At 40.8% G+C, this 72,089-nt stretch overlaps 1 protein-coding gene across 1 annotated transcript; it reads left to right on the top strand.

Annotated features, from left to right (window-relative positions):
• Positions 1-34,879: 34,879 nt before the first annotated feature.
• KCNV1 (potassium voltage-gated channel modifier subfamily V member 1) lies at positions 34,880-45,193 on the top strand. The gene is made up of 3 exons (XM_075085633.1): positions 34,880-35,718; positions 37,497-38,023; positions 44,211-45,193. The coding sequence occupies exons 1-3, from the start codon at positions 35,237-35,239 to the stop codon at positions 44,720-44,722; spliced, it is 1,521 nt and encodes a 506-aa protein (XP_074941734.1). The 5' UTR covers positions 34,880-35,236; the 3' UTR covers positions 44,723-45,193.
• The last annotated feature ends 26,896 nt before the right edge of the window (positions 45,194-72,089 follow it).

The raw sequence follows: 72,089 nt of genomic DNA, 5'->3' as shown, positions 1-72,089 counted from the left end.
AACAAATTGTATCCAGCATAGATAGGATCTGCCTCTTAGTCCCATGCAGAAAGGGATGACAGTTACACGTGATTTTGTAGATTATATTTAAAGTTGCAAAAATATTTTTCTTTTTATTTGTCAGTGTTTCTCTGTTCTTGTGCACACAAACTTCAGGAGCTTCACACTGAGGTTTAGCACAGGTTTTACATTTCACCTCTCCCATTCCACCTTCCAGAATTTGGTCATAAGGCAAAAGTGAACAACACTTTTCAAAACTATTATTTTCCGCAGTAAATTTCCTGCTTTAAGTAATTTCCCATTTTGTTAAAGTTTTTCAGTTCTTCACTGGAAAAGGGAAAAAAAACAAACCAACCCAAAACCAACCAGTCCATATCAATCCATCTTCCTACTCTGAAATGGCATAACATTTTTGTGAGATGTCAATTCTCTTTTAAACCATGAACCACCCTTTGGTATTTTTTGACATCCCCTTATAGGAGTTGAAGATTAATCATATAAGAATCCATGTTTTAAACCTCCAGCATTGTCCTTCAGTGAAACTGTATTTCCCACAATGCCAAATACGTGCAGGATAAGAACCATTCTCTTTGTTTGTTGCCTAGCACATTATAAGCCCTTATTCCGACCGGTGTCTAGGGATGCTGCTGCTGTGCAAAATATAATTAACAACATTATTAATGCACAATTATGTAAATATTCCCTTTTCTATTAGAGAAGGTTTGTTTGTCTTGAGTCATTTATTGAGCTTTATGTAAGCACAATTAAATATAATAGTTAATTAGGGTACTGAAATCACCTAATAGCTAACTATATGTCTATCCTGAGACTTTCAGCATGAAAAGACATCAAACTAAAAGTACAAAGTTAAATATTTTGATAAAACTGATCAATATTAAAAACTCCTAAGAATGTTATGTTTCATTAGTTTGATCAGTTTTATCCATGAGCTGTCTTACAGGTTTCAGAAAGGTACTTTGCAAGTTTCTTAATTATTAGGAGTGGCAAAACTGGATCCTTTGACATAATGTAAAGCTATCAAAGGAGAAAATAACTTTTAAATAAATAACAGTAAATTATGCATTGCTCCTAATTATAGATGAGCCTGGGTGGAAGGAAACTCAACGTCTCTCATCCAACCCTCTGCAAGCAGGGTGAGCAATGAGATCAGTCCAGGTTCCTCAGGGCTTTATCCAGTCAGATCTTGAAAATCTCCAAGGACAGAGACTGCACTACCTCTCTGGCAAACTGTTCCACTGATTGACTCTCCTCATGGGGAAAAAGCATCTCATTCCAAGCTGGGCTTTCTCCTGCATCAATGCATGTCCACTGTGTCTCCTCCTCGAACCAGGCAATGATGTGGAGAGCTTGACTCCGTCTTCTTCATGGGCTTCTTGTAGGTACTGACCAGATGTTTTTAGGTCCCCCGTAGCTGCTTCCCTAGCTGAACAAGCCCACTTCCCTCAGTGACATCTCATAGCTGAACAAGCCCACTTCCTCAGTGACATCTCATAGCTGAACAAGCCCAGTCCTCAGCCTCAGCCCTGACCAGCTTGGTGGCCCTTTGTTAAATTTGCTCCAGTTGATCAATATCTCTCTTGTATTGGAGGTACCCAACCCTGGATGCAGTATTCTAGATGTGGTCTAGACAGTACTGACCAGAAGGCAATACAGCCCAGGATGCTGTTGACTTAGTTTGTGGCAGACTGGTTCCTGTTCAGCTTGTTGTGCCCCAGCTTGTTTTTCTGCAGAACTGCTCCCTCCAGACCCCAGGCTTTCCTATTTCCAGGGGTTCATCTTTCTTTTCCAGATGCAGGACTTCGCACTTTTTCTTACTGACTTTCAAAATGTTCCTTGTTGGCCCTATCCTCCAGCCTGTCTAGGTCCCTCTGTATGGCAACCCGGACACTGAGCATATTGGTTGATCCTCCCAGTTTAGTATCAGCTGCAAACTTGATGAGGATGCATTTCACCATCTCCTCCCAGTCATTGGTACATATTATACAGGATACATCCCAGATGGACCTCTGTGGTACCCCACTTGTCAATTCTTTATCAGGTAGAGTCCAGCCCACTAACTTTCTGAGCCATCCAAGATGGTCTTTTACAATTTAGTTGTCCACCCATCCAGACTGCAACACCCCAACTTGGACATGAGAATATTGTGGGAGACAATGTTGAAAGCCTTGATAAAATCAAAGAAAATTGAATCCACTGCTGTCCCATAATCTGAAAATCCAGGTATTTTGTCATAGAAACCAGTAAGGTCTGTCAGGCCTGATTTACAAATGGTAAATTTCTGCTGACTATTCCCAATCACCTAACACCTTGCAGATTTCTGTACCAAAAAAAAAAATCTTCCTATTAGCCACCCATTTTGTCTGGTGTTATGTTTACCCTTCCAGTGCTTCTTGGAATGTAACACTGGAAGTTTCAGCTTTCCTCAAGCAGACTAGGGGAGGAATGGGGGGGAATTTGAGGGATATGGTGTTTCAACAGCATCTTGAATCCTTTGTTGGGAGGGCAATGGTGTTCATGGGAGCCTGAGCATCTACTTGGAAAGCTATCTTTATGTTTTCTCATCTCAGCCTGCTTCCTTCTTACTCTTCGCTAGCTACTTTGAAAATTGCACAATAAGGTCCCCCAACCCCAAATGGCATAAAGTTTGTTGTTTGTTACACATTGGTTACGTACGATTGTCAGGCCTGTACGATATGTCATATTTCCAGAGGTTAAGCTCAAACAGGTTATGCAATAAACACTTTACCACTAGGCACCTACTGAAACAGAGTAAAAGCAGATGAAGTCACAACAAACCCAGATGAGTCCTAAGAACCTTCTCTGTCAACACAGGTATTTTATTAGGAATGGGTCAAAAATCATATTCATTGGGCTACCAAACCACATCAAGAAATGGTAGAAAGGCAGGCAGTAATGCAGAGAGACTTTAGTAAAAAACTATAATCTAGACATCATATCAGGATGGAAAACTGACTATGTAAGAGAAAACATGCAAAACCACATTTCCATCAAAAATTTTTTAATCACGGTATACAATCCACTTAGCTGACAGGACAAGTGAACATTTCAACTAATGAATAGGCAGCTGAGCACACATTAAGACATAAAGTATTGTTGCACTAAGGGTAAAATCTTATCTTCCAAAACTCTGCTAAAATTGAAACAGTAAACTTAGAAATTGTAATAAAGGCATTCTTGTCCTCAGTATTTTTTCCTGCTTGCTGTTTAATCTTGAAAACCGATTATTATACTTAAATCATGTTATAATACCTAAAAGAAAGGGGGATCACTAAGAGGCAGTAAGGTTCACCTCCTAAATTTAACTTACTTTCTTCTAGTCATTCTACTTTTCATTATAAATGTACTTTTATCATCTTTTGTTCTGGGCAAATCCTATATTACTAGACAAATTCTTTCCCTCTTCTCATCTTTTAAATATGTGCTTTATCTTAATGGCCGACTGAAATTAGGCACATGGCATGACACTTATTACTTAATACATTGTCATTACATTTCATAAACCTTTGTAATACACCCATTCTCTTTCTTCTTACAAAAATAAAGAAGCAATGTAAAAAAACTGCTGCTAGACTCTCATCTAGTGTCTTCACTGGGTTCACTGCAAAGACTCCTCCACCCATCCTCAGAGGCTCTTGCCTCTGGAAAGGAGCTTAGACAATTTTCAGACTGTGCTACACTAAACTCTCCCAAGAATGTGCTCAAGCTTTCAAACCATGTGTTTTGGTAGGAATGGCAGAGATGTTTCATTGCTTCAGGTAGTTTTTCTCAATGTAGAAAAACATCAATATACTCAATTAAGCATTCAAAAACCCAGGCATTTGCATGACTTAAAATTATCTCCAGAGGTCTGGGGTTTTAAAATTTTTTTTTTCCTGTTTTCTTGGGAAAAGTCAACGATAAAAGCAAATTGTACCATCCTTGACATACATATTGAGGTACTTAATAGTCACTGAAAGTTCAAGAGTTTTTAATAGTATAAATTGGTACAAAAATTCTAGCCTTAAATTCAGAGAAGAAAACAGCCTATCATTGTGAAATCATATATATAAAGTTTTGTGCTTTGGCATTTTCTAAATTGTGAATTTTACTTTAGAGTGTTATTGCTACCCTGTTTACATGTAGTGGATATGTTGTGCCATGTAATGATTATTATGTCAAATGATACATTAAATCCATAAATCACAGATATTTTTAACTTCCTAGTTCCCAGTGTACATTAAAGTAAATTTAAATTATTTGTACTCTTAGACTAGAAAGATACTGACTAATTCCTTAATGGAACAGAACTAAGTTGTTACTGATGTATAAACAATTCTATTCTTTCATTCTCTAACATTAGTGATTCGCACCATTTACATACTTCTAGGAAAATCCTGGCACAGTCTCATTCGAACAGCAAGGTTTACCTAAAGAAATCCCAAACTTTTTAAATTAGAAGACAGAAAAATTAAAATATAAAATAATCTTGATTTTACAGTAAAGGCAGGAGCCTATGCTTTGACTTATGTAGCTGTGCCATGAACTTTGACATAAGACAAAATCTTTAATCTCTAGCTGCTGCAGCTATCTTTTTCTAGAATGGGGATAAAATAAATTCTCACTATTTTCTGTTTTACCTTTCTTCCAGTTTATATATCTATATTAACAACTTGTATGAAAAGGAACTTTTGTCTTGCTGATGTCTGTTCAGTGCATCAGGGAATAATATCAATAATACTCTCTCAGTAATAATAAGGCTGCTTGAAATTCTCTAACAGCTCTAAAATAAGGAGTGTAGCTAGCTGAAAACAATTTCTTACTTAAGCAAAGGCATAATGCAGACTTCATTAGCAAAGTAATGGTTATTAAAATGATTACAAAAAGATCTGTCCTTAAATCCTTTGAATAGAAAGGGCAGGAAATTGGGGTACTAACACAACAAAGATCTAGCCTGAGTTAACGGTTTGGATCCTGAAGTGGAATCCAGCTCCAGAAGGAGGTGCTGAATCTTCCTAGGGAGTGTTGGAGAAAACTACTCACCTAAGAATGGGTGAAAACAAGTGACCACACTTGGCCATAAATTTTTTTTGAGTAATAGAAAATGCTAAGCATGGGAGTGCTTCCTCCTCCAAGATTTCCTTCTTTTTGCAGGAAAGTGCCTTTATATGTTCAAGATCATTAGTCCTGTACTTTTTTCTGGCAGTAGCTGCCTAAAGTCAGATCTGAAAGGGCTCACTGAATTCACTTCATGGGTCTAGGAGGGCCTTTGAATCCAGATCCATGGTAACATACAGCAGCATGGAAATTTACCTTTTATGTTGGAGCCCTTTTCATTCTCTTTTTAAAGTTCTTAATGCATTTTGGCTGATGATAATAAATTCACCCACAATTCGTCTCATATATATGACGCCATTTCGCTTCTAGCTACACATAATTATGAAGGAGAGTGCTTGGTCCCTGGCCTCATGGACCAGAGCTTTGTGCTTCAGTAAGTTTCTGCATAGCAGTTTCTTTCTTCAGCTGGCATTCAGAGTGTTAAATATCTGGAACATGCTTACGAAACAGCTTTTGGGCCAAGTACTGACAGTATATACAATAGTAACGCTGCAGATTTCAAACTAACAGTTTTAGAAAAAGATGGGCCTGAGGAAATACGAAAGCCTGTTAAGTTATCTGCAGGAAGCAATACACCAAGCAAACCCAGCACTTCTGCCATTGTTTAAAACCCTTTGATTCTGGTTGGGGAGAAGTGATCCCAAGTATGGCAAAGGCAGTGTCAGTCTATTTATGTAAATATTACTCAGCAGTTTTTAGGGATTTGAGGACAGGTTCCACAACTTGAATCTCTTAATGAAGCTTTTGTTTGCTTTGCGAGTAGGTGCCTATTTGCAACTGATTGCATCCCAGCTGCCTACAGGAACTCACATAACCTCACATTAGATGTTTCACTATGGCATGGTGCCACATAAAACATGCACATAATGTCAGTTAGCACAGTCTTTCAGGATACTATTTTCTGCACTTAGGAGTGTTTGATACCGTTACATTCCTTCCCCTTAGTTATTCACACAAGAGAATGCGTATCATTTTACTAACAGCATGAATGGTTTTCTTTAGTTTGATTATTGTAATTACACTCCACTGGTACTTACTGATATATGCAGCAATTGCTACTAAAAACCACCCTTTTTGTTATTCTCACAGATGGTATTTTTTTTCTTGAATGCTGAAAGACAAATGTAGCTTGAATTAGAAGAGATCAGTCCAAACTCTTGATAATGGTACAGATTATAATCTACTATCTATAGTGGTTTCATGCAGTCCTAATGTGAATTACAGTAAGTTCTACCAGGATTTTCCTTTAATGTAATGAAACGAATTTCTGCTCCAAGGAACTTAGAAAATGTAAAGTCTGAATGTAATAATCAACTTATTGCGTCGCTGTACAATAGCACTCACTGAAAAATATTCTAGAGTCTGTTTAAAGACAAGGGCCTGGAATCACTGTTATGCTGATGGTAGTAGAGCACACACATGTTGGTGGCCTTGACAAGCGGTAGGTTTAGTTATCTCATGATTTGATGGAATGTCAGTGGAACAAAGCAACTTAAGCATATTGGCATATAGCGTGCAAATCCCTATATTCGAATAAAAAAATAATGGCTTCCTAAATTATGCCTCATTTCAGTATCACTGTTTCTGGATGCCTTCAGTTAGGAGCTGAAATGCTGCACACTGCAGACAATGCCAGAAATGTCATAAAGTCATTTTAGCCAGAATTTTACTTGAGGAATTCAATTGCTTTCCTTTGAAAGACTGTCCTCCATGATCAGGAAGCCTCAGTACTCAAACCTCCAGACTATAGTTTACACACTTCTTAGCACTTAAATGATCATGTAAATACCCGTGGAAGCAAAATACACATTTTTAATAGTGATAGGGTTGCTTCAACTACCACTGACAATGTGTGGATTCTAGCACTGTTTGCCATTTAGCAAATCACACGTACCAAATGTATTAGTCAAAAATACATGCTCTTTGAACAAAAGAGGGATGTTAAGTGTTCATGAAATCAAGTTTAGATTGGAAGTTTAATAACTGATATTAATTTGCTATGGGAATAAACTGACGATTGTTTTCATGGAGTGCACTTAGACATCTGTTACCATCCAGAATAAACTGAAATAGCCACTGTAATTAAAATAATTAATTTAACTGTTCTCTGAGTGAAATTTCACACTGGCCCATATGGAAAGCATTGAGTAAAATTTTCCTTCCGAAAATAAAACTGATCTTCCTGACAGATGCCTGTGTTTCACAACACTATCCATGATATAGCTATGGAAACTAACTAAAGAAGGCATTGAAGACAATGTCCAGTATAGGCCGGATATAATAGCTTAGCTAATATATTTTAGGTAATTTCCTCTCATATTTTATAATGCTCTTGATAAGTAGAAGACAGCAAGAAGGAAGCAATGTGTCCACATGTCTAAACACAAAATTAATTTAATTATCATAACAAGAGATTTTAAATAATGCATTTGAAAAATCTTTTTAGCAGAGAGGATAGAAGCAATGGGATGTATTGTTTAAAGACATGTAGCTCGTATACCTGGATTTTAAGCACGGGTAAAGGATTCATTTACTGGGAATGCTCTAGGAATAGGTAATTTTGGTTTTGTGGATGTATGTTGGTTTTGGATGGGGTAGAGTTTATTTTCGTCATAGTAGCTTGTAAGGGGCTATGGCTTGGATTTGTGCTGGCAACAGTGTTGATAACACAGGGATGTTTTAGTTACTGCTGAGCAGGGCTTACACAGAGTCAAGGGCTTTTCTGCTTCTCACAACACCCAACCAGCGAGTGGGCTGGGGGCGCACAAGGACTTGGGAGGGGGCCCAGCTGGGACAGCTGACCCCAACTGACCCAAGGGATGTCCCACACCATGTGACGTCATGCTCAGCATATAAAGCTGGGGGAAGAAGAAGGAAGGCGGGGATGTTCATAGTGATGGCATTTGTCTTCCAAGGTAACCATTACGCGTGATGGAGCCCTGCTTTCCTGGAGATGACTGAGCACCTGCCTGCCCATGGGAAGTGGTGAGTGAATTCCTTGTTCTGCTTTGCTTGCATGAGTGACTTTTGCTTTACCTGTTAAACTGTCTTTATCTCAACTCACGAGCTTTTTCACTTTCACTTTTCCAGTTCTCTCCCCATCCCACTGGAGGGGAGTGAGCGAGCAGCTGGATTGTGCTTAGCTGCTGGTTGGGGTTAAATTACGACACAATGGAACCTATGATTCCTGGTCTCACTGAAGGCCCATTTTTCATGAATTTATATCATGCAAAACACTTACAGTAATTACAAGTCTAAGCTTCCTTGAACAGCAAGAGCAAAATAAGACTAATGTTTTCTAAGGCAAAGTATGTAAAGCTCTCCATCTACAAAGGCATGATACTTGCTGGTATACCAATCTGAAACAGTGCATCAGGAAGTCACACGACTTCTGGGTCAAAAAGCCTCCAGAGGATGAAATCTGGAGTGTAACTGATCTGCAGAATAGATTAAAATTCTATTACACATAGTGCTTGTAGCATTGCTAAAGCTGTCTGATGCTGCACATTTGAAGACCATTATTTTCAAAAGCTTTTAAACTAAATCAACATTTACCACTTAAGCCTTCCCATCTCACTTAGCTGTGGAAAGTAAGGCATCTAATTTATGACTGTCTTTTAGACTCCCTCTAAAGACAACAGAGAGAGAGGTAAATGCTTCTGGAAGATTATCTTGTCTTAAGATGATTGTTCAAACTAGATGGTTACCATCAATCTCCACTGACTACCAGTGCAGTCAACAGCAACAGCTAAGACTAGGTACCTCCAACAGCTGCCACTGCGTGAGCAGAATCCAAGTTATTGCAAGTTATTTGTACTCTTTCATATGAAAACATATTTAGAATATTTGTAAGGTATTTCTGAGGCTATTTGAATTGAAAGCTACTTTTAAGACAGACAAAAAACTCTTCCTAGATTTTAAATTGGATTAATGTATCTGGTTTTGGATGCTTAAGGAGCCTACTATGGGTCTCTGAGGTTTCATTGTTATTGTCCCTTGATAAGATCTGCTCTAAAAAATATTTACCTAACACTGCTCTTCCTTGCCCCTTAAGAGGCACCATATGCATAGTCCTTCCTGATTAACTGTATCCTCACATTCAATGAGGCTGAAGAATTTTCTTTTTTAGGTTATTTCAGTTGTAACATAGAAAGTTGTTAAACTAAGTAAGAAAATTTCTTTCATCTGCACTCAAAACTACTGATAGCTGAAACAGATTAAACGTTAAACTGAAGCTGAAATATTTAATCAGTCATGAAGTAGCTTTCTGTGAAGCTGGGAGAAAGCAGGAGAGGTGACTACATTCTGTAACTATGATGTATTTGTGTGTTTTTATAACACCCTTCAACCAATGATCTCAGACAAATTCCTGTCAACTTTCAGAAAGCTTTTAGAATACAAAAGAAGTGGTGGAGTCAAAGAAAAATAATCCTTTTCTTTCCTCTTAATGCAGATTTCCTAGAATGTGTTACTTGTTATTTTCTAACCCAGACACATCAGAGACATGGATAATGAATTATTTGGTAGAAATGAAATTCAATTTTAACTGACACTAGGCAAAAAACTTCAGGAAATAGTAATCTTCTTGAAATATATGTCACAGAGCACAGCTAGCAAAATAAAATTAATGTCAAAGAACAACAACTGAATTTCTTAAGGAGAAGTTAATAAAAAATGAGCTCTCATCAACCTATATCCTGTTGGATTTATATACCAAAATCCACTTATTATTTGAAGCAGCAAACTAGTCTGCCTACTTTCCAGGACAATTTGTTCTTTATATACCTTACTAAAACCCCTTCCCATTAACTTGGAAATCCCTTGAATCTATCTGCCATGCACCATCCAGCGTTCAAAGAGAGACCTTCTCTGTTAAGATAAGAACATTCATCACAATCTCGGCTTGGGGCAAAAAGCACAGAAGCTTTATTTACCTTCCTGGAAATACACAAAAGTTTAGATTTGTCAGGACTACTGCTGATTTCATTTGACATGGTGGTGACATTTCCCTTCCATGTAATAATTTTCTGGTTAGGAAATCTATTCAGAAGAAAGTATAGTCAGTTCTTATTTGAGAAGCACTGAAAAGTCAGCTGACTTGAGCCTACCGTTAATCATTGTCCAGACCTGAAGAATAATAATAAATAGTTATTACTTTTCAGGGGGACAAAAGCCACCTGAATCTGGAAAATATTGTTAGTTTGTAGACTATTGTGCAAAAGACAAGAAGCCATATCATCATCTATTTTCAATTCTCAGGAGAAAATTAAGTATACTGAATCCCAGATGGATGGAGGCATTTGACATACAGTATCGGTTCCCTATATTCTCAATAGATGTAACAGAAATGTGTTCTAAGTACACTGGGTTGTTTTACAGAGACATTCGCGTTTTCCCTACAGTTGATGGATAGAAAGAAATGGATAGAAAAAAACACCTATATTAATATGCAAATCCCCTTCAGAATTCCTCAAGCATCAACCCCTTTCTGCTCCCATTTTAGCACAATGCTTTCACTGTCACGACAGTACATGTCCCATTTCAATTAACACATATTCACCCAAAATACCAAAAGCAGCAGTATGATTTTGCTGTAGGGGATGGTGAAAGTATAGTCCATGCTATTCTACAGCATTGTTTATCCTGTTTTGCCAAAGCGACTACCTATTCCAACATTGTAACAATGCCAAATGCGCCAATTATCTTCATCAGCTGGAAGTCATCCGCACTGCGCTATATGGACACTGAGAAGTTGTGCCTGTAGGCTCACTGCAGGAAGAAGAGCTGTGGGAAACTGGAGAGGAGGTGGAATAAAAGTGGTGGCTCACGTGTAAGTGAGCTGCTGCAGTGCACTTTTCTCTCTTCTCTGTGATGGGGAGTTGAGGGATGATTGGCTACCAGACTTCAGCCTGAACCACCCAGGTGAGACAGGGGCAGGATCAGAGCTGGAGGCTGGACAAACAGGGCCCAGAGCCTGGGATGGGACTCTGGGCAGATGGGATCGGGGCAGATTGCTCTGGGGTTTGAAGGATCTGCAGATGTGCGTGTACCAGTGGACAAAGAGAGTGTGGGGTGAGGCAGAGAGGGGGTGCCCACTGGGGAACCCCTGCCCTGGTGAGCTGGCGAGAAGGAAGAGCACTTGTGCTGGTGGTGGTGATGTCTATGTGAGTGCTGATGGCATTTGTGTGGGTGCAGGAACGGCACTGCTTTCGGTGCTGATCCCTGCAGTCCGACGTGTGTGCACTCTGTGCATGTGTGTGTATCTGCATGGGACAGAGGAACTTCCCTGAGTCTTAAAGTCCACTAGATTTGGCTTCCTTTAACCTCTCGGAGCTATGGCTCCACTAATAGAGGCTTTCGCAATTTCCTTGCTTGTAACTTAAGGTTTCTGGTGTCTGTTAAGAACACTGGCAGTCCACCACCGTCAATAGTTATACTGCTACAAATGCTTATTGTGAATATGTTACATTGACATATATCAAGATTTCCACTTGTGCACAAGAGAAAATTACACCTTGCTTAAATGTTACTGTATTACGTCACAAATTTCAACCTCATTAATGTTGTTACACCAACAGGAAAATTGCTTGGAACAGTGGTTGGCTGTGAAGAATCAGTTCTTTACATTACTGAAAGATTTGTTAGTCTTTACCACATTAGATCTGGCTGTGTTTCACATTCTCAATGGTATGTAGTTTTGCTGAAGAGAGCTGCGGAAGAGGACGCATGATCTGAATACATACTTCCATCAGATCATTGTGTAGTAGTCTGGAAACACATTTGAATTGTTAATTGTCTTTTTTTAATGTGTTGTGCATGTCATGCATTAAATATCTGGCACAGTTTAACTAACAGATGTGTGTTTTAGGTTGCTCACTCTTTCATCATTTGGCTAAGATTAGATAGAATTATTAATCTTTTTGTAATGCATATGTATTTTTAGCAAAGAAAGAATAAAAAGTATTTCTTATAACTGAATGTACTTTAATTCTGGATTTCTTACCAGTTGTAGAAAAGGTCAGCTTCACTGTGCCCATACAAAGGAGTATCGCCAGAATTTTCAATATATTCACAAGGGAACTGCAATTTCTGTTAGGTCTACACAAGAAGTAATACATACATATGAATCAGGAAGAGATCTATGCAAATAAAGTTTTTCCTTCTACTGTCTGAAGATCTCCCACAGGACATTTCTCCATATACATCTCTGCACATTGTACTGCACAATAAAATAGAGGTTCTGCTTTGTAGGAAGATTATTTATTGAAATGGGTATTCATAATGTTGTACCTTGGCCTGCACTGGAAAATTACAGAAGGTGTTTTGTCACTTTGATATCCAGACATAAGGGTCCTGTCTAAGAAAAGCAGAGGCAATCGCAATAGTTCCTGCAGCAACACAGAGAGTGTTGGGAGATAGCAGAGAGAAGGCAAGGCTTGTTAACTGTGTGCTATAACCCTGTTTTCCCCCTCTTAGCTGCCCTCTGGCAGCTGGCTGGTCCCTCCACAGCTGTGTGGTCCAGTGCCCCAGTCAGCACTAAAATGAGTTACGGTGGCTCAGCGTGCTGCAGGGGCACTCCCCCAAGCCCTCGAGGGACAGGAATAAAAACAACTCCGTATCTCCTCCTTTCAGGAAAGGAATTGTGTTTACCTATCTTACTGAGAAATGTTACGCTGATTTCATTAACATTTGCAGGGTGCTTTGGTATCCCCCAAAAGCAGGCTGAATGGAGCTGTAAAGTATAATCATCATCACCATCATCATTATTTGCCTAAGATGAAGACCTAGTATTAAATGCATGTAAGTCCTGTTCTTTATGGATAAAACATTGAACTATATATAGCGTCACCTTCATTTTCCTTCTCTAACACTGCACATATTAGGCAGCAGGCTGAATTTTTTCAGCACATGTGCACAGTGCCACCCACTGTTCTACAGAAATTTCATTCTGCTCTGCGGTGTCTCTTTTATGCTGCATTTGTCTGGCATCTCCATTTCCTCTTCTTTATTTGCTGTACCACAGGTATATGTCACAAAATGGCCATTTATCTCCTGTGAGTGTTCACCTCGCTTGAGCTATCAGGCTAGTGCTTGTTCACACATCTAAGCCAGTAATAAATGTTGCAGCTATTGTATCCGTGCACCGATTCATGAACGGGCTGTAGACAGTTTGTGGAACAGACTTTTCAAACAGCAGTAGCTGCCTGTGTTCTAAATATACAAAGTCTGTTTAATTATCTTTTTTTTTTTTTTTTAACTGATATCCCAAATCCTCCCTTCACCCCTGCAGAGGGACCTGTGGGGTGATGAAGAATGCTTCAGGCTTGTGGGAAATAATCAGCTCCACTAGGTATGATCAAAATTTACTGAAGGTAGCAGGAGCTTCTAACCTTGAATCTGCCCCTTTCAGAGGCACAAATTGCTACACAGCTATAAATCTATTCTTTTACTCCAAACTTCGTGTGCCTAACAGGAGCTATTCAGTGTTCAGTGTGCAGATTCCCTACCTGTTATCATATTCTCTCTTTGTCTTAATGTTTGAAACCATAAAACATTACTCTTCTGTGGGGTGGAAGGGTGAAGTTCACTAATCTACAAATTAATTAGTTGAGGAGAATTGTTGCTTGGTATCACTTCCATCTTCTTTGGACAGTATCAGAAAAATCTACCCATCTTAACATGCCAAACAAACAGTGATTTATTCATTATCTTGTCTCTCTCCAGAGCAAGTTTGGCAAAAAAAGAACCAACAACAAACTACATGATTAAGGAAAAAAACAAAAATATTCTCCAACCGCCCCCTGTAAGTAATTAGTTAGGGGTTGTGTAGACACACACTTTGGTTTTCTCATGGTTTGGCACTCTCACTACAGTTTACGTTCGCACAGGGAAATGATTCGGTTAAGGGTCAACCTGCTAAACAGGAGACAAGGCATGAGTAGAAATGAGCAAAGGGAATACATGACTGGATAATTAATTTCCATATGCAAAAGTTTCCTTAGCACCTATGTTGTGGAAACCTAGAAGGAAAACAGTAAGTCTAACAAGACACTATTACATGTTATGATTTTGTAGATACTATTGCTATATGCTGTAAGCAGAATGTGTATAAGTGGAGTTACTTTAAACTGTAATCTCAGGTACTCTGTGTACTCTTGTGTGAGAATTTTACCCAAAGCCCTCTATAGATGCCAAGAAGAATTAAAATATTGCTAATGATACTTCAGTAGTACAAAATCTGTGAGGACTAAGGCTAAGGTAGGTATGCATAAACTCCATTAGTCTGAGACTTTTTAATGCCATTACTGACATAGCCATGACAGTAATAAGAATGAGCAGCTCTGGAGAATTTACATACAAATAACTGGGAAGAAAACAGTTTGTCTACAGAGTCCTGGGAACAGAGGAATATAGACATAAGAAGATAGGACAACCCTTGCCTTGGTTTGAAAGCACATGCAGTGAAAAGGAGGGAAATCAGCTAATTTGTGCTGGGAGATGTCCACAACTGAGGAAAAAGTCTCAGGTAAACTGAACACAAGGCTTTCTGAAATTTTCTCAATGTGGATCATTAATCCCTTAAGTAACGGTAGAGTTATTTGATTGGTTGTGCATTAAGAAAATACGTTATTGCCCATACCTATAGCTTTAGTAACAGAACACGTGGTTGACACTACCCAAATTTTATTTGGTAAGGAAGGAAAATAGCTTTCTTACGTTAGTAATTTGAAATGCATCTAGATATGTGTCTGAAAATGCAGATAAGTGCTTCACTGCATTTTCAGAAATAGTCATCACTAAACCCAATGATTCTAAAAATTTCACTATTGGCATATATTATTTTTGCAGAGATATTGCCATTCCAGGACATAAATTATATGGGACAGAAAGACACTGTTGTACTAGTAACAGAGCAGTAGTTTATAAAAGGTTACTTAAAGTCAAAGCGGAAAAATTAATTGGCCGTATCAGCTCATACCACAGAATTTCTATTACAGGTAGGGATATCACTGTGGTGTTACTGCCTGATCAAGACAGCATCAGATGCCATGCTGCGACATGCTGAGATAGGTCTAAAAAGTTGCAGAACTAGGAGACAGAATATGTGGGATTGATCAAATATATAATTATGAGACATCACAGGCAATTCTGAGACACTGTAAATGGAGCAACTAGGCTAAGAAGACAGCCAAAGGAAAGCAATACCATTCTCCACAAGTTCCGAAGGAAATCAATTCAATGCCATGTGTAACCATGCGCTTAAAACAATCTCAGTATCAAGTGTAGAAAGTAGTAAACACGATGGTAATTTTTAAAAAGGGCTCTGGGAATTCCAGAGAAGTAAATCTGAAATTGTACCAGGCAAATTCTTATGAAGTATAGTAAAAAATAGAATTAAAGAGTGGCTACATGGATGAAAATATATTGAGGAAGAATCAACATAGCTTTGTAAAGAGAAGCCATACCTTACAAATCGATTGGAGAAAAACCTATTTGGTGTAATCTGCCAGGATCCCCAGGAAGCATTCAACAGGATTGTTCACCAAAGCTAGTTACAGACAATAAGCTGTCATGAAGAGGGAAATTCCTCATATGAATAAAGACCTGCTTTAAAGCTGTAAAACAAAAGCAAGACAAAATAAGCATAAGTTCCTTTTTTTTTTCAGTGGAAGGAGGATAACAACAGGATCCCCTAGATATGCTCAAGAATGATCTGGAAAAAGGAACAAATAGTTAAGTGATGCGATTTTCTTATGCCACAAAGTTATTCAGGGCTCTAACAGTAACAGTCCAGTGGGTGGGGTTGGGGAAATAACAGTAACATGATAGTAAGCAGTAACACATGAAAATCAGTCTAGATAAAATAAACTAATGTACATAGAGAAAAACAATCTTACCCTGATATTTTCACTGTAGGATTCTGAATTACCTATCACTACTCAAGAAAAATATCCTGGTGTTTTAACAGCACTTATGCAAACCTGAGCTCAGTAGAGGGAAAAAAACACACAGAATGTTAAAAAGTGTAAAAATAGAAAAAGTAAATAAAATAGAACAGATCATTATAACTCCAAGTTGCACCCACAACATTAATATCTTGTGCTGTTTTGGCCCCTCTCCAGTCTTCACTTTCATAACGGGTAAAGCAGAGTTAGAGAAGGTTGAAAAAGACAATGAAGGGTGGAAAATAAGATGCTTAACTGCTCCTGTAGGTGCTTTAATCCAAATTCTGGCTTCTTAAAATTCCCATTAAAAGTGCCAATCCATAGAGATGCTTTAGGTCTAGGATGCCTAAGTTTTATCCTGTAAAGGTGCCCTGAGTACCAACAGATCTGCTCTTGGTCTGTCCAGGACTGCCTAACGGTACTATACGAAGCAAGCCAGGTATGAAGGCTCCTTAGCTCCACCATGAGCTGCAGTCATGCTTCTGCAGACATTGCGCACATGCCAAATACTGTGGGCACTTGGAGAGCCCATCTCGACTATCTTTTTTAGAGAGAGATTGTCCTGAATAAAATGAGAGGAAATGGTATAGCTTCCATACATTCTACCAGTGGACTCCGCCTTCAACAGGACATGAAGAGATATGGATGTTCATCAGTCATGCCTCAGAGGAATGAGTGTGTTTCAGTCTCCCCCGATGAAGTTACTCCATTCTCTCAAATTAACTAAATAAAAGAAAGAATGGTGTTAACATAGAACCAAATACCAACCTGAAGCTACCAGCTGAGCACCACAGCTTCTAAGCTTTCCTATGTGTCTATCTTTTGAAAGTGGGAGTAAGCCTCTAAATTACTCAGAAAATTCTATACAAACTGCATAATGTAACAGCAGGTGGCACTGTCATGCCAAAATGCAGACAATCATCTCATGTTCATATATAATCAGGTTTTATTCACAGATAATGGAATGGAAAAGTGAGTGACATGGAAATTTGCACAGAATAATTAAATATGATTTGCTAAACATTATTCTTGATCTCTGATTAACCATTTGAGTCTTGCAATGTTCTAATGCTGATTTGGACTATTACATTTGCCAATACATTTGCACTGATTCCTTTTGCTCTGCTCAGCTATCACAGCAGTTCTACATTCCTAGTAGAAATCAGCTGAAGCATACGTAATTATTTCTTCTAAAACTGCTCATCATCACACAGCTAATAAGAAAACAAAACTGAAATGTCCTCTTCTTTCATATACCATGCTATATATGAAAGCTGTAATGACAAACAAAGACCAGCTTTTACTATATCTTAAAAGAAACAGCTTCTTACTGAAAGATTTACCAAACGGCTGGAAATAATCAGACCCTTCATGAATGAGGAGCAGGAGCAGTCTGGCCACACTGAAGCACCAATAGCTACAGCCATAACAGTTCACCTGTAGAAGTGTCAGCTATAACCATCTCTGGAAAAGGCTCCCGAATACAGGCTCCCTGTTTGATATCTATGAAATACTTCTGAGTGCTTCTGCCCTTAAGACACTTGTAACACAAGCTGATATGCCTTTTTCAAGGCCCTTATTCCCACACTGAGGCCAAATTTCTGAAGCACAAACACTTTACAAGGCACTGGGCCACGCAATTGATAACTAACTACAGGTCGTGATTATGAAACCTCAGCCAGCTATCAGAAGAGCAACTGTCTGTTTAACTGCCAGTCCCTCTCTGCCATGTGAAACCTTTACATTTCCATTAATCACAAGGTGGTCTTCAAATGCAGACTCTCTGCCTTCTCAGGGTAGGTGACGTGGACCATAATCTTGAAGACAAAAACAGTCTGTCAGAGATGAGAGCTCTCCTTCCACAGAGCCCTCCTGGCCCCAGGGAAGGTTTCATATCAAACATGTATTTCCAAATCAAAAGTGTGAGATCCATGGATGGGAGTGGAGGATATGTTAGCCTATTATTTTATTGGACTGAATTAAAAAAATCTCAGTTTCATTTTGGGTCAAACATTCATAAACATGAAACAGAAGGTGTTATATCAGCATGTGTTTGTAAATCTGACTGTGTGTGTAACTCCTCCATTGTGCCATCACCACAGAGCAGAGGGCCACACCAGCCTGCCCTCCACCATGAGGCCCCCTGGAGCAGGGCACCACACTACCAACTACCAATTACTCTACCATAAGGTATCACCATGGAGCAGGGCACCATTCTACCAATTCCTCTGCCATGAGGGGCCATGCAAACACCACAACAGGTCCCATCAGGCTGCTGAGGAGTACCAGGCAAACTAAGTGAAAAGGCAGCACTGCAACTCTGCATAGTACGATATTTTGTAAAATTGTAAAGGGTACTTGAAAATTTTCAAAGCAGAAAGCCCAGGGCAAGCCATACCTTTCTCTTCCTTGAGGCAATGTGTTGACTTCCCCTCTGGTTTGGGGACAGGGAGCAGCTGAGGAAGCCTGACGCACACTTCCCCCACACCTCATCTCCCAACCCTGTCTCCAGTGAGGCCAAACTACTAATGTAAGGCATTCAAATTCCATGAGATCTTTTAAGAAACATGTCTTTGAATACTAAATAATTTATTTTAATTCTCTCTTTTGGGTTTGGATTATGAACAAAAGATCAACACTTTCTTAAGAAACATGAAAGCCAGGACTTTTATTTTACTTTGTGTTACAATAGAAAATGAGATTATTGTCTAACATCACAGGAGTTCTGGAGGCAAGACTTTACAAAAAACAGGAAAATAATATGATATTTTAAAAAGAATTGTAGAACTTGAAGTTGGGATTCATAATAAATGGGTCATTATCCATAAACTGAGTTAGAGGGAATCTTATCACAGAATAAAATTTGATATACAAACATTATCTTTGGCCTGCACTGGAAAATATAGATTAATAAAAAAAAAATTCAACATTATTCACTATTGAAACACTGTAAAAATCTTACCAAAATATTTGAATCTGATAATGTAAAAAAGTATTTATATTTATACCTGAAAAGCCAAGTTTGTGACTTATCTTGGCTTTTTGGTAGAATATCTTACAGTTATATTGCAGGGATCACATTACGAAAAATAAGGCCAGATCCAGTCCCCATCTAAATTAGGAGCCCATGTGCAGCAGCACATGCTATGTGCCTCAAAAGGCCAAAATAGGGGAGCACAGCTCCCCTCTGCCTCAAGGCAACTCCACCCCAGTACAGGACACTGAAGGGAAGGTAGGGACTCACATTTAAATAAAACAGGTGACATTCTCCCACCAGGAATTCATCTTCTTGTTGCTAGCTATCACCAAACTAGGCCCAGGTCTCTTCAGCAGCACATGCGTGTTCATTATCATGGTTCAGATCTAGCATCCCTAACATGGAATGAAGTGCAACAAACTGAAACTGAGCAGGTGGTTTCAACCAGATGACCTCCAGAGGTCTCTTCCAACCTCACTCATCCTGCGACTCTGACATTCCAAGTCTTGTCTAATCAAGATTTTTAAATGAAATTAACAGATACTAGTGGCCTGCTTATGAACGGCAGGTAAACTTTGGTGCCCTTTTCAAGTGGTTCAATTAGATTAACTTCCCTAGGCTCTCCCTGTAGTTAATGTGTTATCCCTCCTCTCTGTCTACTATAAGAAATCTAGAGAGACACTGTTCAAACGAGCTTTGAGGGTGCAAAAATGTAACACAGAATTTCTTAGCAATTGCCTCCATATCTGGGCTATTCAGCATCACATATGAACACATTGCCTGTAGAAAAACAGTATAGGCAAAATCCTCCCTGTTTGTAAGATACGGAGTGTACATGCCATTAGCAGTACACATGTTGATGCACAAGTGATACACAAATGGAACATGTCCTCACTGGATCTGGATCTCCCAGGTAAAGGCCAAATCTCAACTATGCTGCTGAGATCTGTAGCTCACAGCTGCAGACCCTTGCCCTTCATCTTCTTCTAGAGAGGGTCAACTCTCTTTCTAGTGCTTTCAAAACTTGCTTTGTTCCAAACCTCCTCTCAGAATTAGGAAATAAAGGACTACAGAGAAAACCCAGGAAAACGATCCTTTTAACCTAAGTACTTAAGCCTGTAAAACTAGGTCCCTTAAAAGCCTCTTCATGTAGTTTCAGAAGTTTGATGTTTTGGATATGTTCTAAGCTATTCTGCTGCCGTGCAAAATTAAATCAGAGTTAAAAAAAATCAATTGTTCAATTTAAATTTAAGCTAAATTAAATTCAAACCCATGCTGTTTTAAATTCTTCAAATGGCATATAAACTCTTTGGGTAGAACAGCAGAAACAATTATTTCCTGTCAGGAAGACCTTTCCTTCAAGTATTAGCAAGCAGATGCATAAAAGCAATGCCTTAAGCCAAAGAAGCTTATTCTAATTTATTTCAACTTGTTCCAATTTATTCCAACCAAGAATCTGCCCCAGTACCTTTAAACTTGCTCTTAGTACTTTGCCTCCCAATTATATTTCAGTGCACTGATTACGGCATAACCGCTTAGTTAGGTGATATATTTAACACGTTAGCATATTTTCCTCTTTGACAACTTTAGAAAACTCATGAGTATTCTTCCTCTCTTCTGTGCTTCAAAAACTGTACTGCTGTGATGCTCCTGCTACTCTGAATCATACCACAGTGCTAAAACTGTTGAGGGTTATAACTAATCTTGCAACACATGAGAGCAAGACATTGGGCCTTTTTCTGCTTTCAATTCCACTACTATATTTTACATGCTGCTTCAATGAAATCAAGGGTCACTGAGGTCTTTAGGAGGAACAAAAGAAGATATAGGCCAGAAAAAATTGAGCATTGGCTTATAAGTCTTCTGGTGTGCTGTATTTTAAGAATTCATTAATCATTCACTAGGTGGGGCTGATACCTCACAACCAAGAAAAAGAGTGAAAACAGTCAGAAAGGAATTGCTTCAGTAAAAGTAATGCTTTCATTTTAAGGAAAATCTTTGGGTAGGGTAAAATTAATAACTAGCCTTAGATGAAATTTTTCTGAGGTTTGACTTTCTATATTTGAAATTTTACTCATTTAACTATAAAGCATTTTATTCTTTTAACATGGATATTTTGGGCTTAACTCACTTTTTTAAAGTGCAGGCATCTACTGCAATTTGATATTCCTAAGGGTACCTGAGATATCTGCTTAGGACTAGCAGATGTGATGCAAACCCTATCAAAGATCCATGCTTTCCCAAGGAAGCAAGTGGAGGCTAAGAAGCAGAAACGTGTTTGTACATGTAAGGTGGTATGAGATGCACACAGGTAAGTAAGATTATGGCAAGAAGCAGATGAGCTGAATATGACATGTCAAGTGCAGGAAAACAACAGGGAAAAATAATTTGAGAAAGATCCTTCTCTGACATATCCAGACCATAAACCTTCATCAGGACAATTTGAAAGCTGATTTGGAAAACAGGGCATTTTTTCGGAAGTCATATACTACATCATAAGCAAAAAAAAAAAGCCAGAGATAAAATTTGCTATAAACCACTTTCCAGAAAAATGCCTTTCTTAGATTTAGCTAATGACATCCAGTCTAGAGACTCCAGCCTGGCAGCTAGGATTTAGCCATATATCTCAGTTGGAGCCTTGAAAGGGAAATGGTTTGAGGGAAGTAAGCAGCAGAAGTTTCCCTCACACACAGGCAGACTTTATCCCAGAGCAGCTTAAAGGGTCTGGCAGGCGTATTGTGGTGCTGAAGCAGCTCAAAGGAGCCAGCTCCAATGAATGAATCCAGCCCTGAGATGCTAAAGTTCTGGAAGTCAATAAAACATGGGCAAGAAAGGGGCAGGAAAGAGTTGATTCATACAGCTCAATATAGTTATTAAACCTGATGATCGCAGGACAAAAATTCGGGAAGGCAAGGCAAGGTGGCAAAAGATGACATAAGGAAAGGGACACAAAAACTAACACAGGATGCAGCCACTCACTAGTTTAATGCAGAAGGGCATTCAAGTGAAAATAAAACAATAACTAAATCTGAAAGAATTCCTTAAGACAATGCTTGTTCCACAAATCACAGAAATCTAGTTAAAACTGATGAAGTGGATCAGAGGAATTTTGTTAGTTGTATGAGTGGAATTTAAAGCAAATGAAATCTAGGTGAGATCCCTAGATTGTGCTTTGTGGCAAGCAACAATCGTGTAGAGAAGGACCATTCACAGTATCTATGAATTCACAGAGAATTCACAGCTCAGTAGCCTTTGGTCAATATTTCTGCTGTTTACTTTTAAGACATTTTTACTGATTAACAAAAATTACTCCTACTATAAATGATCAAGTAAAACACTAATAAAAGCACATACATTTAATTATATTTTCAAAGACAAATCAAAAAAGGATTATTTTACAGAATCACACACCAATTATTCATCAAGCACACAATCTCTTTGATTAGGATTATTATATATGTTCAGTTACACAAAAACATACATGTGCTTCAGTTCAAGGCTTCTCCCTGAAATGACTGAGTTTTTTTGCACGTTGAAGTTACACGGGGTTTTTTTTGATTAGAAGTTTTACAGCATTCTTAGCTGGAGGTCCTTTTCTCAGGAATTTTTCAACTGAGTCAAAAGTTGAGAGCTATCAAAGGCAGCAGCCTGATTAAGGTAAGTGGAAATCAGAGTGGAAAGGAAAGTAATTATGGAGATGAAGCAGTGGTATAGGAAAGAGAAGAGAACAACATGGCCAGTCTTTCAGCTTTCTACCATTCCATTTAGGCAAAACCTGAGCACAGCACAAACAGGGTTACTGAAGAGCAGATTTGGATACTACAATTAGATTACCCTTTCTTTCTGGATTCTAATTCCCTTTCAGATGTCAACATGACTGTAGTCTTTTATGGTTACTCATGGTTATTTAAAGTGTTATTGACATTTAAGGTTATTACTGCTATAATATTCTTTGTTACTAATGGTTTGTATTACAGTACTGTCTAGAGGAGAATTCAACTGTGTTTGCTCCCAGGCAAGCTGAGCACAAGGTTTCACTTTCACTGCTCTAAATACCAACCTCCACCCTCTCAGAGATCCTCTAATGGTCCACAGGCTTTCGAACCCTAAAAGTCACAGTCAAGTGAGTCAGTGTTGCAAAATTCCTTTGGAAACTGTCAGTGGAACACAAAATCTGAGCATTTAGCCCTCTGAGACTATCATCTGTGAATTCATTATTGGCACTACCTAAGGAGACTTCCTGGAGTCCAATAGATTATGAGTTCTCTCTTATTTGTAAACATTACATCGAAGCTATACCAAGTCTCATGCAGCCTGAAGAGAGGAGTGAAATCGATCAGCATGCCCATCACTACCCCTAGGAAATGCTGTCTGACAACAATGAAGGATGTACAAAAACTGGAGACATTAAACAGATTTTTTCTGACAGACTTATACCCATAAACATACACCTACTGACAATTATAAAAGCATTGCCTGCTAGAGTTTTAATATGTGAAAACCAAAGACATTGATACTGAAGCAACTGGAATTGGAAGACTGTGTATGAGGGGAATCAATACTAATCTATCTAGTTTTGCAGTTGTTTGAGGTGATTACTTTCAAACATTTGCTTATACACCATTATTTCCTCTTGCTACATGCATCCAACCAAATCAAGAAGTTACTAATGCTGCGTGGGAACCTTCTGTGAGATGATTTATTTTGCACAGTAAAGCCTACAATAAAGAAGGGGGTTTTTAGCTATTGAACAGACATTATGATGATTGCTTATTACTGTTCAGATGTAATAAGATGTGACTAGGTTATTTAGAATCCAGTCTTCCCTTACAAAAAATAAAAAGTAAAGAAACTTCATTAGGCCCTACATCCACAGCTGAGTGTGCATCCCACAGTGTATGAAACGAGGGAACTGTTCCAGTGAATGTTCAGGTGATGTTCTTGGTCTATTGGAAAACCTTGGAAAATTTATTATGATCAGTTGATGAGGTACTATTTATGCAGATGTGATAGGCTGAAATTGAGGAACAAGGGCTGTTTCTTTCCATGGAAGTTTTCTCAGAATTGCATTCCCAAAGCTCTCCAGAGGACAAAGACTCCTCACCCAGCACAAATAAGCTCCAGTGCATGAGCTAAGAAGTCAGCAAACACACTTTCCTTTCTATGCACGCAGAAGCAGCAATGAATGCCTCCCCCAAGAAGTTCAGTACTTTATCATGAAGTCCTATATGACCCAGATCCCTCTAAACATTCAGTCACCTGGAAGAATGATGTGTCCTAGGGTAGTACGGCTTAATTGCACATGGCAGCAATTAACTACTATTATTTAATCATAATGGTACTTACCTATTTCACAGTGGTACTGTGAGGATTAACCAAATATTGCAATTCTAAAATTACTTGTGACATCCAGAACAAATGATGTTATTTCAAAAATACAAAATATTTTCAGTTATTGAAATGAACGTGTTATACACTGGTAATAAATTTTTGTGTTGGTAAGCAAGAACTAATAACTATACTGATTTAAATAGTAAAGAATTATTTTGATTTTTACAAAAACATTTTTTTAAAAAGTAAAAAACTCTAGAGTCAGATTCATCTGGGAAACCACAGACATCTACAGTGTTGATACCTTATCTCAGCTGTTGTCTACCCTTCCCTTGCCATCAGGGGAGACAAATGGACCTGTGTAAGGTGTGATTCATCCCATCCTAAAGCAGAGGTATATAAAACGAATAATTAATTGCTTCTTTAAAGCTCCTGTTTCTCTTCTTTGACTGAAGAGGCTAAAGGTTACTGGCAGGGCAAAGAAACCTCAGCTTTTCATAGACAGAGTTAGCCAATTACACAGTCAGTCGTGTACACAGGAAGTCAATTTACACATAATAGCCACTTAAGAACCACAGTTCCTCTTACAAAATGAATTATTCTTGCTACAGGATATATGCAAGGTTAGCCAATATACCCAAATTAACTTTGCAAATTTAAAGGCCTTTAAGATACTTGGAATAAATGAAAAGACGGTAGTCACCTTACATGCTATGCCAAGTACAGGTTTTTTTGCTTTATTAATTGAAGGAAATTATTCAACACATAAAATATAAACTGCATCACTGTGGGACAAAGAAACCCCACTTAAAGTCAGCAGAGAATGGCAGCAGAGATGAAGTTGCCCGAACACGTTTCTCTTTTGCACTGCATGAATTCATCTAAAGTTATTTCCGTGACGATGTTTTTCTCTTCATGAAGACATGCCCGTTCTGGTTCTCCTGTTTGTTATAGGATGCTCAGCTATTTTGCCTCTTCAGTGTTGTAGACTGAATTGTTAAATACACAGATAGATGGGTTGGATCTTTTTCTTTCAGTGCAGATATGTAAGTTATTACAATAGACAAGTTTTATGAATGACTCAATATCCTAAAGCTGCCAGAGGTAACTGCAATGTTGATACTTTGCTGGTGTCATACAGATTCTTAAAAAATAATTATTAGTTTTGCATAAAATAATTATTTTCCATTGCTACTGTTTTATGTGTGTAAGTAATATTTTTAATAGGCTGGAATTGATCATATCACTTTTAAAGAAGATGATCTTGCTGCTGGCTGTTATACTTTCTATCCTTTTATAAGTGGGAAAAATACAGGCAAAATTAAAGCTTATAAAAACAGGATCATTCTGTTGTCCAGTATGCCACCAGAAGGTCACAATGTGTTGCAAAACACAATGAACATTCATTGATTCAGGAGTCAATTTCTTTGAAGGGTATGGACTTTATTGCCTGAGAGATGTTTAAAGTTTAAAAGAGCATTGTCTTCCATATCTGCTAAGGTGTGCTATTGAAAAAATAACTAATAACAAATTCCTCAAAGAGCTTTCACTCTTGATTGAGTGCACATTCAGCAAGTTTTCAGATGACACCAAGCTGAGTGGTGCAGTTGATATGCTAGAAGGAAGGGATGCCATCCAGAGGGACTTTGACAGGCTTGAGAACTGGGCCCATGTGAACCTCATAAAGTTCAACAAGGCCAAATGTAAGGTCCTCCACCTGGATCGGGGCAATCTCCAGTATCAATGCAGACTGGGCAATGAATGGATTAAGAGCAGCCCTGCAGAGGAGGACTTGGGGATATTGGTGGATAAAAAATTAGGTAAGAACTGGCAAAGTGAACTTGCAGCCCAGAAAGCTAACCGTATCCTGGGCTGCATCAAAAGCAGTGTGGCCAGCTGGTTGAGGGAGGCCCCTCTGCTCCACTCTGGTAAGACCCCACCTGGAGTGCTGCATCCAGCTCTGGGGCCCCCAGCACAAGACAGACGTGGACCTGCTTTAGTGAGTCCAGAGAAGGGATGTGAAAGTGATCCAAGGGCTGGAACACCTCTCTTGTGAAGAAAGGTTGAGGGAGCTGGGGTTATTTAGCCTGGAGAAGAAAAGGCTTCAGGGAGACCTTAATGCAATGTTCCAATACCTATAGGGGGCTTACAAGAATGAAAGACAGAGAACTTTTACCAAGGTCTGTAGTGACAGGATAATAGGTAACAGTTCTAAACTAAAAGATGACCGACCTAACTTAGATATAAGGAAGAAATTCTTTACAATAAGGGTTGCCCACCAAGTTGTGGATGCTCCATCACTGGAAGTGTTCAAGGTCAGGTTGGATGGTGCTTTGAGCAATCCAGTGAAAGACGTCACTGCTTACGGCAGGAGGGTTGGACTAGATGATCTTTAAAGGTTCCTTCCAACCTAAACCATGCTGTGATTCTGTGGTTCTATAAATCTATGAAAAGAGCCTGGCTCCGTCTTGTTTGCATCTTTAGAAGAGAAAAAGTCCCTGACTATATGACATTTCTCTCTCAAACTCTTCCCTTCCCAGCTATTCAACTATATAAATAGAGGATTATCTTGAAGTTGGACAACAAAAAGATGTGCATTTTGCAAGATCTTTCTGCTCAGAGTGTCTTTGAATTCACCTGCATACAGAGGTCTCTCCACAAAGTGTAGCTTACAGAAGTGTTTTTTTCTCATCATAAGAGAATAGTGAAGAGCCATCAGAAAGTCAATGCTGTGTAAAAAAATGGTAACAGCTGTACAGGTTTTTATGTTCTGAAGAGAAGAACGTGCATTACTTTTTTCATATACTTGGTTTTACTAACCAAGTACAATGTTGCAGCAGCACATCAGTGTTCCTTCCTGCGGTGAGTTGACCCAACTGGCAGCTAAGACCCCACGCAGATGCTCGCTTATTCCCCCATGGCATGATGAGGGAGAGAATAGGAAGGACAAAAGCAAGAAAAGCTTATAGGTTGAGATAACACAATTTAATAAGGGAAGGGGGGGAAAAAGAAAAAAAAAAAAAAAACAAAAACAAAAACAGCAAGCGATGCAAAGGCAATCACTCACTACCTCTCATCAGCAGACAGATGCCCAGCCAGTCTCTGAGAAATGGCTACTTTCAAAAGACTTCCCCTCCTCAGTTTTATCACTGAGCACAACGTCATACGGAATGGAGTATCTCAGTTTGGGTCAGCTGTCCCAGCTGAGTCCCCTCCCAGCATTTTGTTACCCTCAGCCTACTCCTTGTGGGGGGCAGAGTGAGAAACAGAGAAGGTCTTGACGCTATGTAAGCACTGTTAGCATCAACTAAAACATTGGTGTGTTACCAATACCATTTTACTTAGAAAGCTAAAACACAGCACCATATGGGCTGCTATGAAGAAAATTAACCCTATCCCAGCCAGACCCTCTACATTTTCCTTCATTTACAAGAAAATGATACATCTTGAGAAAACCTGTCAAGATGTTGTTAACATTAATGACGCCAAGTTATATATGGGAATGTCACAACTGTCCATGGAAAAGAGCAGTGAGCATCAATGTTGGTTTGAAGTTCCTGAGGGACCCAGAAGATGGTCCAGCCAGTTTCTTGCACTGTTGTCTAGACATCAACAGCGTAGTGTGCTAAGGTAAGCACTTGCAACTCAGTTTAGATACAGCTAAAGAAATAACTCAGGTAATAAGGTATGAGTGGTCTTGAAGGAAAGAAAAAACTTGTCTGGTAAATAAGCACAGGGGAAAACAGTGAGGAAACATAAATAGCAAAGTGTAGCCATTGGAACAGGCCATGGGAAAGAATGCATACAAAATGGATCTAGAAGCTGCAAAGTTTATGTGAGTTGCTAGCAGGAAGGAACTGACATTTGCCAGATTAGAATATTTCATCTGAAGGATATGTAATTTCAAGTTTACTTAAGAAGGAGACCAAAGGCTTTGCTAGTTGGCTGACTGAGCAGTGAGCTTAGCTGCTGAATAAAACAAGTAGTCCTGGGCAGGAACAGTACATAGATTGTTTGCATGCATTTAAAAACTTTAGACTCTTTTGGTGAGGACTGGAAAAGTTTTTCTGTAGAGAAGTTAATTCTGTCTCTGAAAATATGGATTTAAATCTCAGATTGATTGATCTAAATCTCATCCTGTGCTGAATGCCTTCACTCTGATCTATTTTAAAATATCTTTTGAATAAGGCATTATTTTGGATACTAAGTCATGAGAGCTTTCCTTCAGAGTAACAAACCGTGTCCCTATTTAAAGAGAAGTATTCTTCCTTTTGATATTTGTATGTAATCTTCCTTGGCATTGCTGGGTTGTGCCTGTTCAGTGATAGGAGAATGGAGTAATAGCTCCTAAAAAATGCATTAGGCAGGTAAACAGTCACGTCTGATCGCATATCTTTTATTTGTCTCTGAGAACTTTGGGGCATTTGGCACAATGCACCTAAAATTAAAATCTGAAAATTCTTAATAATCCCCTTCACCAATCTAATAAAAACAGAAGTAGCATTCAGCCTAGCATTACATACACTGTTTGGTAAACTCATTTTTATATATTAAAGCCCATTTCCAATACAATTTCAGCAGAAAATATCAGCAACTTGCTTTCCTATGCAGTTGGTGGATGTAAAGTTAGCCCTTACTTTGAAAATAAAACTGCTCATATGTGTAGGTTGCTCTACAGAACTACCTCCCCAGCTACTCTTTTTTTACTTCCTACCACATTGTAAAAGGCAAGAAAATAAATAGGGTCTGAAAGTGGGTAGTGTTCAAAGATACTGAAAACATCTTTCTTAACATAGCCCTGATTCCATACTCTCTTACACTGTTTTCACACAATGTGAACCAAATTGTATCTTCTTCTGATCTGTCTGTTCCATGCAGCTAGCTCAAAGAAAGTGAGCTCTAGCTGGTTTCAGCTGGACCATTTCCACAAGAAAAGCAGACTATCCCTGCAGGAAATAAAGCTGTTCTAATAAGCACTTATTTCACTTGCCAAAGGAAACAGCAGAAGCTTGTCTAGAGAATTTCTAGGTTTCATCTTTTCTCACCTGTTGTTGCAAGAGTGAGGTTAGAGCAGCTCCCAGACGATATGAAAGAAGGATAGGCTTCAGATAACTAGATTGTAAAAGAACTACAACTGCTCCCTAAGAGCACTGCTTCACACTAACCAAATGGGAGGATTCAACAGAGGATCTAGCCAGTACCATCATGTCATAGTTTAACCCCAGCCAGGAACTAAGACCCACACAGCTGCTCTCTCACTCCCCTCCAGTGGGATGGGGGAGAGAACTGGAAGAGTAAAAGTGAGGCAACTCATGGTATGAGATAAAAACAATTTAACAGGTAAAGCAAAAGCTGCTCACGCAAGCAAAGCAAAACAAGGAATTCATTCACCACTTCCCATGGGCAGGCAGGTGTTCAGCCATCTCCAGGAAAGCAGGGCTCCATCTTGCAAAACAGTCACTTGGGAAGACAAATGCCATCACTCCAAATGTCCTCCACTTCCTTCTTCCCCCAGCTTTATATGCTGACCGTGACGCCATATGGTGTGGGATAGCCCTTGGGTCAGTTGGGGTCAGCTGTCCCGGCTGTGTCCCCTCCCAGCTTCTTGTGCCCCCCCAGCCCACTTGCTGGTGGGGTGTTGTGAGAGGTGAAAAAACCCTTGACTCTGTGTAAGCCCTGCTCAGCAGTAACTAAAACATTACCAACACTATTTCCAGCACAAATCCAAACTATAGCCCCATACAAGCTACAATGGAAAAAAATTAACTCTATCCCATTCAAAACAAGCACACACTGTCATTTTAAGGAAGTGACTTTTGATCTGTCAAGGGAATTGAGTTTATGATACAGATTATATCTGGTGTTAAATGCAATGGAGCTCAGGGCTCAATGGCTTGCACCGAGTCCAAAATTTTCAACAGAAAAATGGTGAAATACTGGAACTGCCAAAATCCATTAATTTTAACCCTTGATATGATGTATTACTCACAAAGCTTGGATGCATATAAAAAAGATATATTATTGAAACTGACCACTTCCATGGAAACTACTGTATGGCAGATGTCAGCAAAGTCATGAATGGTGCTGACAACATGACCGGGACCCCATTATTCAGCAGTCACAGCACTAGAACAAAGGAAGGTTTAATAGAACTGTATGGTAACTTTCACCCACTGCACAGTTAAATTGTGGAGAACCTTACACAAACTGTTAGAGGCATCAAAACAGAAATTAGTTAAAAAATTATTTTGCAGCATCATGAAAGGTTATTAAACATGTTAGGCTCCATGCAACTTCTGGCTCATCATGTCCCTGTGCTGCTGGAAACCATGAAGAAGTCCCCAAAGAAAGTTTTCACTTGATATGTCCCACCTATCATACTATTACCTAACCTTTTCCTTCTATTCTACCGCATAAGGTCCAGGAGAGCCATTCCAGTTTTACATTCCAAATACAGACCAATATATCAGATAAAAACACTTTAAAAATTTGGAAATAAAATGTGTCAGAAATCCCAGTAACTTACAATCATTTGATTGTGAAGCATTACTGTGAGAAGAGAATCAAGGCTATTCGGAAAGATAGGGACCAATTTTGGGACCCGCACATCCCAGCTTTTTCCTGTAGATCACAATAGTCTAGCTGGGAAAAGTGATGACACAATTGCCATAAAATCACAGCTTTCAACACGAGGAGTACAGAAGATCAGGAAAATATATTATAAAAGAGGTTTTTGTAACAGCTGGCTTTCTGCTAAAGCAAATTTTTCAACTCCCACAACAGACAGATTGAGTTGCAATTCGTATTTCAGCATTCCAGTAAAAATTTTTCTGTACTGTCTCTTGAAATAATAAAATCTCTTTTTTCAGTTATACCTGAATCATACCACTGGTGTGATGGAGCACTGGTAAAGACAATAGTGCAGAGAGATGTCACTATCATTCAGTTGTTACAGGTATTCCCGATACAACAAAGCAGCGCTGGATAACCCCTTTGGTCTGAACCACACCTCTGAACCATGCAGATGTGGTTCTATCCATCATTAAAAATTCCATGTGCCAAACCGCCTTGGAAGTGTCCATGGCTCACTTCAGCAGCAGCACCTCACTGGCAGAGTAAGACCAAATCACTCTTTCTTTGTACTGTTTATTAGTTTTTGCCACTACTCCAATGGCATAAGAGCCTGAGCAGGTTTGCCAAGGGAATGATACAATTATGAAAGCTGTTGCTTTGGTTCCTCATGTACAAATGAGCAGGAAAAACAAATAGGAGACCCTTTAAGAGCTCCCCAGAAAATGAAAAAATGTACCAGTAGTCCCCATTTCTCATGTCTCTAGTGGCAGAAAAATAAATCCTCTATTTTTCAGCCTTCCTACTCATAAAACATTTTTCTCATTTCCTTGAAATGTTCCAGCTTTATTTTATTGCAACATTTGGAAATAATTTTCTGAACAGTTTTCTAAAAGTTCTTTTTAAAATGAAAATCTAAATTTACAACTAGCAGAGGGCCAGAACTCAGAAGTAAGAAACTATATCATGCCCAAATCTCCTGCCTAATTGTGGTGTTGTGAATTGACATTATGGAAGTTACGGACACTACGGAAGTGTGCTGGTGATGAGCACGCAGAATGCATATTAAGTGCACAGAACTAATGGAGAGTGTAACCTTAACACATGGATTTCCTCTAGTGCTTTGAAGAAAACACTGTAGTTCAAACTCCTGATAATCAGACAAAAAAATTATCCTTGAAGTGACATAAATATACCTGTATACAGTCATTATTCGATAAAGGACACGGGTAAACAGGAAACTGAACCTGGCCTCTCAGTCTCATACACGTGCTGAAAATTATACATGCGAGTATTTTCAGAACAAGTGATCTACAGTTTTAATGATGCTGTGAATTAGATACTCACTTTGTCTAGACAAAATCAAAACTTTTAGTCAGGTTCTTAGAAACACCGGTGGACCTAGACTTTTAGGGGAAGTACCTGTCCATGGTAATGGGAGGGGCCTGTTTTCAGATCTCCCTTCTAACAGAGAAAATTTGCCTGAAAAAGCCTTCCCGGCTGATGGAAAGAATGATACTGGAAAGACGGGTCTGAAAAGAGGTTGAGTGAGTAGTTTTATGACTGAACAATTATGGGTCCATTACACTCAGGCATCTTGCTGTTCTGAGGTACTTCTCATTGGTGGTCTTAATGAATTGGTCTTACTGATGGTCTTAATGAATTTTTTAATTATTACTTTTAATTAACCGCTCGCTTAAGAGCTTTCCATCAGAGGGACTGCACTTCTGAATGGCAATCCTGGACTAAAAATGTGCTATACTTGAAAGCTGGCTTCTTAACAGCAGTTGCTGCGAATTTCAATGGAAAATGAGTTCATATTTTTATGAGTATTCACTTAAATTATTTTTCAGTATGATCGCTTTAAAGAATAAAAAGTAGAATGTCTAAAAAAATAAGTAATTAGTTTTCTTTCTGACATACTTGAAATACAGAATTATAGAGCCAGAAGGGGTCTCAGGAGGTCACCTAACCTTTTGAGCCTGCCTTGGGAAAGGGAGCACCACACCTCCGCTATTCCTGACAGATCCTTGTCCAGTCAGTTCTTTGATGACCAGTGACAGAGACCAACATTCCCTCCCTGCTTCACCAAAACCTTCTAATGGCTACCCTATACGTCCTTCAACCCCATTACGTCCACACCTGTCCAACGCAGCCAAGCAGACCAGAGTATACCCTTCACCTTTGTGAGCAGCCTTTTATGTATCTGAAGACTTATAATGCCCATTCCCTTCCACCACAGCCGTCCCACCCCACCTTTTCTCTTTGGGCCACGACTCCCAAACCCCACCCTGGCTGTTCTCCTCTGGATTCACTCCGATCCGTGAACACTTTGGCCAACAGGCACCTGGAGCAGATTTCTACGCCAGCAAGTGATGAGCAGAGAGATTGCTGTGGGTGTTGCAACACTGCAATTCAGTAAATGTTCAGCTAATCTTCATGTAAAGTAGGGAAGATTGCCAGTACCCAAAAGATGAACCATTATGAGACCTCAGTGAAACAGATGTGAGGAAGGTACATAACTGGAAGCGGTTGTGTGCAACAGGTGAAGGGGGATCAAAAGCCAGTGGTACGACATACAATGCTGGTGGCACGAGACACAAAGCCACGTTTTTCATGCCACAGTTTTCCCCCTCCTGGCAGGCTCCACCGCACGGCAGGCAGCCGCCCGCCCTGGCAAGGAGTGAGCGGCGGCAGAAAACACAAATTCACAAAAGCGAATATTTTACATTTGTCAGAAATAACTGTTTCATAGGAGAAGTGGAAAAGTAGTAAGGAGGGTGAAGCTCACTTTTGCACCGTTTTACTGAGGAGCTACGAAGTCAGCACAGGATGGTGCCAAAGATATCCCAGAGTATTTTAGAAAACAGGCAGACTGCAGCTAGGTTAAAATAGGCTCTTTCACGTACATCGACTGGCCTTTACAATGACTGTCTTACTTGAGTGACTTCAGACTTGTGGTCGTGGGAGTAGCGTAAGTGGGGATGCATTATCTATTTAGAAACGTGTTTGCTTTTACGTATGTTTAAGGGGTGGGGGGTGGCTTCAAAATCGCTCTGGGAACTTGCTTGGAGAAGTTTGCAGGGCTGGTCTGTCCCCGGAGGAAGCCCCTGGGCCCTCCTCCCGCCGCAGGCACCGCTCCCGCCGCCGCCGCGGTCCAGCGGGGCTCGGGCCGGGCGGGGAGGGGCGGGACGGGGCGGGTGGGCGGCGGCGGCGCTCGGCCCCGCGGCGGGGAGGGCGCCGGCCCTCCCCGGCCCCGCAGCGCCCCCGCTGCCGCCTGCCCCCCGCAGCGCACGACCCGCCATGGAGGGGCGCCGGCGCTGCCCACAGGCTGGGAGCCGGGGCGGCGGGCAGAGGCTGCGTGCGAGGGGGCGGCGGCGGGCGGCAGAGCCGGGCGGCGGGCAGGTAAGGCGGGGCGGCACAGCCGGGCTGGCAGGGGGGAGGCAGCCGCCACTAGGCGCCCGGTCCGCGGCGGCTGCCCCGGCGGCGGGGGGCGACCGGGGCGGGGGGGTACCTCGGGCGGCGGCTCCGGGCGAAGTGCGTGGCGGGGCTGCCGCGGGGCGAGCACGGGAGGGCGGCCCGGGGCCGGGACCGGAGCTGTGGGACGAGCAGGGGCTGCCGCGGGGCGAGCACGGGAGGGCGGCCCGGGGCCGGGACCGGAGCTGCGGGGCGAGCAGGGGCTGCCGCGGGGCGAGCACGGGAGGGCGACCCGGGGCCGGGACCGGAGCTGCGGGGCGAGCAGGGGCTGCCGCGGGGCGAGCACGGGAGGGCGCCCCGGGGCGGGCGCGGGGAGCGGCCGGGCGGGGACGCAGCCCCTGGGGATGCTGTCGGGGCGGCCCCTGGCTGCCCGGAGACCCGCTGAAGCCGGTGTTCCGTGCCGTGTTGTCCCGGCTGGTTTCCTCCACCCTCGACCCAGCGGTTGGAGATGAAGGCTGAAGCGGAGAGGCCGTCGCGGGCAGGTGGTGCCGGGCGCTGCCCGACGGCTGCCGGCGCAGGCAGCACGAGGTGAAGCCGTCTCAGGTACCGTTGTTCCGTCTGTATCCTCACAGGTGCAGGCGGTGTTGTGCTGTTCAACACCCTGCCAGCCCTCCGTCTCAGATGGAGGCACCACTCGGAGAAGGTGGGGACGGTGAGGTGTCCCTGGGACGGTAGCCAAAGCGAAGTGATACATTTCTAGTCTGGCCCGGCCACCCCCCCCCCCGGCAGGGCAGCCTTCTCTGCAGCTTTGTTGTGTTTTCCAACCAGGAGAGTGTGGGCTGCTGCTGGCAGCTACAGGATGAAGTCGCCTCCCTGCTGCATGTCTCTCTCTTCCCAAGCATCCCTGGAGGAACCAGGGAGTAGCACATCCCTGTGCTCCCTGGACTCCAGTGTTTTCTCCAGTGAGGAAGAGCAGGGGCCCCTGCTCCAGAAGGTCATTCCCTCCTTGGACTGCTTTACTATCAATGTAGGGGGCAGCCGCTTTGTGATGTCCCAGCAAACTTTGTCTTGCTACCCTGACACCCGTCTTGGCAAACTGGCCGTAGTGGTCTCTGCTGCCCGGGATGTTGCCTCTGGCCTCCTTGAGCTTTGTGATGATGCCAACCTCGTGGAGAATGAATATTTCTTTGACCGGAGCTCACAGGCATTTCACTACATCCTGAATTACTACCAGACAGGGAGGCTGCATGTGATGGAGCAGCTTTGTGCACTCTCCTTCCTGCAAGAGATCCAGTACTGGGGTTTGGACGAGCTCAGCATCGATTCCTGCTGCAGAGACCGGTGAGTTTTAGGAAGACCTGGCACACAGGCTTGTGGGCTGGGTGAGCCCAGTGTTAACTTGTGTGCGGGGATGCTGAAGTGAGAGATCCAGCAGTGGGGGTAGGAGAGGTGCATTGGGAAAAGCGTGCTCAAAGCTGGATGAGTTCAGCCCTGAATCCTGCTCTAGAGGTGGATGGGTGTAGGAAATGGGAGGAGATGTGTTGGGTGAGGTCACTGTTGACATTTGCTGAGGGACAGGTTGGCAGCAGGGTCAAGACAGTGACACCCCAACAGGAGCAGGATCTGGCTTGTCCTGTACCGGCTTCAGACTGGCCCTGGAAGCTCAAAATGAAAGGGACAATGCCAGAGATAAAAGAGGTCATGGAAGGAGAGATGCCCTTTCAGTCACCCAGTTTGGGGTTATCCTAGTTTAGTGGGGTTGGATGTGGAGTCAGGCATGGTGCCGGGAGAGTTTGGAGCCTCCTTACCCTGCACTTCTCATTCTGGTGGATTTCCAGATCCAAGCTGGAGAGGCAGAAGGGGGGGTGGTCACCTGCCAGGCTGAGTGTGGGTGGCATGGCTCCAGGAAGAGCACTGATGGGAAGCATCGCACATGGATGTAGCAGCTTACAGGGAGGGGGCAGCAACAGCGGGAACATGGCTCACTGGAGACAAATTGTAACAGGCAGCTTAGGAATGAGGTGGGTTTCAAGTGAACCACCCCCAGGACGTTTCTGTTAATTCTATTTGCAGTTAATTTTACGCCATTTTTATTGTTACTGGTTTCTTTGTTAGTATTGAAGAAATTAATTCTCTAAAGAGTATAACTGATATTCATCTAAAGCAAAATTATTGCAAAAAAACAAAGAAGCAACCCTACTCCAAAAGGATACTGGAGTTATCCTACCCTAGCATGGTTCAGTTCTGCAACTGAGAGAGTTGGATCCTAGTTTTCATCCCTTTTTTTTCTTCCCTGGTAGGTGTAACGGAAAGCTCCTACTTCTTTGGTGGTATGAGGAGCTACAGACCTCTCTGGCATATGGAGAAGTAACTGTGTATGAAATGAAGGCAAAATTGCACAGCCCCTTTGTCTAAGGCTTGAGATTTGCAGCAGTCAAGAAATACAAATATGAAAGAAAATTATTTTTTTGTGTGTGTGTGCGCTTTAGGAATGTTTTTGTTTAATGAAATTGTTGTTACTCTAACAAAACACTCAACTATGCATTCACAATCTCTAAGTTTTACTCAACACAGGTGCACCTGTGTTGTGTGAGGACCCATATATTTAAAGAAAGTAACATGACTTGTCACCAGAGTGTATAGTGATCAGAACTTGGTCCATGGTCTGCATGGTCTTTATTATGCCTTCCCTTTTAGTATTGCAGACACACACCAATGTAATAGAAATGCAATATAATTAATAAAATTAAGCATAGTTTAGAAACAGAGGGTCTGGTTGTGCCAGGGTTGCTTACAAGAAGGCATGTTAGTCATGAAGCAGATCCTACTGTAGTCAAAATGATCCATTTAAAGAGCATGCTATCAGAATAAAATTACTCCACACATACAAACTGTCATTGATGTAAAATGAGGGAATAGAAATATCAGGTCAACGGAAACATGCTGCAGGGCCTTAATTAATAAAATGATTAATGATATGCTTGACAGCAGGGTTTTCCGAGCTCATGTGAGGTATACTTTAATGTGTATTCTTATGCTTCATTTGGTAGAGGATAAGAAAAAACATACGTATATTGGTATTAAAAATCTTGGGGTGTGGGGGGGGTGTTTCTGGGCAGGTACTTCAGGAGGAAGGAGCTGAGTGAAGCCTTAGACATCAAGAAAGATGCAGAAGAACTGGATGCCCAAGATGAGGAAGAGGACTTTTCTGGTAGCCTCTGTCCCAGTGTCAGACAGAAACTTTGGGAAGTTTTGGAAAAGCCTGGCTCCTCCGCAGCTGCAAGGACTTTCGGCACTCTCTCCATGGCTTTTGTTGTTGTGTCCATTGCCAACATGGCTTTGATTTCAGTAGAGCTAAACTGGCTGGCACCACCGCTACTGGATGCCCTAGAGTACCTGTGCATCGCATGGTTCACTGTGGAGTTTGTTCTGAGGTTCCTGTGTGCACGGGATCGCTGTCGCTTCCTAAGGAGTGTGGCAAACATCATAGACCTCCTTGCTATCTTACCTTTCTACATCACCCTGCTGGTGGAGAGCCTGTGTGGTGGGGAGAGCTCCCAAGAACTAGAGAATGTGGGGCGCATTGTCCAGGTGCTGAGACTGCTCAGAGCCCTGCGGATGCTGAAGCTGGGAAGACATTCAACAGGTACTTTCAGCCATGGCAGTGGTACTCCTCAGTTTTGTTGCCTACAACAGGTGTTCCTGGGCACAGCACCCCATTCTGTGTGCATTTCTGCCTAACCTTTTTACCCAATCTAATGTTAGCAGTAATGGCTTGTGAAATCTTACTTTTGGACATTGATAATTGAGTGGCAAGGCATCTTCTCCAATGTATTTCAGTTCTTCATCAAGCCAGTGTATACTGTTTGCACAGAGCATTTACAAAAACAGGCCCCAAAGTTGCATACTGTAAATCATCCACCAGTCATTCAAGATGTCATAAATTTACAAACTTATATTTGAGTTGATTTGGTTAGGGTTGGAGCAAGAGAAAAAGCAGAGATCATTGACCCACAATTTTTGTATTATCAAAAGCCCATTCAAAGAGCCTTTATTGCCTGTTACAATTTGGTTTGTTAAGGACTATATGCAAAGGAATATATAATGATTTTGCCTACATCATAGATCCTGAAAACACTGGGGTAGAGAATGTTTCAAGAAAACTGTTAAAGCCGAATCATATCGGGCAGTGGGTTGAGGGGCTGTCTGTCCCTGCTGAACACACTGATATCTGTGTGACAGGTGGAGCACAGCTCGGGGCTGTTTACTGAGTGGACCTAGGCGCAGCTCAGAGCAGCAGTGTCAGGTTCAGTCAGCATTCACCCATCAGGTGGGGCCCTTGGTTTCCAGGCACTTCTGACAGGTCAGCAGAAGGATGGACGAACAGCAAGGGGGTGGAGGGTGAAAAGCATTTCTGAGAACACTTTAGTTCACTCTGAGTAGTGAAGGGAAGGCATAAAAGGTAACATTTTCCAGACATTACAGAGGAAGCTGTAAATGATTGGAAGGTGTTGCATTTTCCCTTGCGTTTACCCCATTTTTATTACTACTTCATGGCATGTGTGTGCCTGGATAGATGAAAGAGTAAAAGCTGTAGTCCCGCCACACCCTCTCCATGCCATGATGTTGTCCAGTGCTTGGTGTTTTCAAAGTGATTTAATTATGTTCGCACTTAAATCATTGCTGAATATGGCACTGAATTTGACAGGAGAAATGTTCAGCCAATGCATGGAGCTTTGAAAACTCAGATCCTAATAGTAAATCATGGTCTCTGTCCCACAATACTAGCCTGTTCTGAAGATGGTGATGGTTGTTCTTACATAGCACTCAACATACCCTTCCAGGATTTCCTGCCACGGAGCAGGAATGGGTTGACAGCTCTCTTTTTTGGAGAGCCATGTCCACCCTCTTTGTGAATTGACCCTACTCCAGCAGGCATTACAGTGTACTCGCAGCAGCAGAACGTGTCCCTTTATTTTTGTTCCCACTGAAGGGTGGTGAACCTGCCTGCCAATGGTAGGGAGTAGCTTTAATGCTACCGGGCGTAAGCATAGTGGTTTAGAAGTGTTTGCTCGCCTACTCTAATTTATGCCTATACTGATGCATAACTGTCCCTTAGAAAGCTTATAATGAAAGGAAGCTTGTAGTGATTCAGTCTGTCAGTGAGTTTGTTTTGCTTCATTACAATTTTTGCAGGATTTAGTGGGGTTTTTTTGCAAGAAAGACTGCTACTGACTTTTGATGGTAGCTGTAATGTGGATGCATTTCTCTCTAATTGTATTTTTAAAATAAGAACAAGATTTGAACTCATCAAGGCACTTTTGTGCTGATAACAAAATAGTGATCCAAAAGTATGTTGATTCTAGTTATAAAGTCCCCAGTTTATCACATTTTACTCTTTATAGAATGAATCCATGAAACTCAGTTCTAAAGTTCTTTCTGTCAGCTTGAAACCAGATGTTTCAGACACTTGTATAATAACTGTTAACTTCAGGTATAGTAACTTTCAGGGATGGTCTACATTTTTTTGTCTATTTATGCTTAAATTCATTAAAATATTACCACAGTTTATATCACTGTATTGAATGCCATTAAGAGTTTAGTAATTTCATGTTAGGTAGAAGTGAATTAATTATATATAAATCTAGTCTCCTAATCTGGAAGGGAGTTACCATCTTTCTACTAGAAGCAACGTACCAGTTTCAAAATACAAGAAACAACATACGTATCTACTTAAACCATCCAAAGCAGTGTTAACTGTTGCTGTGCTTTCTTCTCCAGTAGGTCAGAGTTGCTGCCCACTTAGGCCCAGAACACTAAATCAAACATGTATAATTTAAATGTAGTAAGTCACTGTTTCGATCTTCTGTCAGAGGAGATACTGCTACTAAGACAAAACATAGCCTAATAAATCAAAACAAAAACATACACTTCCAGATCTGAAGCCCTGTTTCTGACCACTGGAGATATGTAGCAGAAGAGAGTTTTGTTAACGTGCTTCTGAACACATCCTTAACCACAGCAGCTAACATAAGATGAACCCCATAAGTACTACACACAAAGACCATGCTCCTTGTACATACCTACGCAGTCCCGAAAAATCTCAGTGTTTAGGGATGGCACTCACGATGATTCTGCTCTCTTGCCCTGGATCTGGCAGGTTAAAGCTACCTTCCAGTGAAGCTTCTCTCTGACCCCTGCACTCTCAGACCAGGCAAAGCTCCAGGAACCCCTCACCTGCTTTGTGTGGCAAGAGGCGTGCAAGATCAGAAGAGATGAGAAAATTTGTGGCTGCAGGCAGGAACCCCGCTTTCACGAAGGAGGGGTGATCACAGTTGCAAGTAGGGCATCCTTGTAGCACTGTGCAGACCCATAGGAAAGCTGGGATCCCAACAGCAGCCTTGGTCTGCTCTTAGGGGCAGAAAGTAGTTAGGAGAAAACATAACATAAATTCTTTTTTGCACTTTATTTTTAAAGAAATGACAGATTATGCCTTTTTGTGGGGAAGGGACAGAAAAAGAAATGGAAGAATCATTTCTGCCCCTTTGAAAGCTGAACCCAGCTAAAAGGAGGGATGCGATGCCTAGAAACACTGGAGCTAGGCTGGAGTGTGTAAATTACTTATGCAAAGTGCTATACTGCATCAAGGAGTAACTGAAAAATCATTAGTACCTCTACCCAGAAAATGTACAGGTAGAAGGTTAGTCCCCTCTTATGAGATACCAAAATTATGGATTTGAGTGGCTGCAAGAATAAGGGAGAACTGAACCTGCATTTTTCACATTCTCTGATGCCCCTCAGCTCTTGGCTTCCTTCTGGGGCCACGTTTGGTGTGAAGCCTTGCTGGTCCTCCTCTGGGAAGTGCTTACAGATTGATTCCCTGAGAAGAAGTAGGATGTGAGCATCTTATTTCTGATGGCTATAGGCATATGTTTGAGAGAAGGTTGTAGCGTATGTCAGGATAAGATGCCTCTGGATACACAAAAAATTGAAACTTCAGCACTTTTAGCGCCAAAAATTTAGGACTATTTGAACACTTGTGTTAACAGAAGATCCCAAACATCAGTTTGTATTGCCAAGTCCCTTTGAGCAATAGAGAGATAGAACTTGACCTGCATGGCAGAAATGCCTCCCCTTCCTCCTGCTGGCCCCAGGGCTGAGGCTGCTCACCTGCCCCATGCCAGCTCTGTTACAGCACCTCAGCACCTTCCAGCACGAGTACCCGAGCTGCTACAGCTCCTGACAAGGAGTTCTCGTGGGAGGTCATAAGACTTGCTGAGGTGTCTGTGCTGAAACAGTCCTAGCTTGGCTGTGTGCTAAGGCTCGGAGAGATTTTAAAAAGTTACAATATAATATAGCAGAATATATTATTCTTTTGAATACTCCAACTGATTCCCAGTTAGGAATGAACTGTGGAGTCCAGTAAGTTGTCTGATTCATAGATTCATCTAAAAATGTTTTCTGATTTCAGCTGAAGACATGAAGAGGTGGACAAGCATTGTTTCACTGATAATTCTGTCTAGTGATTGTGTACCCTCACCAAATTAATTTTATTTTATTTTCATTTCGAGGTCCAAGCACTGTTGTAGTTTCTGGGTTGGTTTTGTTTTTTGGATTTTTGTTTGGTTGTTTTCTGGTTTTTTTGCTTGTTTGTTTGTTTGGGGTTTTTTTTTTTTTTTTGCTTTGACTTTAACAAATTAAAGGTTTCTTTAGTTATTATTTTCCTTTAGATAAGCAAGATAATTCTTCAATACCTGTTTTTCTTTTTGATAACCGAGGCAGCTTCAGCTCTGCTTTTCCAGACACTGAGTCATTTCTGTTACACTCTTCTGCACCTTCTGCAGTTTTTCAGTACCTTTGTTTAGATGAGGATAATAGAACTAAGAATACTAAAAAAATTGCAGACTCCTCAGCAGTCAGAATAATTAACCATAGAAAAAATATTTCACTGAAAGTGTCATCAGTGAGGTACAAAGAGGTAGCAGTCACTGCCCTGTTCCTCCTTATTTTGACCTGGTTTATGCAAGAGTTGCACTGTTTTTTTAGCTATAGTATTCTCAGGATCCATCATAAGGGGCAGACCCCTGCTTTTACAGTACTCATTTGTGCTTTGAGAAGTGCCACAGAGGTAATTTTAAATTGGAGTACCTTCTTCCTATGTCACCTGAAAGGACTTATTCTTCTATCTTGTTCAGCAGGAAGTTTTACAGGGCAATTGATGATAGTGTCTTCTTTGGAGGATGGGAGTTTGGTCTGGCTCCTTGCAATTGTCTTGCGCAGATTTTACACTGCTTATCTTAGTGCATATCAAAATGTGGAGGCAGTCATATTAATAGATAAAATACTAACCTGATGTATCGTATTCCCCTTGTGTTGAAGATTTAAGCTATATCCTTGCAATAAACATTCTAACCAACAGATTGTAGTTATAGTAATGTAAAAGCTGGATATGGGCAAGTCCTTAACTTGAGTTTGTAGAAAAAAAAAAAAATTGAAAAAGGAAACACTCCTTACAAACTCTAGTGTGTACTTCCACTGTTTGCTGTACATAAACAACAGCTTTAGAACCCATTAGATCTGAAGAGGAAAAGAAGGAACCAAAAGTAAGAAGAAATTTTAACATCTTGTGGTTTGAGGTTGAGGAAAGAAAATCAAATAGAATTGCTTGTTACCCTATGACTACATGAAGTCTGCAAGCAGAGGCAGAGCTCCAATAAGCTATTTTACAAACACTGGTTCAGATAGGAGCGTACCCCAAGAAGGGTAATTCATAAGCATTGTGTTTTTCTCATCTATTAAAGATAACATAGTACGTTTTTAAAGAACAGTATTAAAAAACTGTCCAAAATCACTTATGATTCAAATGATAATCGCAGTCTCTCATGTGTCTCAGCTGAGTTGGTACCCTGTTATCTTCCCTCTTTGTTTATGTGCAACATTTATCCGTTGCACTATTATTGGATTTACTTTCCTGCTTGCTTTATCAGGCAGCCTAGCCTTGAGGCAGCAGCTTTAAAAGGAACGTGGGGGGCTATGGAGAGTGGTCAGCTGCACACAACTCCCTGTGAAGCTCACAGGCAATAGGACTGATGCAATACATCGGTGAATTAACAGGACAGTATCATGTTTGGATTGGGAGGATTTGCTTATCTCCGGTTTTGGCACAAATGCAGCTGCTGCTGGAATACTGCATTTGTTTTGATGTCTGCACATAAAGATATTGATAGGTTTTCTGGGGGGAAAGAGGGGTCAAAGAGAGGCTATAAGAACTATGAAAGGATAGAAAACAGTTCTTAGCAAAGAAAAAGTTACTGAGTGAACTGGGCTCTAAGCACCCACCTGGGAACACAAATTTGGTAACTAAGTGTAGCTTTGTCCAAGAGAAAAATATGACAATGGCTAGAAAATAAGAACTTGGCACAATCAGGCTGGAAGTAGGGAGCAGGTGTTTTAGTGTGTTTTGCAATGGTTATTTAGATAACTTATTACAAATTGTGCTAGATCTTCTGTTATAGCCAATTACTAAATCAAGATTGGTTAGTTTTCCTAAATCATATGTGTACGTAGTTCAAACGATAAGTAATGAGGCAAACTTCTATGCTCTGTATTAAGGAAACAGAGATGATGTTGGTGGTTCAGTCTAACATTTTAATCTATTTCTTTAAATCATGTTTTCCCAGTAGTGTTTAGAGCAGCACCCACTTTTCTTAGGGCATGCTCACTAGCAGTCAAAGAAAAACATATGGCAGTCAGCTTTCAGATAAGAGAATTTTTGCAAAGTTATGATGGCAGCTACATGAATCAGCCTACTGACAGCATTTCTTGTCTTTCAGGCTTGCGGTCTCTTGGGATGACTATCGCACAGTGCTACGAGGAGGTTGGCCTTCTGCTGCTTTTCCTCTCTGTAGGAATCTCTATATTTTCCACTGTGGAGTACTTTGTTGAGCAAGGCGTGCCAGGCACAACTTTCACAAGCGTACCTGGTGCTTGGTGGTGGGCAACAACTTCCATGACAACTGTTGGTTATGGTGACATTAGGCCAGACACTACCATCGGTAAGGTAGTGGCCTTTATGTGTATACTGTCAGGAATACTGGTTTTGGCTTTGCCAATAGCTATAATAAATGACCGTTTTTCTGCTTGTTACTTTACACTGAAGATAAAAGAAGCTGCTCTTCGGCAGCGTGAAGCTTTAAAGAAACTAATGAAGAACTCCTCCAGCGACTCTAATATCAATGTTAATTTGCGAGACATATATGCACGCAGTGTCATGGACATGTTACGGTTAAAAAGCAGAGAGAGAGCAAGTACAAGGAGCAGTGGAGCAGATGATTTTTGGTTTTGACTTTTAAGTTATTTAGCCTTGTATAGCAAATAGTCTACTTTAAAAATGTAGTATTAAGCATCTCTTTTTTTATTATTCAACACATTGTGTATTTGCTTTCGCAGCTGGAGTTTTACTTTCTTGGACAGGCTGAGATAAATGCTGTATACAAAAGGCAGGATTCATAATATAGAATCTCTCAAGGGGCTCTGAAACCTGCTTCCAGAACTGGATCATGGTGGGTGAGAGGGGAAATAATGGGTCTATCAATCAAAGTAAAACAGTGATACAAACACTTGTCTATGAATCTTATGTCCTTGCTAATATATAGTAATAAAGTCTTAGCCAAAATTGCCATGGTGTTTTGGATTTTAAAGAACTATAAGATTTGTATTTGCTTTGGAAGAACAGAAGTTAAAGACATTAAGGAAATCTGAAAAGGGAATTCTAAGGGAGCGAAATGTTGAACAAATTTATTATGACATTCCTATAATGGTCTTCGTCTTCACCCCCTTTCTTATCCCATCTTCTGCTCCATTTGCATGAAAAATAGTTTACTATACGGGGGGGGGAATTTCCTCATTTGAAGAGAAGCAAAGGGCTACCAGATACATGGTGGGTATCAGGAGATAGGTGAACATACTAACCAGATGCAAGATCTGCAGCAAAATAAAAAATAGTCATGAAATAGGTGCCATAATGTAGAGCATCCTCTGCAGTTGCTCTAGAATTTTTAGGAGCTAATACAGGCTTTGCAGCACAGAAGTCATTTACAAACAGTTTGAACTGTGACTTCTCTGTGTGTTTTGATTCCCACAACGTATTTGTGTAGCTAAGCAGTTTTTGTGCTAAAGTCAAGTCACCAGTGGATATCAGAAGAAACAGAAATGGTAAAAAATAACAAGGTACTCATTTCTCTACCTCCCATTAAAATCAGTAGGTATTCCAAGTGGGCCAGATTTAAAAAAAAATAATTAATAATATTCACTGACCCATTATTAGAAAAATCCTTCATAAAAATCTTTTGTTCCAAAGGATAAATGAGCATTTGTTGGACTGGATGCTTAGTCTAATGCAGTAACCAAAGTACAAAATTAAAATAATCAAAGGTATTTTTGGTCAAGTTTCCTACCACTTACCTCTTCAGTGGCCCAATATCATTCTTAGCAAACAAAGTTTTTCTTTAATATAATTTCACTGTCCTAGACGATGACATTACCACAGTATGCATATAACTCAACTAGTAGGTTAAATAAAAAAAATTATAAACCTCTCTCATGTCTCTTTTGGACAATATAAGTACAATCATTATTTACATTTGACATTAATTCAACATACTAAAAAGAAACATCTATTAACTGTGGATTATTTAATTCTGTGAGGTATTTATTTATACAGAAGGCTTAAACTGCCTTTGAGGATATATGAATGGGTGATATAACCTGCTTTTAATAAACATTGAATAATACTTGTTTTGAAACAACAGTGTGTTTTCCTTCCATTCCCATAAATGGTGGTGTAAACATAATACAGCAAGCAAACTTTCAAAGGCTCCAACCTTGATGCAAGCTGAGTAGCATTTCAGCATGAAACTTCTGACTTACGAGCTGGCATCAGTCACCATTGGATTTGGGACCAATGCAGCACACGCAGCTGTCACCAGGGTCAGAAGGAAGCCAAGGGAAAACACTGGAGACCAAAAGAGTGTGTCTTGCTCTACCAGAAATTGTCTAGGTGTGAAAATTCATAGGTCAGCATCATGGTGCAGAGAGCACAGTGTTCCCCTCTGCCCAAATACTCTATGAATCCACCACAAAACTCCCATTGATGTCCAGGAGACAAAATTAATCCTGCAGGGGAAGGTTTGATGCAGCCCACTCTAGGTTATTATTTCATAGCTCCTCAGAGCAGGAAGCCTCTCAGGCTGCACAAATTGTACAGGCTGTTTCTCATTCAAAAGTCATTCTAATTATAGAGAATTAGGAAGAAGCTTTCATTGTGGGAAGGCTGTTTTGTAATGTCTTTTGTGCTTTCTTGTACAGCATCTGATCCCTGTTTGAGAAAGGAAATGCGGTTAGATAGCTGATTGATTCTCTTTAGGGAAAGGCTGCTTTTATTGCATCCTGTGCTTTTTATGAAGGACTCAAAAGAATGAGAGAAATGTTCTGGGATGTATCAGTTGATTCACTCCTTTCACCAGCTCTGGAGATAAAGTTTCCTAGAAACGCCCGTGGGGAAGCATGGCTGAGACTTTATCCAGTAGCTGCTTTGGCTTCTATTTTCAGACCTCTTGATTTTAAATTCAAAGTCTCCCAAGAAGTGCTTATCAATCATGTTGTTTATGCAGCAAGGTTATCTATCGCATTATGGACTGAGACTGGCAAATAATTTTGCAGATGAAGGCCAGTTCTGCTTTCAGCTCTTACAGACAGAAGGACCAGAGCATTTGTCCTGAGCAACAAACAGTACAGGATGTTGCAACTCTAAAACATGAAGATATGCCATGTACTTACTACCACAGAAAATAACTCAGTCACCACTAACGCACCAAATTAAGGATGTTACTGTGCTATCTTTAGAATATCACACTGAAGATAAGAAACTACCTCTTGTCCTCACATCTGCTCTGCCATTTCCATCCCACAGCAGACTCGTCAGAAAGGATCATGTGTTAGAACCTCTGTAACGTCAGCTGAAAAATCAACATTTTAGCTTAAAACAAGTATTTTCAAAAACTGCTATCAAAGGGTGTAGCTGTAGCACTTCCAGCAAGCCCACATTAACCTCAGTTCCCTCATACAGGAAACAATAATAGTAAAAATGCAGTGGCATAGACTACAGTGCAGACTAACAGTCTGAAAAATCTTGTATATTTCTTTGTAGGTGCTTAGGGGCAGCTTTCAGTTGGGGACAGTGTGGTCCAACCCCACCAGAACTTTTTAAACATTTCTAAAACTGTTCTGTGTTGTTCTCGTTTTGAAGGAAGCCAAGAGCCTCCTGGGGTGCATTAGGCAGAGCATTGCCAGCAGGTCTTTTCTCAGCCCTGATGAGACACATCTGGGTGCCACATCCACTGCTGAGCTCCCCAGTACAAGACAGACAGGGAGGTACTGGAGATAGTGCAGCAAAGGTGAGGTGCAGAGACCAGCATGTTGGGGAACACCCATGTCCAAGACACAGTCTGGGAATTAATCACTTCTGGGAGTAAGTTTTAGAAAGGTATTTAGAAATTCATGTTTGTTAATATTTTACAAGTGTCTAATATTGTGATTTACGTGTTGTATTGTACTGATATTCATCCCAATATATAGTTCACTGATCACTTTAATTATGTGGTCAATTAGTAAGTCAATAAACCACTTCAATCTTGATTTGATATAAACTATCTAAGTTGAGCAATTTTCCCCCAGGACAGGAGTTTTGCTGGCCAACTCTGAGCTTCTGGAATTGCCACGTGGCAAATATGGTTGAGTACAAAAAGGAGCAAAAAGGAAAGGGGAAAGTAATGAGGACTTTTACAAGGTAATGCCCATTTACTTTTCTTTTCTGACATAACAAAGTATTCTGTCCATCACTTTGATGATGAGTGACACACTTTTCTTATATTCTACAGTTTTGTCCTCTCAAACCTCCATTGAGGTATACATGGATACACACAGATCTACCAGAGCATATTCCACTGAGATCCCTGCCGTCTAAACTGTACTAGAGCAGCTGTTGATGGCGCCTCCAGTACTTAGTAGTCTGTGCTCTTATCACATAGCCTCACTACAAAAGAGTAGAGTGCCACAGGCTGTAGTCACACCTCTGATTGCAGACAAGGGGTCTCCAGGGCTCTGGGCTCTTGAAAACATCATTCGCCAAAGAGGAGGGATGGAGTCAATAATATCTCTAGGACAGAGATGCATTTTTCAATTATAAACTCTTCTCAATCAGTTTTTTTGAGAGTTTTAATAAGTCATGTAATTATTATGGCTTTGCCTTTTATTTAAACACAAGTACTAGAAAACAGAATCACAGAATCACAGAATGGTAGGGGTTGGAAGGGACCTCTGGAGATCATCTTGTCCAACCCCTCTGCTTGAGCAGGGACACCCAGAGCAGGGGGCACAGGAACACGTCCCAGCAGGGTTTGAATGTCTCCAGGGAAGGAGACTCCACAGCCTCCCTGGGCAGCCTGTGCCCCTGCTCTGGCACCCTCACAGGAAAGGAGTTTTTTTCTCATATTGAGGTGGAACTTCCTGTGTTCCAGCTTGCGCCCATTGACCCTTGCCCTGTCATTGGGCACTATTGAAAAGAGCCTAGTCCCATCCTCCTGACACCCACCCTTTAGATATTTATAGTATTTATGAAATGCCCCCTCAGTGTTCTCTTCTCCAGGCTGAACAAACCCAGGTCTCTCAGCCTTTCCTCATAAGGGAGACACTCCCGTCCCCTGATCATCTTCATAAATCTCCACTGCACTTGCTCAAGCAGTCCCATGTCATTCTTAAACTGGGAGGCCCAGAACTGGGCACAGCACTCCAAATGTGGTCTCACTAGGGCAGAGTAAAGGGGGAGGATAACCTCTCTTGACCTGCTGGCCACACTCCTTTTAATGCATCCCAGGATATCGTTGGCCTTCTTGGCCACTGTCATGGTTCAGCTTCAGTCGGCAGCTAAACACCACGCAGCCGCTTGCTTACTCCCCCCACCCCTGCGGGATGGGGGAGAGAATCAGAAGGCCAAAAGCACAAAAAAACAAATCGTGTGGGTTGAGATAAGAACAGTTTAATAATTGCAATACAATAATAATAATTATTATTATGATTATGATAATAACAATAATGATAATATAATAAAAAGGAAAAGGGAAAAAGGGGAAAAAACAGAAACACAAACGATACAACCGCTCACCACCCACCAACTGATGCTGCCCGTCCCCAAGCCGCAATTGCCACTTCCCTCCCCCAGCCAGCTCCTCCCAGGTAACCTACTGGGCATGACATTACATGATATGGAACATCGCTTTGTCCAGTTTGAATCCGCTCTCTTGGCTGTGCCCCCTCCCCTCCTGGCTTCTTGTGCACCCGGCAGAGCCTGGGAAGCTGGAAAAGTCCTTGACTAGTACAAGCACTGCCCAGCAACAACCAAAATACTAGTGTGTTATCAACTTTGTTTTCATACTAAGTCCAAAGCACAGCACTAGGCCAGCTGCAGTGAAGAAAATTAACTATCCCAGCTAAATCCATGACAGCCACAAGGGCACAGTGCTGGCTCATGGTCAACTTGTTGTCCACCAACACTCCCAGGTCATTCTCAGCAGAACTGCTTTCCAGTAGTGCAGTCCCCAGCCTGTACTGGTGTGTGGGGTTGTTCCTCCCCAGGTGCAGGACCTTGCACTTGCTCTTGTTGAATTTCATGAGGTTCCCCTCAGCCCAGCTCTCAAGCCTGTCCAGGTCTCGCTGGATGGCAGCACAGCCTTCTGGTGTGTCAGCCACTCCTCCCAGCTTGGTATCATCAGCAAACTTACTGAGGTTACACTCTATCCCATCATCCAGGTCACTGATGGATATGTTGAACAGGACTGGAACCAGCACAGACCCCTGGGGAACACTGCCAGTTACGGGCCTCCATCCAGACTCTGCTCCATCGATAACGACCCTCTGAGTTCTGTTGTTCAGCCACTTCTCTATCCACCTCACTGTCCACTCAGCCAACCCACACTTCCTTACCTTGCCTGTGAGGAGGCTACGGAGACAGTACCAAATGCCTTACTGAAGTCAAGATAGACAGCATCCACTGCTCTCCCTCATCGACCCAGCCAGTCACGCCATCGTAGAAGGCTATCAGGTTGGTCAAGCATGATCTTCCCTTGGTGAATCCATGTTGACTACTTCTGTTAACCTTCTTGTCCTCTACGTGCCTGGAGATGACCTCCAGAATGAACTGGTCCATCACCTTTCCGGGGATGGAGGTGAGGCTGACTGGCCTATAGTTCCCCAGGTCCTCCTTCTTGCCCTTTTTGAAGATTGGAGTGACATTTGCTGTCCTCCAGTCCTGGGGCACCTCTCCTGCCCTCCATGACCTTTCAAAGATGATGGAGAGAGGCTCAGCAAGAACATCCACCAGCTTCCTCAGCACTCATGGGTGCATCCCATCGGGGCCCATGGATTTGTGAGAATAGGTTTGCCTAAATGATCTCTGACCCAATCCTCCTCAACCGAAGGTAAGTCTTCCCTTCTCCAGATTTGTCCTCTCTTCTCTGGGGGCTGGGATGCCTGAGGACCAGCCTTAGCAGTAAAGACAGAGGCAAAGAAGGCATTCAGTAACTCTGCCTTCTCTGCATCCTGCATCACCAGGGCCCCTGTCCTTGTTCAGCAGTGGGCCCACTGTATCCCCAGTCTTCCTCTTACTGCTGATGTGTTTGAAGAAGCCCTTCTTGTTATCTTTGACACGCATTGCCAGATTTAATTCCAAGTGGGCCTTGGTCTTCTTCATTGCATCTCTGCATACCCTGACTACATTCATATTTTCCTCCCAAGTGGCCAGTCCTTTTTTCCACATACTGTGAACCTCCTCCTTCTGTTTAAGTTTCTGTAGAAGCCCTTTGCTCATCCATGCGGGTCTCCTGGCTCCTCTGCCTGACTTTTTCCTCTTGGGGATGCACCGATCTTGAGCTCAGAGGAAATGGTACCTGAATACTGTGCAGCTGCCACACATTCACTGCTCATAAGAGTTTGATGAGGCATTTAAGTTTGGTGTAAATAGTGAGCTTGACCTGATGACCGGTCAGTAACTAAAGCTATTCCTTCAGAAAAAGGATTTTAATGAAAGATTAAGCTAAAGCATTCAGTTACAATGAATTTTGTTGTTGTTCTTGATATATGAAATGGAGTATTTTCTGAAAAAACCTTGAGCACAGTATATAGGACTGGTGCTTCTTCTAGATGATGACACTGTCAGCAGGAGGGAGAGCACAGCCCATTTTGCAAGTGCCTCTCACAGGAATGCTTGAAAAGCATGAGCATACAAACTTCTTCTTACAGAAATACATGAGGGAAATTTGGTGCCAGTGGATCTTGCAAACTGCCCTATTACAGGGTTTCTGTGTGAGACAAAAAGTTCTAGACTAACAACAACACCTATTTAAAGGTATCTGGGGCACTATTATCTAGTTTACTTATGCTAGGTTTCTGCTGTGCTGACATCAGGAACCCCTTTAGCTGAGGTGGGGGTAAGGAAGGGATCCCATCTAATGTCACAAAAGCAGGTCCAACTCCAGCCAATGTAAACATCAGTTGCTCTCATTTTTTTTCAGAGCCCCAAGAATCTGCCTGTGAGATGGACTTAAAGCATATGAAAGAGTTAGGAACCCAGAACAGCCTGAAGTTAGGTTGGGTCTTCTAAAAAGTCTACTGTTGTGTTCATCTAATTAAAATTGTGTAAAATGCCTACTATGATGTGAAAAAAAAAATGCCTTTGTAACAGCTTCTTAAAATGAATTCATCTTCCTTATCAAGCAAACAAAGACTCCTGCAGATGTAAGATTTTCTCTAATTGTACCTAATTTTGTACAGCTTTTAATAAAACTAAAAGTACTTTTAAGTCATGTAGCATTGCTGTGTGGTCCTGTAAGCTGTTACACGTTTCATTTCCAACAGCTTGACTCAGAAAGGCAGTTCTATTTCCAACTCTGTGCAGCAGAGATAGGTCCTGGGAAGTGACTGAAGTGCATGACTCTTCATTACCTAATGTGTGAGCCAGTTTCTCAGGGGAGAGGAGAGCTTCGAAAAAAATTCATAACAGCCCCTTGCAATTGCCATAAAAAACAAGCACAGTGAACCGACTTGTCCTGAACACATTTTTTCAACATAACCAGAAAAGGAAATTGGCTTGAAAATAGTTAAAAGATAACTAATGATGTCACTTTTTACAGCTGTCCCTGTGCTACAGTCTTTTGAATTGTAAATCTCAGTCTGAGGTATGAAATATATTACGCAACCCAACCATGTTGAATTATGGAAAAACATTCCAAGGCGAACCTGTTTTTACTTAAGAACTGCTGTCCAGTGGAGCAACATTCATAAACTCATAGCTCTTTTGTCCTAAACTAGCAATGTCATTATGGCCATTAGAGCATGGTGTCAGAAACTGCCAGTTACAGGCTCTGTGGGATCCCTCCACAGCTTTTGCGATATATGTTAGATGCTGCAGTGATAAAACTATTACTACTGAAGCCCTAAACAGACAGATTAAGCCATTATTAATGCTGAATATATGATAAGAAAAATAATGAAGGTAGAACAGGAAAGAGAAAATTAATTTAAATTTAAATTAATTTTAATTTAAAATAAGAAATTGACATTCTTCAGCTGAGATTTACCAGTGACTTTTTGTGACCTACCTTGTGTGTTTTACTCCTCATATCTTCTCATAAGAAATGAAGAGCACATGCAGAGGAAGAAATTCTTTTCAGCTCATTAACTGACATGCATCATATGTCCATACCACAAATTAGATCACATACTAATAACTCATACCTCATCCTAGCCATTCAGCCCTGTATATCAGACACACCTCTGCCCCTGAACCATGTGGCTTCATATTTGCATTGTTCTCTTGTAGATCAACACCAGAAAAAAAATTATTGTAAGAAGTAAACGTCAAGTTAAAGGAATACGATCAGATTTATCTATTTCCAGTTCCTGCTCTTTGTTATTTCTGCTGTCAGTCCTCATTTAAGCCTCCCATCTTCTCTTCCTGGCAGGAATTGCTGACTAACAGATGGAAGAATTGCCAATCACAGCCTTTCAGTGTCAAAATGTAGACAAACCTACCCCAAAAACCTATGTTCTGTTTGCCTATATTAGAAACAAAATCCAAGTCAAAAGAAACAAGTGTGTTTGTCTCACAGCTACAAGGACAGCGTTGATTAGGAACCAACAGAATCACAATTTTCCAATTACTGGAAGCTATATGCTTACCGTTGGTCAAAACTGACCTGTCATGTAACATATCTATTTATATCACTAGGAAAACAGACTACAGTAACAAATAAAGAAGGATACGTTCTGAGAAAATATGCCTTCTGAGTTTAGAGAGTTAATATAATTGGTACTGCAAACACACCGAAGAGGCAAAATCCCATTGTGAAAGTCTGGCACTAAATCAAAACACAGCCCTTTCCTGACGAACCTTTCATCCAAATGTGTACAAAAAACAAAACCTATATTCGATTTGATGGTGTAAAGGAGTTAAGTGTGCCCAAAAAGTCTTCATATGGGTTTGTTGTTGAAATAACGTAATATGTTCACCATGGCAAATCTACAGATGTAACGGAATTACACCAGGATGAATTTGGCCCACTTTCCAGCCAACGCTCTTTATAAGAGGCTTTGTTGTGTGAAAGCTGGCTATGTGGTTGGGCCACAGAAGGGACCAAGACCAACATCCAAATCATGGCCTCTGTTATGCAGACTGCCTCCTTCCATATGGAGAGAAAACCACTTTGCTTGTGCCAGGCATCACAATGGAAATACTAGCAGACTGAGGTAACAAAATGCCGATGGCCATCCTTATAATACAGAGGCTGGATTATGCTGCAAATACTCCCATCAGCTGTCCAGCAGGAGACCTCATTAGAACAGATGTGACAATACACAAGCCAAAAAAAAAAAAAAAAGGGAAAGCGCTTGTCCTCACCACCAGGATTTCAATCTGGTTTAGAACTAGTGCATTTCGCTATCAATTATTTAAAGTTCTTAGGGTTCAACACTAGGGTAAGCAAAATATTCAGTGCAAAAATGATGGGTGTTATTTATGCAGTATCTTTCTGTTTCAAGAATGTCACTTTCTGATGACAATTCAGTACTTCAGTAATTATTGCTTGCATTCCCTACCACATTCATCATCACAAACTGCAGACCAATCTCCAGCTGGTGGATCAAGATAGTTTCGTTTATTCATGGTATGCTTCTGTTCACATTATTTTTTCTGTTTCTGAAGATCAAATGTCTATTCTTGCCTGCATTTTTTTTCATAAGCCTCATATCAGAGCTCCATTTGCCAGGGAGACACGGTCCTTTAGATGAATCATGCCAGAATGATGTGGTCTGTGGTGCAGGTACTAATAATACTGGCGATAGGCAGGAGAAAGTACAGGTTCAATAACAGGACAGAAGGTCACACAAGTGCCTGTTTCAGAAGTGGAAGATGTTATATGGGATGCAGTAAGCCACAGCTTTTTGCATGGCACCCTACAACCCAATTCCAGTCTGTGAGGCAAAACCAAGAGGTCGTCAAATGAGCCCACAGAAATGCAGACCCACAAGGTGTGCAGGCAGAAAGAGCTGCTCTGCACATCCTCAGCTCCCTCTCCAGTTTACCTATTCCTCACATTTTTCCCAGCCAGCCTCCCAAAACTATGGAAAAGCCCCAGCAAGCAGGCCAATTGCACCTGGGAGGATGTGTTCAATGCCACTGAACTCACCCAGGGAACAAATATTCTAGAATTTGAATATGTTGAGTGATAAAGATTATTTGCACATTTGACTCTAGCCAGAACAACATGCTTTTTTTCCAGACAGTTTTATTTCCTCACCTAACCTTCCTGTGTAGAGGTGTTCAATTAGCAAAGTAAAATATAATCTGCTAATTAAAGGGAATTTAAGCAAAGACAATTTAAGTAAGGAATCTAAGTAAGGCAGGCAGGCTGAAAATACATGACAGTTTGCTAATTGTAAAAATAATTAAAAGAAAAAGAAAATCTTAAAAGGCTGATTTACAATTTAAACCTGGGCAAAGAAAGGCAGAAAAGTCAGAAACTTGTAGAAGAGAGAAGACAAGTCCAGAATATGAGATCTAGTTTCACATACTAAATATTTCCAAACACCTAACATACGGTAACTCCCATGCAAACTATGAACTCTTTTGAAATGCACCTTGTCCTGTACTCTGGGCAAGGATTACAAATTTCTCATGTAGGATTCTGGCATACCAGGTTAGGTGTGTAAACTCAAGCACTTAAAATTATTAATAGATCAGCACAAGATCTGTCCCTGAGTGAGGGAAAAAGCAGTGTAGCTGGATATATACTTTCCTTTTGGAAATAGAATAGTTATTAATCCTTCACACTTTAAAAAAACTTTTTTTTTCCTTTTTGGAATAAAAAGATCTGAAGCATTTGTTTAAAACACAAAACAGCTAAACACTCATAGCATTGCAGGAACAGGTTAATGCTCTCCCAGGTTCGCCTCCCCTATTTCCACCCCAGCACACAAAGAACAGCTCTTTTCCAGGGAAAGGCTCCTGAAAAACGTTGGACACATTGTAGAAAGACTATTTTAAGGTTCTTGCTGCACACTTGGGACAAATTTCATATCAGGGCAAAGGCTACATGGTACATTCCCTTCAGACATCTGAGAAGTGTTAGTATCTACAGCACAGTCCCAGCATAATAATGGGATGAGAGAAAAAGAAAATAAATAACCATATTGGTGAACCAGGTAGTTGTTTCTGACTGAGCATGATACAATAAAATCCAGACAGAAAGGACAGGAAAAAATAAGACAGTGGCAAATAGTTTTCTCCATTGGTTCCACTCCTCATCTCCAGCCACCAGCTAAGGATAGGGATTGTAGCATACAAAAGCAGCCTCCCATGCTTATTCAAGCTATATAAAATTTGACAGGCATATTCCCATCCTACCATGGAGGAGGCTAGCAATGATCAGTACTGGTGCTCAAAATGGCTTTGGAGCAGTACTTGACTGCTGCAACTGGCCTAAATCAATGGGTTGCAGTGACTAGGAGGATGCCTCGCAGGAAGGTTTATATCTCTTCTAGTAGTTGCAGGGAGGTTTCAGAACTGGCACCCACACCTGAGACAGTGAGTTAGTCCTGGGATGCTGCGGAAGGTATCATTGCTGATGGACCTCAGTTTCTGACTCAACAAAGTGTGTTGATCCTTACTTTATGGGGTTTCTGGAGTCACACCAAACACTGGCTCAAGAAGAGGGCCTGCAAGTCTGTGACTTGTAGAGGGCGTTCTCATATGGCACCTCAGGGCTGCTCCAGGGCCCAGCAGTGGAGAGGCAACTCTCCAGGTCCCACCTGTGTGGCTGCAGGGAAGGAGCAGCATGCCAGTGACCATCTGACTGAGCTGGCTTTTTTTTTTCCTTGTCTTTTTTATTCTGTAACTTGGAATCAGTTTCTTTCCTCTACCCAGAAAAGCAATGCTGGAGTCTTTCTATAGGTCTATTCCTATTTTATTGGGCCCTGTACTCAGAAAACTATAGAGGAAGGATTTTGAAAACAAGCAATTAGAAGCTGCTTGAAAACCAGTCCTGCTGCCAGAAGGATTCAGTCTCAATTGCAGTATTCATATGATGCTATCACTACAGCAACCAAGCACATAAACAATACTGGTGGTCACGGATAACACATCAGTACTTGGTTTAGTGATTAGAAACAAAAGCCTTGTCAGACTATTTCTTTCCTGCCATTGCAGGCTTCCCGATGGAAACGCTGTTTCAGGGGCTTTGCTCTGAAGTATAAGTACATTAGTCTTATCCAAGAAAAAGGTTAAGCTGAATACTCCACCAGGTCATCTGGGCAGCTTCTCCTTCACATTTCATTGTTATGATGTGATGTATTTACTCATGTGTTACCAATGCATACCCACCAGCACGATGACAACACTTTTACTAACATATGTGGGTCCTGTTCCTTCTGAAGTAAGAAAAAACTAGAAACATTCGACATCAGGTTGGACGGGGCTCTGAGCAACCTGATCTAGTTGAAGATGCCCCTGCTCACTGCAGGGGGGTGGGACTAGATGGCCTCTAAAGGTCTCTTCCAACCCAAACTGTTTTATGATTCTGTGAAAACTATAATTTAATTCTGCTACCTACATAGCGGGATCAGTCTTTTGAGTTGCTTATGAAAAGCATCTAGGGAATTCTGCAAAGCCCATGTTATGTAATACCATACAGAAATATTTAATTCACCTGCACCCTAAAAACTAGATAAATATAAAAAAGGTGATCTTTGTGGAGCAAGATTACTAAATCCAGAATAATATGCCCAATCTGTGCTTAATAACTTCGAACAAAGAGTTATTTTGTCATTGTCTCATGCAGGGCATTGATATACCTGAGGCAGCTACATGGTACTGTTGAAAAGCCTCAAAAGGTTGAGAGTCTAATCTGCTGCCTTAAAACTCACAGCAGAACTCCCAGTATGGATAAGATGTACTACAGCCAGGAGTGGAAGACATCTAACTGAACCCTAGATAAGCACAGTGTAGAAAACTTCACACTGAACCGGTCATCTTAATGACTCTCTGCCGTCATTTCATCTAAAATAAGATGTCTGAAATAGAATTGTCTAATATTATCCAGTGGCTGAAGGGACCTTTAGAGTGACTAGCTCTGGTTTAGACACTTACCTCTTAGAAGTCAAAATCATGCAGAGATGAATCATTCCTCTTGAGCCTTTTGTAGTGTCTGTAGGTTTATTGTCTAAGCATTCAACACCCAGATTTCAGGAAAGTTCTTCATTCTGGATCCAGATCAGACTGCTTTGAATCAATCTAATCAGGCTGCAGCTGGTGGGCTATGCATCACCTGGGTGATGGTCCTTTCTGGGAAGGTTTATTGAATTGGGAATAATAATAAAAATTATTTTCTCCTTCTTTTGCTCAGTGAATCAGTCGAAAATACTTCTTTGGCCCTCTTACTGCTCCCCTCCTTTAGTGCAAGTAAATCTAAGAATGAAATGCCTAAACTTTGATGGAATTAATTTGGGTATAAATATTTTGTATGCATTATAGGATATCTTTTTAACTCCAGTTCCATGTAGCTCATGTCCTCCAGATGAAGTCATTCATGGGATAAACCAGATAAAAATCTTGAAGGCTTAAAGAACAAAAAGAATTCAACACTCCAAACTTTGAGACCACCCAGAGCAAAATGTGTCACCTCTGGATTTTTTGGGGACTAATGATTAAATATTTATGAACTTATTTCTACAGTCTTGCTTGTTTTCTATGACTGCATAAACACACATCAGATAGTCTTAAAAAGTTTGTGAAACTTGATGTTTTAATAAATTTTTGTTCTATTTCTTCCATCCATTCAGGAAGTGAGTTATACATTCACCATTTTTCTTCCTGTCATAAAAGGGGAACAATACCATGAGCTTTGAGTGATCAGCTACAAAACATGAATCACTATTACCGAATCATTGAAGTGAGCATTTCACAAACAACCTTGAGTCTGAAACTTATTTGTGCAAAACTGTTCCACAACTTCTGTGAATAACAAATAATTGAGAAAGGTAAAAACTCAGTTTTTTTAATTGCAAATCAAATGCAGAGCTGCTTTAAAACTAAACTTTAACTGTAGTAACCAATTTGAGCAACGACACGAGCCTACTGTGGGCTCCCTTCCAGCAGTAAAAAAGATATTCTTATATTTTAACTGATTTTTTTCATGTTTTGCATATTAAGCATGTTATTTTAAACACCTGTAAAAGACTGATCGTACATACCTGATGTTCATTTTACTTGTAAGAATATATAATCTAGCAAGTTTAAGCAGCATCTGTTACTGCTATAGCTTACTAAAGGCTATCAACTCAATGACAGAGACTCCTTTCAAGTTGTCTTTCATGTTTCATGTATCTGTTTCACACACATTACTCTTTCTCATCTGAACAGTAAGCAAATGCAACATTCACACAATGACTATAAAGTTGCATCCTTAACTGAACCAGGGATGTGAATAGAAAAAGGAAGGATCATACTATAGATATGCATGAAATAGTTAATCTGTATTTTTTTAGCGACTCCTAACATAATTCCATTCCAGATGGCAGTGAGAGTGCAAATCTGTTCTGTTCTGAGAGGATATGAGTGTTATAATAGGCTCCAGTGGATCAGATTTATTTTTTACTGGTTTTTTTTCACAGAACACTTTAACCATTTCAGTCAACTGCTGTTTGGTTTTCTATGCTTAGTATGAAGCATTCATATAAGATATTGTGTGTCATTTCTCTCTACAAGATGCCACACTATGGAGTCTTTTCTAAACAAATGATTCCTTGCTAGGGGCATTTCCTCTTAGGAGTCAATAAGTTGATTAGTCTACTCCATGGAGGATGTAATCTTAAAGCCAGTCAGTTTAGGAACCAGACTCTCAATTACCATAGCCTTTTCCTTGTTTGACTCTTTCACTGTTGCTTCACCTAAAAATTCTATATCAGGACTCCAGTGTCTTCACACTTAGCAAGCCAAGAAAGCTTATGGATTACTACTCCTTCACTATGTGATGCTGCTCAGTCCCCCCTGGCTGGTAGGATCTCTGCAGCATTACAACTAGGACATTGCTCTGGCAGTCTGCACTTCAACTCCTGGTACCAAAGTCCTAGGGTAATTATAGTTGGGGGTAGATGAGTGTTTCTCATTGGTTTTCACCCAGTTCTTTCATGTTTCAATGAAGAACAAAACTAAAAGGTTGTGAAACCCTGAAGTTTAAAACTTAAGGGGGATGCTGATTTCGACACACAGGTCCCAGGGCTCTGCTCTGGGAATCCACACAGTTCCAAGACTGATCCCTCAGCAGCCGGCACTGTGTGAAGAGGAGTGCTGCTTTCAGAGGTCCCAATAGTCAGCAGTTTCCTCCCAATCCATCTGATGTATCCCCCGTCCTAACTGATGGCACTCTTTCTTTTAGGAAAGCCCCTTTCAACAGAGCGCAGAGCATGGCTTTGCTTGCCTCGGGAGCTTAATGAAGCATCACACAGTAGAATATATTTGATACAGTCTCTGGGCTACTTACTTTATTGCAAGAGCCAAGAATCTGACAAATACCTTATATATGTGTTGAAATAGACAAAGAAGAAATGAGAAGTGTCTCCACTCCCAGTTAGCTGCACCTCATGACTGAAAAACAATTTTTGAGGTTTCAAAATATCTGTATTTTCCATCTGCTTTTCTTTGTTTTATTGAGCTTTTGTATTTGTGTCATAAGGCAGTTTTCCAAAACGTGCTTTAGATTTGCCCTCAAAAGGGACTTCTCTCGCATAGGAAAGAACAACCGCAGCCTCCATGAGAGTCTGTTTTGCTTTTGAATGGCACATTAGAGGCATAGTTCCTTACTCCACTGTAAGGTAACCTGAAAAGCCTTCAAGAAAACTAGTTGGCTATTTCATTTCAGCTTATTAATGTTTGACATTGAAGACCCACTACATTGAATTAACAGAACATTTATTCAAGTTAAAAAGCAAAAATAAAACTAGTTTGCTTTAAGATTATATCTTGCTCTGATACAACGTGAATAATAATAATACTAAGAGATGAATGAATGGGTCTGTAAACACTGAAACTTGCATTCCTGATTTGTGTAAAAACAGAAAAGCTAGGAGTAGAAGACTGATTTCCCATGCTCTGGACCTGCTCAGTAATAAATAAGAGCTATTCCTTTCCAACAATTGCGATATAACAATATTTGGTTTTATTTTATAATTTGCATTTTCCTCATCAGTTTTTCAAATTTGCAATATTGCTTAAGCATGTATAGATTTTTGTTCAGAAAATAGGCTGCCCATAATGACCAGAACGCTAAAGGACTGAAGGATAATATTCGCACTCTACTGAAGCTTGAACAGGGAGATGGACTGTCAAAACAGTCTTGGTTCTCCTCTTAAATAAATGGGAAGAAGGAAAGCACAACTCCCAACTTTCCCCTTAGGACTGTATAAATGTACTGGCAATTTTCATTATAAAATTTCTAAGCAACTTTAATATGTGTCTTCTCATTAAAAAAAAAAAAAAAGACCGCTGAAAGTGTGTGTCTGGTACTGAAAATGTATCTGTCCTACACAGTCTATGCCATACTACTAAGGATCTGTTTCATTTTCCTTTAATGAAGTCTTTCAATTGTCTTAAAGTGAACAAAATCTTATAAGTAATGTTCAGGGCATGTCTATGGCATAGCAGTTGTTTGCACACTGAATATTCTCATGTGCATATGGCTGTACCTAGAATTCTGGTCCTGAGTCAGACATCTATTATTCCCTTATAAAGCCAAATTTGGGCAGTAAATCTGACTCTGCAGCTGATGAGATAATTGACATTGATTTCTAAATAGGACTATACAAAGCAGATGGAAAGAAAAGTAGAGGTATTTCTTTCAAGTACTTGTTGAAATTTCTGAAACACTTCATTGCAAAAAGACCTGAGATATGTATTTAATATATAAAAGAAATACTATATGTAGCTAGTTCAGATATAGTATATGCTTTAAAACAACGTCAAAGTGTATTTGATAATGGGAATTTTAGGGCAATGTATTGTAACTAACCCACCAACTATTCTGCTTCTCTGCAACTGGTCATTTTGTAATACTTCAGAAAACACATTTGCACTTCAGGATCTGTTCATCCATTTCATTGCTAGGATGCTCAGATGCCTTCTAAAATACCAGTCATTGTTTACAGAAATAAAAATGATGATTTCTGATGGTTGCCAAGTAGCTAATTAACTACACTAGTATACCCCAAATTTTTTTTTGTCAGGGGTTTGTTTGTTTATTTTTAGTATAATTACTACTTAAATACTAATTTGAAAAGAACAAATTCTCACTGTGGAGAAGACTGTTATCAGTCTAAATGTAGTGTCCTTCCTCTGGGTTTATAACACTGCAGAAATGTATCTAAGGGACAAATGTGCTTATGCTGTGACCAGATAGGATCCTGAGAAATGGTAATTATGTAGAGGAGAAAAATTCTTCCAGAACAAAATACATCTGTAAAAATAAACCAGAGAAGTCATGAAAGATTGGTTAGAAGATCTGCTTCTGCATGAAGGGAATTATTTGCCTCTCCAGGGACACTACGCAGCACCACCCTGCGTAATACTCCAGGGAACAGCAATCAATACGGGTGCAACATCAGTTCTTGCTGGACAGGGTGTTAGAGATGGCATCGATTAACTCATATGACATACACATTATGAGCAGCTGGATTTCACTTTTCCCCATAAAATATGACATTATTTTAAACGTGCATGCAAAGTGAGTTGGACTTTTCTTGGCAAGGACTTCAAATTATATTGAAAGTTGTTTAAAATAGAGAAGAGGACTTATCTAATTAACTGAACGTGTTTCTCAGCCAGACATTCTGAAAAATTAGAAGAGTTCTATGGAAAAACAAAAATCCTATTTTGCTTGCCTACTCTGCTGAGCTATTACCTTCTTTTCTTTAACTGGGGATACATCTCTTATTCTCACCTCACATTACAAGCAGGCAAGCGCAATCAGTGGCAAACAGTGAAGATTAGGGAACAAGTGTACTTAGAGGCTGTGGAAAATTCTTGCTGTTCTACTTTTTGCAAATGGGTAGTGAGAAAGGGGAAAGCAGTGGCAAATAGCACTGAATGACCAGCAGTGATTCAGCAGCAATGAGGATCTATTCTCATAAACTAGAAATTGTGAAATATTAATCAGAAAAACATGATTTAAAATATAACATATAAAGTTGTCCAGCTTCTATATGTAATATTGCACATACTCAATACATGGAAGATTCAGGGGCTCTAAAGCACTATGAATTGGCTTTTGAGTTTCAGGAGTCTCTGTGGACTATGTGAATTATTCAGGACTGGCAGCCTCACATTTCTACGTGGGCAAAAGAAATGGCTTGCAGGTCTTACTGCACTGGAGGTCAGTAGGCTGGAGTTGTAGATGTAAATAGGCGCCTTCAGATGGGATGGGATAGTGGCATATGTATTACTGCTGTTTGCTCTCCTCTGACTTCAGTGGCCTTCTGTTCTGCTAGAGCAAGTAATTTTCACTCCAACACCAAAGACTATGATTTTGCTTTACAGGACAAATCCTGATCCAAACTGGGGCTTCTGGGCATTACTGTAATGCAAATAAATATTTCTCCCTGCACTTAGAGAAATCTCCTAAAAAAAAAAGATATTAACAATGTATATTCAAGCACATAAAAGTTAGGAACAGCTGTATTTATGGTTTCTCAAGTACCTTTAATTCTATTACATTGTATTGCCACCTGGTATAACAAATGAGTTCTTCAGGATTAAAAAGGAAACCAGCTATGTAAACATGATGAATTTTATTATATATCACAAGCCTGACATTACTTAATATTTGTGAGTTTGTTTTTCAGAACTAAAACATGGTCTTTCACAGCATTTTAATATCTTGTTGATGAAACAAAAAGAGGCGCACAGAATTTATATTTAAAAGTAATATTCCTTCCCTTTCACAAATCAGCAGTTTGCCTCTTGGCCCTTAATCACCCCAGGACAACATAGGCTTCCACATCATGTAGAGGGTTTTTAGCATCTCCACAAGAAAGGATCCATTATAGGGAAAAAAGAGGAAAAACAGCTAGTTCCAGAGCCGAGTATGACCCAGTTTTGATACTGCTACATAATGAGAACTGATGTGGAGTGGGCTGAACTGGTGGCAATACTTTAGCATGAGGCAGGGGCACTGACCTGTGGCTAGTCATGCACACGCCTCTGGGGGACAAGGGGGACAAGACCAGGCAGAGGACAGAGGATGGACTTTCACACCAGCCCTGATTTCTTCCTCCCCAGGGCTCAGCACAGCTGCACCATTACCCATCCACAGGAAGAAGCCATCAGGACCAGCAGAAGGTCCTGCCATGAAACACAGGAGCGTGTGTTGTCTATAAGAAACAGTCATTCTCTCTCACTTTCCTTCATGGCCTGTTACTGTGATCCCAGACACAGCTCTCGAGAGTCAGAGAGTGACTTGATCCCTGAGAGCAGGAGAGAAAACCCCTGAAGGGTCACATTGTGTCCAGCATAAGGTAGAGACGTCTGCTGAGCTCATGGCCCAGCTCTTCCTAGTTTCTGGCAGGACTTGGGCTTAGTCCTAGGGTGTTCCTGTGTTCAGTCTGCTGATCCACTAAATCTTTCTAGAGGAATCCTGAGAAAGAGGAGTTGAGTGGCACATCCCAAAAAACCTGAGTTAAGCCTTCATGGACCAGGAAGAAGTGCTTTCTGGAGTGTGTGTATTCCCACTGCTGGACATCAGCAGTGGAAATCTTCTCCAAATCAACAGCTATTTTCTCCAAAAAAAAAGCTATGAGGGAATCCTTTACAAAGGGATGAAGGTGGTATTTATACACAGGGGTGAGTACTGGCTGCCTTCTGACTAAACTGTCCTTACAGCCATGAACTGCTATAATTCTTTGCACAAGCAAGAAGTAAATTTGTTCAAGTCCATGGGAGATTAAAGTTTCAGACAAGTAATTTGACAAACAAGAATACTGAAATGTTTGTGACTGCTGCCCACAGTTCATCAGTGACTCGGCACTTTCCAGGGAAGCCCAGGACCGATTTGCAGGGCTGGTAATCCCCAGGCACACCCACCACAGTCTCGGAGCTGTCTCTACAGGTCCCTGCACTGGGGGCCCTCATGGAGTTGTGACTAAAAGCCAGCAGTTGTTACACAGTCGTCACTCAGAAGAGGCCAGAAATACATTTCACACCAGATTCAGGGCAAAGTTCTCCCACCATCACCTGGGCCAGCTGCCTGTGATCTGCCACCCATTAACTGCTGTAATCGTTCATTAGCTAACTGTTGACAGAGCTTGGAAGTAATGGGGCTAAGAAGTAGGTAGGAGATCACTTGCAGGACTGGGGTCTGTAAGCGTGTTGTCACCAAGAAAGGGGCAGACCATTCCGAAACATCCAGACTGCACTGAACTGTACCATTGCTGTGCACTGATGCATCAAATCCTTCAACCCCTGACACAGGAGAAAAGCAGTGTGGGTTTTATGGAGTCGTGATCCCTACTGTCCTTGTACTGTTCACCCACACAGCCACCCAAGCCCAGGAAGAGGAGAGAATAGCAGAGTATCAGCATGGAGATGAACAAATGAGGGAATCAAGGCACACACAACATGAGATGCTCTATATCCAGATAAAAAATATTTCTATTTGGTGTTTCTGTATCAATTCCTATGTTCATTCTGTAGTGATACAACATATACCAATCTTATTATTAAATGTGTATACTGCTGTGACCTCATTAATAATGGCGCAGCTGAGTAGCCCTTTTGGAGAAATGGAGTGTAAACCTGTCCTGGATAGGTCCAAAGAGTATCATATACATCCCACTGCTTATCTAGATGATCTGTCACTGAACAATACCTTGTCAGCTTGTTCTAGTAGGCTGCATTCAAAGGAAATCTCAATAAGTTAGTAGAAGAAAAACCCATTAAATATTATTAAGTATATAGATAAGATCTCTGACTGCAAAACAGAGGCTGGGAAGCAGAGTGAAAACACTACATACAATTGTCTTCTTATGTAACATATTCTTCCCAAGTCAATCACTTGGTTACTTTCAAAGACAAGACCTTAGGTCTAGCCCAGGATGGTCACTCTAATATTCTTACAGTGTGGGAGGTCATTATGTAAAATTTGGTCTTCTGACAATGTTGATCTCATCATTTGGCCAGCTGTGGCAGAACAAAAGCCCTCAGCAGGGCACACTGCCTCTGTAAATCAAACATCTTGAAACATGTGAGTGTTGTAACTATGCTGCCTATCATCTGAGTGGCTCTCAACTAGTCATTTTAGAGGAAGGCAGTTTCTGGCTGAAGCTATAGTTGTGCATGTGGTCCTCCCTTATTAAAGTCTTTCAGTGGTATTCATTTTAGATTCAGGAGAGCAACCCTTCTGGCATACAACTTACTGGTAAAACACCGTAGTCCTTTGATGAACTAAGAAGGCTAGATGTTTACCAGGGTGTAGCTGGTGAAGAAGCATTTTAGCTCATGCACTCAGCTCCTCAGGTGATGAGGACACTGCCATGCCTGGCCTTTTGGTTTACATTTTTTGAGGGTGTGCAGTGAGAAGCAGTGGCTCCCTGTGCAGCTTCCTCAGGGCTTCCAGTGCTCCTAGACCACACAAAAGAGGTTCTTGGCATTTCACAGGATCAAAACATTGGCATTTCACAGGATCAAAACAGTCTGGATAGTTGAAGAATTCATCTTCAAGGGGCTTCATTGGGCACCCTTAAATAAGAACACAGACACAGTCTTGTGGAGTGTCTCTGCTGAACTGGGAAATATAACATTTCACTCCTCTAAGTGTTGAATGGGCCTGATCTTCAACCTGACAAAACAAAAGTCTTAGGTTACTTCATTCAAATATGTTCTCTTTAGTTTATTACAAAGTAATTGAAATTTTTTTAAACATAAAATTACAGCTTGGAGCTTTGAAAATTCCCAACTTAAGAAGAGCTGACTTAAAGAAAAACTTTTGAAATGATTGGTGGTTTTCATTACATGTTTGTTTGTTTGTCTGTTTTTTCCCCCATTCATAAAACAGTGGATTATTAAAAGCTGCTAAATATTGCCACAAGGTCATTTGACCATATAATCTGAAGCAACAGTTATCCAAAGAAATATCTCCTTCTGAGAGTCAAAATTTTTCTAGTAATATAAGGAGCATAACCTAACCAGAAACTGGGTTTATTTATGTCAATACATATTTGTGATGTTGACCATTTCTAATAGGACTTCAGAGATTACAGCATTAAACACAATGTTAATTGTGTTTATAAAATGAAATTAAATGAATTGAAATGAAAGATATGAAGTGAAATGTTAATGAGTGTTACAGGGAATGAAGAAAAGTTATTTCAGAATGTGCCACACAAAGAAGAAATATTAAAATATAATACAGTTTTCTGGCTGTAAAATACATGAAGCATGATAGCATTTAACAGACAAACTGTTTACAGATACTCATCCAAATGAGTGAGATAGCCTTGTCTCAGAAGTAAATAACTTGTGTGCATAAGCTTTCATCAGCGCTGAATTTGTTGATAACATCCTTTTGTCCAATATATATTCAACTTGGTATCTCCAGAGTGATGAATGTCTTATGTCTGTGTATATTCTCAACTTTATGGGTTCTTATGCTCAGATCTCATTATAAAATATTAAACTTCCAAGGATTAAATCCTCCTGTTTGCATTTAAGACCTTATCCATTAATATACTGCCATTGTGGGGATAACAATAATTGCCTTTGGCTTAGTTAGTTACTTGGAGGAGCTCTGAATTTTTGGAAAGGAGGTATTTCAGCAGACTGCCAGTGGAGGAATTGCTGGTTCAGTCTTTTGTGACATTAGTGTATCCATTCTGAGGTACAAAGGAAAAATAATATCACTAGAAGTAAGAAGATTTATCATGAATAAGGTTTTTTCATGAAGTATGGGTCTCAGAAATTACACTACAAAGCTGCAGCTGAGGAATTCATAGAGCAAAAATAACAGTGGACTGACTCTACTCTGAATTAGACTTTAGAGCATTAGCAATATAAACTATTGTCTCAGGTTTTATTCATACTTCGTAGATTTTACAGGCAAAGCTTATCCCTAAGATAAAAATCTGCAGGTTTTCTAGCTCTTCTTCTCTCAAAAGACTTACCCAGTTATGTGGTGGTGATAGATCACATCAAGAAGTAAGAAAGATTGCCACCCAAGCTAGGCCAAGGAGAGTCATGTAATTCCCTGAGACAGTTGTAAGGGGAAGGTCTGAGCAGCTCTTCACTGAGTTTGATGAGACTTAGACACCAAAAATAGGAGCGTCTCAAAATTTGGGGATCTGGCACATGGTGGGAAAGATCATGGAAACAGTGATGGCTACTGTGAAGAGGGATAAGGGAAATACAGGGGGAGTGTAAGGAAGATTAAAGCAGTGGAAGTAATGAGCTACCACATGCAAAGAACAAAAGAAGTATGGGGAGTTAGAATGAGAGATAGGAAAATAGACAATAAAATAAAGAAATGGGAAAAAATAAAGAGAAAGGAAGCTGAAGTAGACTGAAGAGAACAGGGTGATATCTCACATCAGTAAGAAAGGCAATGTTGACTAGAGAAAAATGTGAAGGCACACTCAGGAAGGCAGCTCAGAAAATAGAACTGACAAAGCCTAGTCTTTTTTCCAGAGGGATTTTTTTTTTTTTATGGGTTTCCCTTTGCCATCTATCCAGCAGCTACCACACAATCACTTTATAGGAGTCTTCATCTGGGAAGACTAACCTCAGTGATTTACTAATGGGAGGAGCCCATTTAACTCAAGATATTAAACTACCAGCTTGAAACCAGGATGAGATGAAGGGAGAAACTGCTCATGAAATGGTAGGAATAGGACTGGATAACACCACTGAGGAAATTCAGCACCGCTGTTGTGCCTGCCTTTTCTGTCACGGGATCTCTAGGTGCTGTCTCTAACTATGAGATCTCACAGCTGGATTTAAAAGTAGTCAGTTGTTTGTTTTTAAAAGTTTGGGGTTTTTTTTGCTTTTAAAAAGAATCTAGGGCACTTCCAGTGCCTGTCAATCCACTTAGCAGACCTTATTATTTCTTCTTCCTAGACAATCAGAGCAACAAGTCTGAAATAACAAGTGGCAACAGTATTTTAACAAACAGAAAAAAGCTAACCAGCGCAGACCCAGTAGTCCTGACTGGTTTAGTGCCATAGATACAAACAGTAGTAAGGTTTTAGGAACATAGTAGTTGCACGCAGGCCTATTTTCAGAAATTACTTGGAATTATAATTACCTTAATGAATACACTAAAGCAAAGGCATAGCATTATATAAGAAACGCCAGATGGGAACCATATCGAAATTTGCAGATTAAATCATTTAAGAGAGAAAACAATAATCCCAAAGGTGAAGTCACTGAAATAATGACTAGCGTTCATGGGTAAGAGGTACAAACTCTCATATCCTAATTTATAAAAAAGGGTCTTGTGACTTTTTATCTGAGTGTATCACTGATATGTACTTTGTTTGGGGCTGTTTTTTTGTTTGGGTAATGTTTTGTTGTTTTGTTTTGTTTTGGTTTTTTTTTTCAGAAAATAGGTTCTATTGAGTTGTTATAGTATACGTTTCTTTATAGTATCTTACCATATATTCTGTGGGGTTTTTCCCTCAGCTTAGCTTAATTGAGTGGAAAAGGAAAAAAAAAATGCAGTCAGTGAATATGAAGCAAATGCTTAAAGATATTTTGAAAATGAAAATTTTAATTAACTTGCAATCGCACTTTTATCCTTCTATTTGCAGTTTAATTCAAGTGAGTAAGAGGAAAATTGACCAAATCACCAGCTGATCATGAACTAATTAAAGACCAAGAACAATAAAGAAATATTCCATAAATAGATAAAAAGCATTTAAGGAAGTCAGAATTAAGTGTTGAAGTGTTCATATAAGAATGCAATATGGTATATCTTCCTAATATGAATTAAGTGCACCTGTTTAATTTGAGACATATACTTTAAACAGCTACAGTTTTAAGCTTCTTTAATGCATGAACATGCAACTCATTGTTTCATAAATCATACCATAAAATGCATCTTGGCATTATTTTGCTATGCAAGGAGGTAAAAGACAGAAATCAAGAAAAAAATGGCAGCTCTGCAGCCTTTAGTCTGGCAGTCCCTCTGCCTCAAGCAGCGCTTTTTCACTTTTACAAGTTTTAGCAAGACCAGGACTTGGAATCTGAAAGGATCTGATTTAAGAGGGGTAATTTTCAGTTCCCTTTTTAACTGAAGCCTTTAATTTACATCATTAAGAGATGAGTGGTTTTTACTTGTAGGACACTCCCGTTGCATAAGAAACAAGGCAAAGTATGAAATGAGAGGGAGTCATCTGCAGGCAACAGATACATTTCAGTTTGTCAGTGTCCTAAAACCCCTCAGAAATACCGAACGCACTGGAGCCTTCCAGCACTCCTTAGTGAAGTGCCAAGCATGAAGCTGAAGCTGAGCACGAAAACATGGACCTTGAGAAAAGCAGGCAGAAAATAGATATTAAATTCTCTGTAGCTCTAAACAGAATGGTAGAATGCTGTCCATGAAAAGTGGATCTAAACAGACAAAAAAGATAAGGTTGGGTCACAGATCATGTTTGCCCCATCCAGGCAACCCAGGTCAGACGTTGGAGGTGGTTGGTCCCAGCCTGATACCCCAGGCACTACATGAGGTTAGCCTGCAAGCTCACCCTGGGGAAGGGACAGGAGCAGGACACAGATCCTAGCCAAAGAAAGTCCTCTCCAACAGGGCTCCTCCTTTCTGAGGAGCAAAACCCACCTCTGCAAAGGGTGTGCCCTACTCTTTGGCCCCCTCCACCACCACCACCACCCCCCACACCAATGCCAGGTGTGAGGAACTGGTGGATCCAGCAGGCTGGGGACCTGGTGAAAGGGTAGCTGACGACTTGCCCATGGTGCAGAAACCGCAGCAGTTCAGCTGGGGTGGGTAATCAGAGAAGGGGAGACCTGAAGGGTCTCCTTCCATGGGAAGGGAACGCGCAGGTGCAAATCACCAACTTCCAGTTAGAAGGGGACACAGGGAGGACCCCAGGAGAAGTGCTGAGGGCATCCAAGCAGCACATTGATTTAGCACGTGCCACAGCAGGCCTCCCTCCATGAAGGGGAGACCTGAATCATAGCTTTCTTGGAAGCTCACCCAAGAAATGCAGTGGCATATATATCACCTGCTCTACCGAGGAATTGCCTTGATCGGTGTCAACTGTTACATTGCCCATGTTCTAAAATCTTTTAAAATGGAATTCAGTGACTTAATCTGGATCAGAACAACAGAGAAAATCTTATCAAGTGAGAAAGCTTTGTTTACAAAGCCCCACTGTGACCATCAGCAGCCCAGCTGCCCTGCCATTGACTCTGATCCCCTCTCCCTGCTGTGAGTGAGCCTATGAAACTCTTCCACCCTTAAGGCAGAGGAATCAAATGCAGCCACTGCACTTTCTCCTGTTTTGTATGCTCATGAGTCTGTTACACTCAAAGATTGCTACGGGCAAATGGGAATGCACCACGTAGCTCACTGGCTCGTCTGATTTGATATTCACTGTTGATCACATGCTGACACACGTACCCACGCACTATGCACACACTCCAGTCTCTCCAGTCGCTGGCACCACAGACACACAGATGCTTCTGATCCATGATCTAACTCCAGTGTGCTGCACTCAGACCCCAACCACACACATACACAGAGAAAAGAGAGCCCACAACCAGGAAAAGTTAGAAATGGAGATTAATAGATCACAGGACAGACCATGCTGACCAGGCACAGGCACGGCCAGACAAATGTATGGGCCAGCAAACTGTTTACAGGCAGCTGGCCCCTTTTATCCCCCTTTCCCTCTACTTCCTATAACTGTTCTTCCCCAACCCACCTCAATCCCTCCCTTTCCCCACCTTTGGTTCCTCCCCTAAGTATCCCATAATAATCTTTGCACAATCCCAGAATGCTCCTCTCAGTGAACCATAACGAGGAATTCATCCCTCAGGGCAGGGACTCCCCAGT

This window comes from Phalacrocorax aristotelis, chromosome 2 (assembly GCF_949628215.1).
Source record: "Phalacrocorax aristotelis chromosome 2, bGulAri2.1, whole genome shotgun sequence".
NCBI lineage: Eukaryota > Metazoa > Chordata > Aves > Suliformes > Phalacrocoracidae > Phalacrocorax > Phalacrocorax aristotelis.
This window is presented reverse-complemented; position numbering and strand designations above follow the sequence as displayed.

Coding starts and splice junctions, on each gene's coding strand:
- KCNV1 (XM_075085633.1), top strand. CDS start 35,237: ATGAAGTCGCCTCCCTGCTGCATGTCTCTCTCTTCCCAAGCATCCCTG. Junction 35,719..37,496: donor GATTCCTGCTGCAGAGACCG/GTGAGTTTTAGG, acceptor GTTTCTGGGCAG/GTACTTCAGGAGGAAGGAGC. Junction 38,024..44,210: donor GCTGGGAAGACATTCAACAG/GTACTTTCAGCC, acceptor CTTGTCTTTCAG/GCTTGCGGTCTCTTGGGATG.